This window comes from Papio anubis, chromosome 3, assembly GCF_008728515.1.
Source record: "Papio anubis isolate 15944 chromosome 3, Panubis1.0, whole genome shotgun sequence".
In the NCBI taxonomy this organism is placed as follows: domain Eukaryota; kingdom Metazoa; phylum Chordata; class Mammalia; order Primates; family Cercopithecidae; genus Papio; species Papio anubis.
This window is the reverse complement of record NC_044978.1, coordinates 52,994,782-53,066,870: the sequence shown is the minus strand read 5'-3', so window position 1 is coordinate 53,066,870 and position 72,089 is coordinate 52,994,782.

Here is a 72,089-nt window from a genome sequence, read left to right as displayed (position 1 = left end):
TGACATAATCCACACAGCTGGGTTGATGAACAATTCCTAACACTTTTTGCCATGACAAGGCCTTACTTGTTGTTTGAATGGATGAAAGTGGGCACCTTCAAAATCTATCAACCTACTATATGTAGTATGTGAATAAAAGTAAGAAAATGTATATAATGTTATGTGAGCAAATAGATAAATAGTAACTTTCTTAAACAAAGCCACAATAGTCATGGTAACTGGAAGTGGTATGGACTTATGTATTTGACATCTTTGACTTTTGACAAATATGTGATTGTGCATAGTGTTGTTTCTATATTACAATATCCTTGCTGTATAAACTTTTTCAACTATAACTTTTTAAATCTCTACTTTCAACTAGCTGGCCTTTCACATTTCTTTGGAACTATCATTAGATTTCACAATGTAAATACATTTCTGCTAGCATTAATTCTATAAACCAAAGTAGATAATGGCACTATTGCCACATGAGATACTCTTATTTTCACACTTACTTATTATTTTTTTAACATTTATTTTTTTCTTCCATGGGAATTTTTTTTAACTCAATTAAAAAAATTTGTGGGTACATACTAGGTGTATACATTTATGGGGTACATAAGATGTTTTGATACTATTTTCACTTTTAAACAGCAACATCCTGTTTCTGTCTTTGTGATTTCAGATGGGAAGCTCATATTTAAAGACTGGGACTCAATCCACAGTCTTAAAACCCTTCACCATATCTTCACTTACACCTCAGTAATACAATTCCTTTTTCATTATATATTTTGAAATGCTTCTGATGCAGGATTTTTTTCTCCACTCCTTCTTTGGACCTATGACAGGGTGCCCTGTTTACTCAGCCAGCCGCACCCAACCTCTTGAGGGAGGGAGCATGTGAGCAAGCAAGTGCGGAATCCAGCCTGCTGCTTTGGGTGCCTTAAGGAGCAGGCTGCATGTAGGTCCCACAGCCACACCGAGCATGGGCAAATGAGTATGGGATCCAGCCAGCAGTTTTGGGCACTGGCAGAAGCAGGCTCCATGTGGGCCCCATGGAGGTGCCCAGGTGGGGGTGCCTGTGACCCCCGAAGCACCAGAGAGCGTGTTACAATGCTCTTTTAGCCCTGCCGTCCATGGACAGCAGTGCATTATCAACTCAATGGGCCCCTTGCCTCATCGTGTGGGACAGCTGCCCTCCATCAGTGAGAGCAAAGGGCCAGTGTGACAGCCTTTTTGGGTAAACACACTCCGTAGGCCCTGGGCTCTTGTCTGGCATCCAAGAAGAATAAGGTTGCATGGACACTTGAAGGATGGTAGAGGCAGGGAATTGTATTTAGTGATGGAAATCGCTCTCAGTGGAGATGGGAGCTGGAGAGTAGGAGGTACAGTCACGTCATTTCCCCTGAAGTCTGGCCGTCCCTGGCCAGCTCTTCTCCGAAGTTAAGCCATCTCCTCTCTAAAGCCTAGTCATCCCTCCAAAATCCAGTCATCTCTCTCCAGTCAAGCTGCTTCTTGCGAACGATAGAGTCTCGGGTATTTATAGGCGCAGGATAGGGGCGGGTGGACTGTAGGTAGTTTTGGAAAAGGCAACATTCAGTCGGTAAAAAGACATTATTCAGGAAGAAACAATCAGGAGAGAGCAGGCAAACAGGGATTGAAGTTTTACTTCTGGCTGCAGGTTTCAGGCTTTTCAACTCAAAGGTGGGGTTTTGCTGGAGACCAGGCCCTGTCTGCCTAGAATTTCTCTGCCTCTTGCTTCTATCACTCCCAGAGCACTACAATATGAATTTACATATGTGATATAAAGTATACTTTGTCATACAATCTGAGAACACACTTTGTGAAATTTACACCATCTTGTCTCAGCATACACCACTTATATACTATATATTTTTTTGTTTTCGGAAATTTCCTTCTGTTAATTTACATGGGGGATGAAAGCAGGCAATGGGAAACTACATTAGTAGTTACTCATAGAGAATGAGTTCTTATAAATTACCTGCCTCAGAGAAAAGGAAACATAAGATTACCAATGGGGGAAACAGGGAGTTAAGAAACAATATCACCTTTGTAGAATTCCTTTCCTGCTACTCCCTAACCATTTTCGTTTGTTTGGTCTCTATAACTGTTTTTCCTATTCTTTGAACCTTAAGCTAGAATCAACTTATTTTATTTAAGTGATTTTCATTGCTTGGTTAAAAAGTGATATCTAACATTACCTTTAATTGTTTTGAAGATAATAATTTTCCATCTGCTGTTTCAGGTGTCTTGTTTTTAAATTTGAATTTTAAATTTTACTTTCAATATAGATGTTTAAATATAAAATTCTGTTTTTGTTTAGGGGTTATAAGGGTTTCATCAATCTGTTGCTTATTGTCTATTTCTAACTTTAGATATTTATCAACCATTATCTATTCAAATATTGCTTTTTACCTCCACTCCTCTTTTCTCTACTTTAGATACCAAAGATACACTAAATATGCTACCAGGAATTCTGCATTGGAATGGATTCTTTAATGAAGGAAATTAACAGATCCAGGTCTCTGGACCGGCAATCTCAGTTCTTGTGATAGTAAGCAAAGAATTGCAGACTAACACCAAATTGTAAGCTCAAAGCAAAGTTTGTTGAAGCACAATAATACACTCTCAGAGGGAGACAGACTGATTTCTGCGAAGTGAAATCAGCACCGTTTTACAGAGCTGAAAGTGCTTTTACGCAGTTTGTCGTGGGGAGTCGAGGTTTAGGCTCTGAGTGACAGGATGATGTTAGCTGATTGTCAGTTTACAGTTGTATAAAATGCACATGTTTAAAACTATAATTCATTAAGAAAAGCCCTCTTTGGGGCAGAACCACATGTAAATTTTTTTTATAATGAAGGCGTAATGAGCTTAGGCTTAACTCAAAGATACAGTTTTAGGTTACTGAGCATGTTTCATTTTAGGACATCTCCACCTGTGCCCTAGTTTCTTCTTCTACCAGCTGTGCTGGCCACAGACTTTACCAAAAACTCCATCCATAAAGGTGGAAATAGGAGGGTCTTAGGGCTAAACTTCAGCAGGCCAGGGGCTGCCTTTCTGTTTTCCTTTCTCATCCCCTCCCAGCTGCTAATGCCCACCTACCTACCTAACAACTGTATCTGTTTTTCGTACTTTCTTTTGTATTATATATCCTGCTTTGTCTGATTCACTCTGAATATTTTCTTCTAACATACATTTCAAATCACTAATTCTCTCTTAACCTGTTCAATCTGCCATTAACCCATTGTTCAGAATTTTACTTTATTCACTGTATCTTAACTTTGAAATATCTATTTGTTTATATTTATAGTTTTCAGTTTTAATGTGAAATTTTGAATATCATATTTCACCTCAAGTGTTGTAAACTTATTAAAATCTGTGCCTGGTAATGCTGTTACATGAATATCCTTTGGCCCTGGCTCTATTGTCTATTGCTACTTGTTTTGTAATTATGTGATTTTATTCTCAGTCATGACTAATTAGCTTTGTTGAATTCTGAATTTAAATGTGATACATTTCATATATTTAAGATTATGTCTGCTTCTGTTCTTTAACGTGTTATTTTTGCCCCATGAAGACTGCTGTTTAGATACTCAGCTTCCAAAAAATTTCTTCTGGGCAGTCAGCAGCAAGGGTACAGGGGCTCTAAATACTAGCCTCACCTCTCTAATTTTTCTTCTGTTTTTAAAGGTTTGTTTTGTTACTCATTTTTTCTTCACTGCATTATGTTTAGATTTTTTTTTAATTTTAAAGAATTAATTTTAGAAATAGATTTAATGTCAATGTCACCTTGATTTATAAAAAATTAGAATTTTAGGATTCAGCATATCTATTAAGACTTTAGAGTCTATAGAATTATATGAACTACTTCTTTATTATGTTTCCATTTATATTTAAAACTTTGTGCATAATTGGAGCAGAGTTGTACTGGAGGGAGCAAAATCAGTATAAAAACAAATAAAAATGAGTATGTATTTGTGGTTTAGACTGCTTGAAAATGGAAAATTTAATAGTGATATTAACTTCTCATTCTTTTATGACATTTTGCTATTTTGTTTGATTAGGGATGAAAATAAATTTGTGTATTTGTTAAAACCTATCAGAGTTATACCGTGACCTTCATGAGGCTGCTAGAATGAAGATTAAAACTGTCTGCTGAAACAGTATTTTGTTTCTTGGAAAACTTACTAAAACCAAAAAGGATAAACATCTGATTTAAAATGTGAAAAATCTCTAAAATATAAAGGCCTATGATAATTTAAATTATATTTTTGATGTTAACAATTATAAACACCTAGTTAATCAAATTATTTCTTCCAGATTTTATAAATTTAGAAGATAGTAAAATAAAATGTAGATGATTTGAAGGGAAATATAATATAGGTAACATCAAGTAATTAAAATATAAAATAAAATGAAACAGATTAAGGCTATTATTTGGAAAGTGGACAAATTAATTGCAATTCTGTTTCCTTTAATGAAATGTAAATGATTATTAAATTAATCTTTAATCCCAAAGTTCTAAAGAATATTGTCTCTGCAGTATACTTAATATTAGTGGTTCTCATTGTAAGCTCTTGCCCATTCCAACATGATAGCAATGCCAATTTGTGAGCATAAATAAATTAGAGCCAATCATGAGATAAATAGTATAATGGATGTGACATAAAGACTGAGATGAAGCTTACTGATCACATCATTTAGCAACTGCTAATGAGGAGACCATCATGCCAATTTATCCCCCATATTATATAATTCAACTGAAGGATCTTAAGCAAATCAAAAGCTATAATGATTATCTGAAGAAGAACCATACCCATGTCAAAATGCTTAGCTTATCTTAAGAACTGTGGTTTGAGAAAGAAAAGTGACCCTGTAGTTATAGATGTTGGTGACAAAATAATATCATGTAAAGCTAGTTTGAGAGCTTAAAGGGAATCTGGAATAATGTGAATTCAATTTATCTTTTTGTTCCATAGTCATGAATCTCTGTAGGTGGTATTTTGACATATATATAGTATTTATAAGATTATCCCTCTTAAAATCTTGGCTACACAATGTTATTGAGTAGTTCTTGTAAATATTCTGCCAAACTTAGTAACTATGAGATATTCTTAAACATTTTCAGGAGAAAAATTATGTATTCTCTCCTCTAACTTGATACACGAAGATCAAAAGCATGTTTATTTATACGTGCCTTTAAAGTTATTAAAACTTAGAAAGTAAATCAAGTACATATTTAAAGCTTTTCATCTATATCGCAGAAAAATACTATGGTTTTATTTTGCTATTAATTGCTATTGATGGAGAAATTGGTATTGCAATATATACTCTGAATTAGCATAAGCACAGAAATAATTTTTATAAGAGGCCATGGGAGTAAGTTGAAATTTTCACTACATTTACACTAATTATATCCATGGAATTCATATTTTACACTTTTGAAAAATAAACAAGTAGCAGTAAACATTTAAGCTTTTAGACCTTAGAATATTAAATGTACCTTTTCCATCTCTATTTTTGCAATAATGATCTGTAATAGGTAGATAGATAGGCATGAGCGGGACAGGAGGGAGCTCTCCTCCAACCCACCAGAAATGTCGGGTTATGGTTCAGCAATTATCGAAAAAGTGATAATTTGGCAGCCATGGAGAGAGAATCTCCTGATAGTCCACACCTGTTAACATTAAAAGTGTTAACTGAATGCAGACCCCATGGAGAAGTAGCTTCTTGGGCATGCGTGTTAAGAGACAAAATGGTCACGCATGACATTCCAGGGGCACACGCCACCGTAAAAGGGAAAAAAGCCTCAGATGGGCATGTGTATAACTCCCTAAATACCCTGTCCTGCTCATTTTCCAAGGATAAGGAGAGCACCTGCATACAGAAAGCCCACCATAAGGGAAGAATCATGGGAAAGAGGCGAACCTATAAAGTCCTGGGATCAAAATCAAAGACCCTTTTTTCTCTCTTTGGCCTTCAGGCACCCACTTGGATCTCTTACAATCATTCTTTCCTTTTTCTTTTCTTTTTTTTTTTTTTTTTTTTTTTTTTTTTTTTTTTTTTTTTTTTTTTGAGACGGAGTCTTGCTCTGTGCCCCAGGCTGGAGTGCAGTGGCGCGATCTCGGCTCACTGCAAGCTCCGCCCCCCCGGGTTCCCGCCATTCTCCTGCCTCAGCCTCCCGAGTAGCTGGGACTACAGGCGCCCGCCATCTCGCCCGGCTAATTTTCTTGTATTTTTAGTAGAGACGGGGTTTCACCGTGTTAGCCAGGATGGTCTTGATCTCCTGACCTTGTGATCCGCCCGTCTCGGCCTCCCAAAGTGCTGGGATTACAGGCTTGAGCCACCGCGCCCGGCCCTAAAGCCTTTTTAATAAGCTCCCACTCCTGCTCTGAAACTTGCCTCGGTCTCTTTTTCTGCTTTATGCCCCTCAGTTGAATTCTTTCGTCTGAGGAAGCAAGGACGAAAGTTACTATGGACCTGGTAGGGATACGCTGCCAGTAACTTGGATCTCTATCACCGGTAACAAGTCTATTACACAAACAGTATGGGTGAATTTATGTGTCGGTTTACTTAAAAATGTCCGGTTAAACCTAACTGATGTTAAATTATATCTTAATTGAAATATTTTTTGTGGAATCAACATTCAGACATATTTGTGTTGATGGAAATAGTTTATTTTTGAAATTCTAAAATAAAAAGTAGAAAATTAGTATCTACTTTTTGAACTACAATTTCAGATATTTTTAAAACTAGTTTAATGATATGTTTATACTGGAGGTTAATTGTTTTCCAAATGTAATGTAGAGGGTTTTAAAATGATGAATACAAATTGCATGTACTTATGATATACAACAGAATGTTTTGAAACATGTACACATTGTGAAATGGCTACAACAAACTAATTAACACATGCCTTACCTCACATATTTATCTGTGGTATGAACACTTAAAATCTACTCTTAGTAATTTTCTGGTACACAATACATTTATATTAACGAGTTTTTACTATGCTTCACAATAGATCTGATTGTTTCCTTTCTTGTCTGACTGACATTTTATATCCTTTGACCAACATCTCCACAATCTCCCCACCTGACAATCAGTGTCACCAGCCCCTGGGAATCAGCATTCTGCTCTCTACTTCAAGTTTGACTTTGAGATTCCATATAAAGGTTTGATCATGCAGTTTTTGTCTTTTTGTGCTTGGTTTATTTTACTTAACAGTGTCCACCAAGTTTGTCAATGTTGTCACAAATACCAGGATTTTCTACTTTTTCACAACTAAATAGTACATAGGAGATTTAAGCACAAGATTCTCTTCAAATTTATACTGTATACACTGAGGTTTATAGCAATAAAATATTGAAAATTCTGTAGCTCTTTTGTAGAAAATAAATGTTATGTTTGTATTTAGTCACATATTCTACATTTTCATTTTGGTAGTTTTCAACATATTTTTAGAAGGAAAAAGGGTATATATACATTTTAAACTGCATTTTTCTATAAATGTGTCTCCTCTAGAAATGTGGTTATGATACAAAACCAAATGACACATAGAAGAAAACAATATTGATCATAGAATGAGATTTAAAAATAATACTAATATTAAAATAGAAAACATAAAAAGAGGATCAAATGGGTAATACAATGTATCTAAGAATATTAAAAGAGTCAAACTGGGCAAATCAAAAAAGATAAATCAAAATTGATCAGCATTTTATAATTAATTGATGCTATTTTCAAAATAGTAGAGATAGTGGTTGAAAATATACTTAACTTTCATTGAACACTGCAACATGTTGTATGAATGCAAATTATCATTTATCCTAAGAAAATAAAACATTAAAAACAATAATTATATTCATATATAGTATACATTATGTACATGCATTACATTATATGAGCATTATATGTGGGTATATTTGTGTATATGTGTGTATCTGAGGATGTCTGTTTATGAATGAATATGTGGAGAGAAAGTGAGAGTTAATAGCTATTATCTCAATATACTGAACTAGATAGAAGAGAAAGCTAATGTTTAAAACCCACTTCATAAAAGTGCTTTACCCTATTTACATAAGTTCTTCTGCAAATTTCACTGGTAAGTTCTTCCCTGAAACATTACTGAAAAGGGCCACTATAGAATTCTAAGTAAAGTTCAGTTTTTTTTTTTTAATTTCCTGATTCAAAATCCATTAATTTCCTTTTTACTCTGTGGGTTCTGCTGACCTTTATAATAATGTGAAAAGTATACCAATAATGAAGGGTAAAGATAAAAATGAGGTTCTAGCCTAGAAAGAAATTCAACCATAATTTTTCTCAAGTAAAATCAGCTCTCAGGATTTAGGTGCCCATGAAATGCTTTTAAGTGATAGTGTAACTCATCTCAATGAAAATACATTTGCATTGAGTGTTTTTTAAATCACTTTGCCATTACTTTAATTAAATTCAAATAAATCTGTAAACAAAAATTTATGTGTGTTTTATTTACTTGTTTATTTACTTATGCAATTCACATTAACATATTATAGGACTCTTTAAAACAATATTTTTGGCAACCATATGTAGGTGAGGAAACTAAGAACCAAAACAATCTAATGTATGTTCTAACGATTTCACCATGATATGATAATCAATCTTCAAATCACTATCTTAAATCACTCAATCACTTTTCCCAAGGACGATGATTCCTAAGCTTTTGGTTTTCATCATCACGCTTTGTGTTTTATTGTGATTTATCTCTGTCTGAATACAACTCATCAATCTAAAGTTAACATATGCAAATTAAAGAGATTTAATTGCTGAATTCAAAAATCACAATGGAACTCAAATGGAAACTTACTGATAATAGGTTAACATTTAAAAAGCTGCTTCTATGTGTTAGGTATATTTATACATTATATTTTAATAATAACAATTATATTGAGTATTTTATTATTTTCCAAAAGAAGAGATGGAGGCTCAGAAAAAAAAAAAAAAAAATTACCTAAGGTCACACAAACAGTAGGTAATATAAAGAGTCAAATTCATGTCTATTTGACCTCAAAATCTTCTCTTTGAACTAAACCATAGTAGTAGCTAAAACATTATAGAAATATGATATCCCATCAATCAGACTTGATGCAAAACTTTATTTGATTAAAAGAAGTTGAATGGAAAAAATTCACACATGATGGCCATCCTAATGTTAGATCTAAATGATGAAACTCACTTTTGCTTTTTTATGTGTGAACTATTTAGAACCATTGGCTGAAAATAAATGTACCTTTAAAATGGAAACATAATTTTGAAAATATTCTTTAAAAACCTACAGGTAGGTAGTAATTGTGTAAGTCCAAACTCCTGCTCTTTTCTTGATAATAAGAATTTCCTTAAATTTCTCTACCCTTATAAACAAGTCTGTTTTTTCAGTCATGGTCTGTGGAATTTAGTGTAATAGATGCTATTATTTTAACTTTATCCTTAAATATTTCATTCATTGTGGTAAGGAAATAAATGTTGCTGCATATGCAGCAGCAGATCACTAATGAAAATTAACATTTAAAAAATAATCTCGAATTTACCTCTGTGATATAGCTGCTTTAGAATAACTTAACAAATTACTTTAGGGAAGGAATATGAGTTTGCCCATAATTAGATTTGACCTATTTACCAAATGACAGCGTACTTTCAAATTTTCTGGCTTCATGGGATTCTGCTTTATTATCACATTGGATGAACTATTATGAGACTTACTGCTGAGAACCAAAGTAGACTACATTTGGATCTGTAAGTTGTACCAGCAACAGCATGCTACTTATCCTAAAGTTATCTCAGATCAGGGAGAAGAAGTTGCAATGTGCACCGAGGGTTTGGTGAAGCTAATTTTCCCATCCTTTATTATTTTATTTCAGTGGGAAATTGTTTATGTTTTATTATAGAAGTTCTTGAAAACATGTTTTGCAAATTTAAGTTGGGTCATCTAAAAATGTATTAATGGTTACTTGTTGTTTTATTTTATTTTTTTATTTTTAATAAGCCAATCAGTCAGAGTATAGATAATCATGTATGAGAGCACACACGCTTAAGTGTTTTCCTCAGTTCAGAAATTGGGATCTAATACTTTTTAATTAAATAGACCTGGCAACTTAAATGGTCTCCTTATGCCTATATAGACAAATTATTTCTTTAATCTTGGAAGTCTGGAAGTTCCAGATATTTAAAAACCCTGCATATAGGTAATAATATAAATAATTACTATCTACATATAAGTAATATTTTTTAAAAAATGGTATAATGATAGAACAGACTTCCAAGAACTGTTAAGACAACTAACTTATATTCCATATGTAAATTACTTAATTCTATGGCTTACCAAAATTTATATTCATAGTAATGGATGGTATAATTATTGTGTAAATTATTTAACTTGAGAGATAGTTAATATTATTGTCAGACTGATTGAAAGTTTGCTTAAGAATTATTTGTGCATGCATCTTCTATGAGTCAGAAAATAGTGCTAAACCAATCGAATTAAAAGCAAATAAGATTCAATATCTAACTTTTTAAATATCAGATTTTCATAGTTAAAATAGAAAGTAACTGAAAAATTTCAATAAAGTTTATATATATTTTGAAGGAGGTAATTTTAAGGTATTATGTGGACACATAACAAGATAGCTGTACTCCAACTTGTATGGACAGATTTGTCAGGCCTCTGAGCCCAAGCTAAATCATCATATCCCCTGAGACCTGCACGTATATATCCAGATGGCCTGAAGCAACTGAAGATCCACAGAATTGAAAATAGCCAGGTCCTGCCTTAACTGATGACATTCCACCATTATGATTTATTCCTGCCCCACCCTAACTGATCAATTGACTGTGTGACAATACACCCTCCCCGCCCTTGCGATAATATACTTTGTGATATTCCTCCTCCCTTGTGAATGTACTTTGTACGATACACCCTCCCCACCCCAAGAAGGTACTTTGTAATATTCTCCCCACCCTTGAGAATGTACTTTGTAAGAAGATCTACCCCTTGTCTGCAAAAAAAAAAAATTGCTCCTAACTCCACCGCCCATCCCAAACCCATAAGAACTAATGATAATCCCACCACCCTTTGCTGACTCTCCTGTTAGGACTCAGCCGTCCTGCACCCGGGTGATTAAAAAGCTTTATTGTTCACACAAACCTTGTTTGGTGGTCTCTTCACACGAACACACATGACAAGATTAAAAAAGTCTGTAAACTCCCAATAGCAGGTAATAATTGAGTTGAATCCTGAAAAAAGTGTAAGAGCTAGGCAAACAAATAATAAAGAGCAAAAATATGCTGAATATAATCAGAGGCCCTCTAAAACCTTAAGAAAGGGACAATGATGTGAACATTGAACAACATGGAGGAATTCCAATTCTGTTGTGTAACTTAGGAAGTGAAAATAAACTAGCCTGGATTATAAAATCAAGCACTAAATTAAGGAATTTGGGGATATTTTATCTTTGGAGATTGAAATTTATACCAATAACTTAAAGAATATTTAGATAAAAATGATGTAATTGGACTGTTTTATAGAAATATTTTTAATCTCACTTTAAATAATAGATTAAAATGACAGAAAGCAAGAGCAGGCAGCCATTAAGATATTGTAAGAAATATGGAAGAAAAAGGTGGATGAGCTGAACCTGTAAAATGGTTGATGGATTGTTGGTATATGAATAGTAATATTAGACTTAAAATGATATTAGTTCTAAATAGTAATAATATTAAGATATGTGAACTGATGTCAAAGGCATTGAGGGATTTCACCAATCACATATCTAATGTTTCTCCCAGGATCTCAGAAGGGGTAAAGACAGGTGTTTTCTTCCCTGTGGTATTCAATGCAATCATTCAAGAAGACCAGTCAACTTGAATTCTGAAACTGAGACGGATTTTCTTGACTTTATTGGGGCTTGTCAGGGAGAATCACAAAGAAGTACCCTTAGAAGGGCTACCCTATCTATTGGTGTGTGGACCTAAGAGAGCATCATAATTCTGATGAATCCTGAAGATTGAAGAGGAACTAAGCTTGTGTACTGAATTGCTGCTAGTTCACATATTTGAAACTAAACCGCTTCTCCTTGGCTTGTGTCCAGTTAGGCCTATGGAAAGAGGTGGCTAAGGTCAGAGTTTGCAAAGCTATTTCATACAGACTTAGAAGAGTAAAAATAATGTATTATCTACCATTGTTTATTGACTACTGCCTCAAAAAGCCCAGCCTGATATGTATAAATATAGGAAATGGCATTTATTTTAATATTTGAAATTAACAATGAAAATCATACAATGACACCACAGAATTCAAAGCCAATACATTAATTCAGAAAAAAAAAATATGGTTTTCTTTTTACAACTGTAGAAGAAATGTAATGATCAGCTGAGTAAGGTGGTCTTGATGCATCAGTAATTATTATAAGAAAATCATTAAGTAAAGAAGTTGCTATTATCTCTGGTAGGGAAATAATTAGACTGAGAGCACCCAATCTCATCCCACTCATGAATCTACAGTACCATTCACATTCTCACTCTTTCCTGAGTCAATGGAACCGTGATAGAAAATAACTATTTTTTGATACTGACTGAAATTTGAGTTGCTGCAGTTTCTTATTATAAGTAGGTAGAATTTATTTGTGTGTGTATGCGTGTGTGTGTGTTGTGTGTGAAAAAAGAGAGAATGAAAGTCTGTTTATAGGGCCTACATAGAAAGATATGTGAGATTGATAACTGAGTTTATGAGAAAAGAGAGTTTCTGTGTGAGATATTTTCCTTCAGAAAGTTCAAGTCCTCAGTTATTTTTAACCTGGAACAGAACTAAAACATGAGAAGGTTAAATATGTATTCTCCAAGAAAGATGATTCCTTTGTGGAGACAACTATCTGATGACAGACTGCGGGGTGAATTCAGCATGCCCTTGGATACGGATTAAGTAATGCACTTAGCAGCAGAATCAACAAGAATGCAGGCACATGGTCTCCAGGTCTTTGTTATCTCCCCGAGTGGCCTGGTAATGCATGGACAATCTCTTGGACATACAGTGGGGTTTCCATCTCTGTGGATGGATACTTGTTTTTGTGTTACTTTTGCTTCATATGGGACAGGAATAAAAACAATCCCTGCAGAAGAAAAAAAAAATAGACTTCTTGGGTACCAGAAGTCAAGAAGTCTAAATACCAGGTATATGCAAAAGGTTCCTGAAAAACAGGTGCCCATCGTCTGGGAACATTGAGTCTATGGATAGTGACAATTTCTGTAGCCAGAGATGTGAGTTCTTCAAACCTGTGAAAGATTAGGCTGTAGTCCCTTCCTAAAGAGAAGAAGTAAATCTCTGATTGTGCAAGTAACCCAGAATAAGCTCAAAGGAATTTTTGGAAAATTTTCCTGTCATACTAGGGTGTTGCTACTTCTGATATTCCTATAAGATTGTTTCTATAAGAACCACATGACTTTTCCAAAAGAAGAACTATATATACCTTTTGATATTATACACTTCAAATCAGGATTAATGTACCTCATAGTGTTGTTCTAGAAAATGCAACACTAAATGTAAATTCCTTCTCAAATCTGTGAAAGAGCAGAACAAAAGGCAGTTATTTTAAGTTTGTATGGTCTTTTAGAAACCTACACCTGTTTTCTCTCTCCAACTTTTACAATGTAGTATAGAAGTTAATGCTAACACATTTCAATAACGGAAAGAGGGAGATGATCCAACTCTGAAATGTCATTAGAATGCTGAAGGCTTTTGTCTGTTAGTTACACAATTGGATGGTGCTCTTGCCCTTGATGCTTATTAAGAATATTTATTATAAACTAATTTGTAAAATTTATATTTTGTAAGAATAAAGCATCTACATAATTTGTGATGCATTTATATAGTGATAGAATGTGTATTATAATCAAATATAGAGTCATAGTTCTGCAATGTGTAACATTGGCTTGACGGCAAGAGACACTCACCTTGGTATAATTTCTTTTGTGGTCATTAATTTTCTTATCTTTAAATCAAGACTAATACAAGATTAATTGTTTGCAATGTGGTTGTCCAAAATTCAACAAGAAAGTTTTTGAAAAATCGGTTTTTATGTTCCATACTCAGAAGTCCTGAGCCATCATTTCTGGTGGACAAACATGGAAATATGTTATTTTTATGAATATATTCCATGGAGTCTGAATGTTTAAGTTTTGAAATGACTAAATGAGAAGATCATTAAAGATATTCCCATTTCAAAACAAGTGGGAATTAATCTGCTTTTTTTTTCTGCAGACCATAAAAATCACATAGCTAGCTTTTTTCTACCAACACTAGAGACATTTGTTCAAATGCAATTATACCCAGAATCTTACATTATTAAACATATATCAGGAGATCTTTTTAGTTAAAGGGAGACTTAGTGGAGACCTTGTTCCATTATCAATTTGCTCCTCTAACGCACTCACAGAGCAATAGGCACATTTTTTTTGATAACCTAGGACTCCGCAAAGCTCAACTTTAAATAACTTTCCTACTGTTTATTCTACTTTCACAAATATATCCATAAAGGTGGTTAGTAATACGATCAGAGTTATGTGATGTCTGATTCTTTATTCTTTCCACCGAACCAGATCAAAAAGTTTCATTGCATATTAATATTAATCATTAATATTAACCCTAAACTATCTGGAGAATGACAAAACACACTCAATATAGCATGCATACATTTATTAAGTAAGAGACAGGTAAAAACAGATTAGACTAATGAAAGAATGATTTATTTTTAATTCTAGAGAAAAAATTAAAAAGCATGTCCACTCTTTACTCTTGCTTGTGTTACTTTCATATCTACATATTTTTTACATTGGTGCTTTTGTGTCCTGAATTGGTGCGTTCTTGGTCTCACTGACTTCAAGAACGAAGCCGCGCATCCTCATGGTGAGTGTTATAGTTTTTTAAAGATAGTATGTCCGGTGTTTGCTCCTTCTCATGTTCAGACCTTTTCAGAGTTCCTTCCTGCTGGTGGTTTCGTGGTCTCGCTGACTTCAGGAGTGAAGCTGCAGACCTTCACGGTTGAGTGGTACAGCTCTTAAAGGCAGCAAGTCTGAAGTTGTTGGTTCCTTCTGATGGGTTCTTCGTCTCGCTGGCTTCAGCAATGAAGCTGCAGACCTTCCCGGTGAGTGTTACAGCTCATAAAGGTAGTGCCCACCCAAAGACTTAACAGTAGCAAGATTTATTGCAAAGAGAGAAAAAACAAACCTTCCACAGCATGCAAGGGCACCAGACCAGGTTGCCACTGCAGCCTCGGGTAGCCTGCTTTTATTCCCTTATCTGACCCCACTCACAACCTGCTAATTGGTCCATTTTGCAGAGAGCTGATTGATCTTTTTTGACCGAGTGTTGATTGGTGCGTTTACAATCATTTAGCTAGACACAAAAGTTCTCCAAGTCCCCACTAGATTAACTAGACACAGAGCACTGATTGGTGCATTTACAAACCTTGAGCTAGACACAGAGTGCTGATTGGTGCATTTACAATCCTTTAGCTACACACAAAAGTTCTCCAAGTCCCCACTAGATTAGCTAGACACAGAGAACTGATTCAGGTGTTTACAAACCTTGAGCTAGACACAAAGTGCTGATTGGTGCATTTACAATCCTTTAGCTAGACAGAAAGTGCTGATTGGTGCATTTACAAATCTTTAGCTAGACATAAAAGTTCTCCAAGTCCTCACCTGACTCAGGAGCCCAGCTGGCTTTGCGTAGTGGATCCTGCCCTGGGACACGGGTGGAGCTGCTCACCAGTCCCATACCGCGTGCCGGCACTCCTCAGCCCTTGGGCAGTGGATGGGACCGGGCACCACAGAGCAGGGGGCGGTGCCCATTGGGGAGGCTCGGGTCACATGGGAGCCCCCGGGGGTGGGGGGGGGCAGGGCTCAGGCATGGTGGACTGCTGGTCCCAAGCCCTGCCCCCGGGAGAGGTGGCTGAGGCCCAGCAAGAATTCCAGCACGGTGCAGGCAGGCCTGCAGTGCTGGGGGACCTGGATCACCCTTCACAGCTGCTGGCCTGGGTGCCAAGCCCCTCACTACCCAGGGCCAGCGGCACTGGCTGGCCACTTGGAGTGTGGGGCCCACCAAGCCCACACCCACCTGGAACTCACGCTGGCCCACCAGCGCTGAGCGTAACTCCAGTTCCCACCCAGGCCTCTCCCTCCACACCTGCCTGCAAGCAGAGAGAGCTGGCTCTAGCCTCGGCCAGCCCAGAGAGGGGCTCCCACAGTGCAGTGGCAGGCTGAAGGGCTCCTCAAGCATGGCCAGAGTGGGCCCCAAGGCCAAGGAGGCCCCAGGAGTGAGTGAGGGCTGCCAGTATGCTGTCACCTGTCACTTTTAAACATTTAGGTTTCTTAATAGATCACAGATAATACATTAGATTTAATGTTTAAAATAGATGAACCTGTACTTTAATATTTTCTATTTTCATGATGAACTCATTATATACACAACTCACATCATGCTCCAGTATTCTTTCTCATTTTTAATTTATTTTCATGGTTTTGGCATAATATCTGGCTGGAAGAAAAAAGCCAAATATATATATCTATAGCTACTTTAAAAAGACAAGATAGAATTATTTAGTGATATAATTGTCTATATCAGTAGAGAAATCCTCTATATTTTTCATGTAGTATGAGAAATAATTTATTTCTTACTGAAATGTATCATAAAAGTAGAAAAGATTTGACTCTTAGCTTTGAAAAATTCCTCATTATATGGAAGAGAATTAAATATTCAAAGAATAGAAAGATAAGTCCAAAAACGGTCTGGAAATTATTAAAATTATTAATTGAAAGATTATCACTGCTGAAAAGCTACCTTTTAAAAGAATGTTTGACTGAATTAACAATTTCCAAACTTGGTATTGTAAAGTTTACAAAGACCAGAAATTGACTGATGACCTTCAATCTGGTGATATAGTTTATTCTCAGTCACATAAAACCTGAAACCCAATAACTTCTAATCTGAAAATTAATAAGATATCCCTTTGAGTTAAATTAGAATACAAGCAGCAGAGTGATTTTATTATAAGAAGACTTCATTTTTTTCAAATATTTTATGGTTGATATAACATATCAAAATATTTTGTTTGATATAACAAATATTTTATGTTTGATATAACAGGCAGTATTCCATTTTAGTCATTTAGTGAAAAGTTTCTCAATTGAATAATTTATATGTTATGTGAAAACAAAATATATAAACAAGTATTGTCCCCTTTCCTGTGGCGCTGTCATAGGGAAAGGTACTCACATGACACTGAACTGCGAGCAATACATCTAAATATTATTCTTAAACCAACTTCAGTGAGATAACTTTGAATTCTGTTTATGATTAATAATAAATATCTAAGATATGCTTGATATAATAGTCTTCAAATAACATAACTTGTTTGTTCTGCCAGGTGCAGTATCTCACACCTGTAATCCCAGACTTTGGGAGGCCGAGGCGGGTGGATTGCTTGAGGTCAGGAGTTCAAGACCAGCCTGGCCAACATGGTGAGACCCTGCCTCTACTAAAAATACAAAAAATTAGCCGGTGTGGTGGTGGGTGCCTATAATCTCAGCTACAAGGCACGAGAATTGCTTGAACCTGGGAGGAAGAAGTTGCAGTGAGCCAGTATTGCGGCACTGCACCTCAGCCTAGCTGACACAGGTAGACTCTGTCTCAAAAACAAACACACAACAGCAACAAATAAAATAACTTCTTTGTTCTGGTAGTCATTTTTATGAAAAAAAAAAAAAAAAAAAAAAAACAAGTAAAAATTCAAGGATGGCCAAGAGAATTTGACATTGATTTCTAGCCTACTTAAACTAAGAAAACAAGACAGAATTCCTTGTTCATTGTATTACTTGAACAAAGCCACTATCATACTTTTTAAGATGATAAATATCATCTAACTGATCCTTCCCTTCCAAGTGGGTACTGAGGGAATAACCAAAAATAACCCAGAAAAAATACTATAGTCCTCTATTCAATTTGACATTGTTCAAGCAATGACAATTTCACTGCTCAGGTGTCCATCTCTTGGTGACACACAGGCAGAGCTGTCCAATTCTAGTTGAACTTATACCACTTGTTTTGCCTTAAAACTTTTTAGTTGGGGTTTTTCTCTTGTAGATGATACAGTTTATATGTTTAATCTTTCAGTGTTATTGTCCTCTTTACAGGAAATCTGGCTCTAGTCCCCAAGGGCTGAAATTGGAAGTTCTCTGCTAGGAGTCTGTCTGTGCCTCTTATTGTCCCTTATCAAATAGCCCATCTCAGTGTCTTCCTTTGCCTTCCTAATTATTGTCCGTCTAGGTTATTCTATGATCAGCTTCCTGGATCCTCACTTAATTATGAAAGACATATTTTTCAAGGTACTGGATGCTACCAGTGACAGAATTCAACCATTATCCTCCTTAAGCTTTGCCTTGACTGGAGAGAAACCTCTAGTACAAGTTCATGTTCCCTTCTTGGGGCAGCCCGAATTCAGTAACCAATGGATTTCAAGAATTAGAAAATGAATCTGGCTATAAAGTCTACAACCACATGCCCTACTTCTAGACAACCTTGAAAGGTTATTCCAGCTTCACTGCTCTATTTTAGATCAGTTGCAGACTTCACTGACACAGCATTGAATAATTTATTTTTCTCACCAATCCAGTTTCCTTCTCTTCAGACATTGATTCAAAAAGCATTCTCTAATAAACATTCTAAATCCTAATGTCTTAGAATTTACTTCCAAATGAACCCAACCTGAGACACTCTCTAAGATCCAAAAGGCAGTATATTTTGCACCTCTGTTGTGTGGTGTAATCCTGGTGCCTAGAGAACTGATTGTAAATATGTAGAGTGTTCTATCTGCACCAATGTAGTCTGGAGGCTCTTATATCAACCGAGTCACTGGGGTATGTGTAAAAACAAATCCCCTCAATAAATGTGGGATAAAATAATGTGGAACCATATCTCTCAAAATACAATAAGGTCAGAGATTATATATAAATTTCCACTCTTTGCAATATTTTGCCATCAATTTTTGCATTAAGTAGCATGTTAAACACTTTTTTTTCCAATAGAATTCTCATATGCAAAAAAAAAAAAACAAAAAACAAAAACAAAAAACAAACAAACAAAAAACCTAGTGCAAGGAATGTTTCTCATACATCTTTAACTATAAATATTTTTGTTCGGATATGTATATGATCTAATTAATGAGAAACTGAGACTTTTGCTGGCTAACTTTGTAAACGAGATGTAAAGCACAGTTAAAATAGAAGCTGGAGTTTATCTTGGAAAGTTTTAAGAGAAGGAGATGAAGGTGGGGAACAGTGGCTAGTAGTGACAAGTTTTTTGGGATGTTCTGTAAACCAACTATTTGTTTTTATATACTGGATTCCAACACAGTAACTGTAGGTGAGGGAAAGTTACTTCATCTCTCTGGGCTTTACACTTCTTATTTGTAAATGAGTTATAATAGTATCTACCTCATATGGTTATTGTGGAAATTAAGAATATATATTCAGACAGGGTGCAGTGGTTCATGCCTATAATCCCAGCACTTTAAGAGGTCGAAGCAGGAAGATTGCTTGAGGCCAGAAGTTCAAGACGAGCCTGGGCAACAAGGTGAGACCCTGTCTCAATAAAAAATTTAAAAGAAAAAATTATCTGGGTGTGGTGGCACATACCTGTAGATCTAACTACTCAGGAGACTGAGGAAGGAGTTTTGCTTTAGGTGACAGAGCAAGACCCTATCTGTATCAGAAAAAAAAAAAAAAAATGTACTTTCAAAAATTTTAGATGAATCCTAGACTAAGTTGATTGACTTAGTAGGTATTGCTATACTTTTTAAAGAAGCATTTTTATTCTTGTAGAAGATTATATAATCCTTTTATTGAGTATTTTACCAAAAAAGTTGGTGAAGACTAACCAGTGAGACAGACGATTGCTCACCTAGGAAACATTTATGCATGCCATAGGAAACCCAGCATTTTTTTCTGCTGCCTTTCCTACTTCCCACAGAGTTCCCATTATGTGTGAATTTTATTTTAAATCAGTCAAGATTGAGTCTCTTTGAGAATGATAAGGGTGGTTCCTAAACCTGTATTTTAAATTCTTAATATATTTCCTTATTAGGCAATCCTTCCTCAAAAACATTCGCTTAGTAGAACTAGATTTCAGAAGACAATCCATAAATAGATTATAACATTCCCCACATCACAGGCTCAACATTGGGGGCTTTCAGATTTCAAATGAGATGTGCCTGGGTTCAGTGAGTTAAGTGTTTTAAAACCGTCAGTAATTAAAAAAAAAAATTCTGTCACTCTAAACTTAGGGGCTATGAATAAAGAAATAAATGCAAGCTAGGTATTAGTTGTTATAAGTATAAATGACTTTAAATTGTCTGCTTGTATTAGCAAGGTTTGCTGTTGTATGCTTCAGATACAAGTATTAAGTTACTTGTATGCTTTTTCCCATTGTGCATTAATATCTTTAACCAAAAGAACTATCACTGTATAAGTCCTATTATCTGTTTCTTCTCCTGCATCCAGACTTATCATATAGTATTTTTGGAACTATGAATTAGTATTTCTAAAACATTATTATCTGCTGCGGAAACTTGTTTGGTGCACTGTTGTTAAATCAAAACAAAACAAAGCCCCACTACACTATATTAGTTCATTCATTACAGCTGTAGAGTTTATATTTTCCCTTAATCATAATATAGGAAATAATCATTTTGCTACCTTCTAATACTACATCTGTTTGAAAAAGATTGTGCTGTAATTTAGTGTACTATTTTCCCTGGACAAACTCCAATTCAAGTAAATTTCCAACTGCTAGCATAATTATTTTCTGACAACTTGCTCAATAGGAGTGCAGTTTCTACTAATAAACAAATATCACCTACATATAAGAAAAACACCCTGTTAAATGGAAAATACAATAAGCTTGGATTATCATTATTTGTTTCCACATACTTACTTTATGCTTAAAAATGTATATTGCCTAATTACTCCTAATTCAAAACTTTTAGTTTAAGTTGAAGAGTGTTTTCTGTTGCTAAGTCATCATTTGAGCCATAATATATAGATGGTAAACTAAGTGTAGGGGCTTGTTGTCTGGTTCTGGCCCCATAACAAACTGTCCGTGTAACCTTTGACAAGATTCTTAACTTTGTCCCTTAATTTCCTTATTCGCTTCTGTAAAAATCTCATAAACAGTATGTAAAAATAGAAATTGGAAAGGGCCTTGAAAATGAGAATGTAATGTATTATGATTTCCATGGATTTAGATATGGCATTGGGCAAAATTTATCACCTCTTCAATGAAGCATTTTCTGACTTGCTAAGAAGGAGCTAATTACTCTCTTTCTGTGCTTTATAAAAACATTTATCTTGTCATATAATTAAGCTACCTCTCCCCCCCCACCACCATACACACACTTCATTGGACTGTCCTCAAGAATTGTGGCTGTATGCCCAGCATACTCTCTAGAAAAGAACATGAAGAGGGGAGGGAAATGGAGGAAAAATGAAGATGGCGTTTCTCAGAAAATTGGAAATCTTTTTTTTCTTTTTCTATTAATAGCTTTCAAAATCATTTGAAAAAATAAACAAATATGTATGACAAAACACATTAAAACAACTGAGTAATGGGTTCGGTATTCACACAAATTAGCACTGACTGTCAATTATTTTAGCTGTCAATTAATTGTAGATTGGCCGGTGTTCTTTTTTCCAGAGACACATATGTATCTTTCTCCTGCTTACATGATTGATCCTGTTCTATTTTTAAGCTTTATGCCATTGTTGTAGTATTTTTCTGTGTTTAATACCTTTCATAAAATAGTCTCTTTAAAAAATATCACTTCTGTTAAGAATATGCAAGTAACACACCACCACATATTATGGAAATATTAACTCTTAAAGCAAGAAAGAAAAAGTTTCCTTTTTTACATATGTAGATCTAACTTTAAATATTTTTTATTTATATTTAGCCTATATTTATATTGCTACCATCCCCAAATAGACCACTTCAACATCAACATTTATTGGTCAAATTGTTATAAAGATATTTTCTTTCTTTCTTTGTGTCCTTTTTTTTTTTTTTTTTTTGGGATGGGGTCTCACTCAGTCGCCCAAGCTGGAGTGCAGTAGAGTGATCTCGGTTCACTGCAAGTTCCCTCCTCTGGGTTCACGCCATTGTCCTTACTCAGCTGGAACTACAGGCGCCTGCCACCATGCCCGGCTAATTTTTTGTATTTTTTTTTAGTAGAGGCGGGGTTTCACAGTGTAGCCAGGATGGTCTGGATCTCCTGACCTCAAGATCCGCCCACTTCAGCCTCCCAAAGTACTGGGATTACAGGCTTGAGCCACCACGCCCGGTTAATTTTGTTTTTGTATTTTTAGTAGAGAAGAGTTTTCATTGTGTTAACCAGAATGGTCTTAATGTGCTGACCTCGTGATCCGTCCACCTGGAGGTCTGGGATTACAGGTCTGAGCCACCTTAAAAAGATATTTTTTTTAAGGTGCCAGGCCTTAAAAAGATATTTTCTAAGGTATGCATTTTAAAACTATTGTGGGGTAAATATCGTGAATGAGTTTGTTAGTATTCCACATAAATTCTTGCAGGTTTTTTTGTTTGTTTGGTTGGTTTTTTTGTTTTTTTGTTTTTTGTTTTTCTCAGATCATTCGTTTTTTTTTCCATACTTGAAAATCATAAAATGCATGTAGTATTCAATTAACCCTTTTGTATGTGTTGATGTTGAGAATGGGGTTAACACACAATTTTTAGTGTAGATCTATAAGTTAAGATCAATTTTAGTTCTTTTCTCTATATTCCATTGGCTGTCAAAGGGTATTCTGTGAATGGGGGTGGGATGAAGTGCAAAGAGCATTCATTTTAATAGATTTGTTCCAAATGTTCTCTTTCTCGAGGTAATAAACTTCATTTTTCATATGTCTATGTGAGTGTTCCAGAATTGGAAATGGGAGTAAGTCAGGTAGCTTACTCCTGATTGTTTTGATATATCCACTTTTTCTTAATGCCCCTTGCCCACCATATATCAGTGCCCTGTTATTCATTTTGTTGATAAATTTTATCTCACACAGAGCTTCATTTAAATTGCAAATGAATGGGGATGTATAAGTGCAGGGGCTTGAGTTGTTTTCAAAATCAGGCAAAAATTTGCAGTATGAGCCTTTTTAGATGCAGAATAGTTACAAAAGTATTGGCTTTGATATCTAAAGGGATAAAGACATTATTTACATATTTTCATTCCTCAAATATTTATGAATTCTTCAACATGGAGCAGTACAGAGTTTGGCATTTCAACTAATCTTAGAACATTAGACCTAGTAGAGATTTAGAGGTCATTTGTTCAATAGCTTAATGTGTTTGAACAATGTGATATTTTCTGCGCTTCATAAGCAGAAGATTTTATCTTTTAAAACTTTACATAAAATTGATATTGTTATTAATTCTTGTAAATAGCTAAACCCTTTAACAGTTGTTTAAAAGCAACGTATTTTACATAAAAGAATAAATAATTCAAAAATGAATAGCTTGGGTTTAAATTTTCACCCTGTCCCTCCCTGATTATGAGAAATAACAAAAACAATTCAAATCTCTCGGTCTCAATCTTCTCAATTGTATAATGACAGTAACGGATCCTTATATAATTCAAAAAGACATAAAAAATGTTAACATAGCTCACTGGTTTCTCTATAGACCAGGTCCACGGAATTCTTCACTGTGTCATACCAGAAGTTTTAGTAATTAATTATTAAAATTAGAAACCTCTAAAGTAAAAGTTGTTTACAATGATAAAGACATTTGTTTGCAGAACCATATTTTATCATCTATCTTCTGTGTCTATCTTCTACATGATATAAGGTATGTATTGTGTAAACAATCATTGTCCAAATATGACATATGGTAATTTATAAGGATGTCATTATTTGATTTTGCCCAAACAGGTTAGAAGTACTAAGAAATCCATGTATCTTAATCTGTATAATATGAATGGTATTACATCAGCAATAAATTCCTTCAGTTTAAAATTAAAAATTGGAAAATTAACATTGAAGAAATTGTTGATCTCAAGCAACACAGAAACTGGCCTGGATGTGTGAAACTCAAGGATAATTAATACCAGTGAGAACATATTCTTCAACTGCACTCAGTTCTAAAGCATGCCAAGTGATAACCACTAACATATGTAAAGGACTATGTTCCTGAAACGGGCAGATGAGCATTTTTCACCCTGTCTTCAGTTACCTGTTGCGGAGGCAAAGTTGTGAACACCGAACAATATTTAGGGTCTCTTTTCATCCACCAATAGCCAATGGAGGAAAAGAAGGTCTACATTGAAACATTGACCTCAGAAACTATTTCTTGAAAGCAACCTGAATTTGATTAGATATGTTTGTAGAGCAATTTGTGTCCCACAGCTTTCAACAATCAGCAAGCAATTTCTGAAGATTATCAACTGGTTATGATCAGGTTAAAAAAAAAAAAAAAGTCAAAGTAAGCATCCCAGGGTGACTGGGAATGTCCATACCTGCACTTGTTGAGGAGCAACACTGGAGGCTTAACCTACAGGAGCTCGGGGCTAAAAATAGGCCTCACTAAAATAATCCAGTCAGTCACTAAAAAATAAGCAACTAATATCTGGTACCTTGGATGAACAGTGTCAAGGGTTTCAACAATATGTTCTCTAAAATGTCCAAAAAAACCAAAAAAAAAAAAAACCAAAAAAAAAACCACACACACACATAAAAAAGCAAGAAACTGTGACCTGTATACCAAGAATAAAGCAGAGTAGTTTCTCCTTATCTTCGGGTGATATGCTCCAAGACCCCCAGTGGATTTCTGAAACTATGGACAGTACAGACAAAATTGCTATCAGTCAAAACACGTTTCTGTTCGTGTCCTCCACCTACAAATGTAATTGCTTTTTTCATCTTAACTAAGCACTTATTATGCCTTGTTACCATAACTTTTGCAGTTTAACATGGAACAGCAAAACTAGAATGAATTTATTTTTCCTTCTTTACTTTAATGGGTAGGAAATTTGTTCTTACCACAGATCTTAGCAACCTCAGCATATATTTTTTCTTTCTTTAAATATGGGACTTTCACCTTTTCCCTAAGGGAAACACTATACAGATTCTTTTTTGGCATATCCAAAGCTGGCATCACTACTTTGGCCCTCTGTGACCACTATTAAGTAAAATAAGGGAAATTTGTACATAAACATTGTGATACTATAACAGTCCATCTGATAACCAAGATACCTTCTGAGTGACCAATGAGTGGGGAGTATATAGCCATAAATAAATGGAACAAAGGAATAATTAACGTTCTCATGTTCTAGGATGAATGACATGAGTTACTGTGAGATGGTGTAAGATTGTATCAAGTTACTTAGAACAAAACTCAATTGAAAGATTATGAGTCGTTTATTTCATAAATAAACAGTAAAATTTTCTATTTGGTATTTTTGGACTACAGTTTACTATGGGTAAGTGAAACCATGGAAAGCAACACCGCAGATCAGGGGTAATTAGCATAGGCAACAGGAATAGCCTATAACAGTGACCATGTATCAGAATTAACACACAAAGACTTTAAAGTAGCCACTGTTCCAATAGTTTTAAAAAATCATGAATAAAGAAATAAAGGCCAGGCGTGGTGGCTCACACCTGTAATCCCAGCACTTTGAGAGACCAAGGTGGGTGGATCACCTGAGGTCAGGAGTTTGAGACCAGCCTGGCCAACATGGCAAAACCCTGTCTCAAAAATTAGCCAGGTATGGTGGCATGTGCCTGTAATCCCAGCTTCTAGGGGGGGCTGAGGCAGGAGGATAGCTTGAACCTGGGAGGCAGAGGTTTCAGCGAGCCAAGATCCTACCACCGCACACCAGCCTGGGTGACACAGCCCTGGTTAAAAAAAAAAAAAGAAAGAAAAGAAATAAAGCAGAGTATGAGGACAATGCCACGTAAAATTTGAAATAACAGTAAAGAGATAAAACTTATAAAAAAGAAACAAATGGATATTCTGAAGTTAAAAATCATAACTGAAATGAAAAAATCACTGGAGGTGTTCAACAGTAGATTTGAACTGACTGAAGAAAGAAGTAGCAAATTTAAAGATAGATTGAGAAAGTTACACAATCTAAGGAAGAAGGAGGAGACAAAATAATATTTTTATGAAAAATAAACACAGAGTCAGAGAAATATAAAACAGCAGTGAACACACCAACATGTGCATAAGGGATTAGCAGACAAAGAGGAGAGAAAAGAGAAAATCAAAGACATATTGTCAATCTTGTAAATTTATAGAAAAACATTAATTTATACATCCAGGAAACTGAATAAATTCCAAGTAGGATTAAACACAGAGATACACAAAGAGACACATCATTACCCAAAATGCTGAAAGCCAAGGACAAGGAGAAATATTGACAGCAACAAAAGAGAAACTATTCCTCATTACAAAGATTTTCAATTCTGTCAACAACTGATTTATCAGCAGAAGCATGGAGGCCAGAGGACAGTAGGAAAATATATTTAAAATAATAAAAGAAAAAAAAAAACAGCTAGGAATACAAATCCAGCATAGATATCTTTCAAAAATGAAGTTAAAATGAAGACTATCTCAGATAAACAAAAAATGAGATTATTGTTAGCAGACTTAACCATAAGAAATACTAAAAGACAATTCTTCAGACTGCTAGAAATGGACTCCAAATGGTAATTTGAATATATATGCAAAAACAAACTTTGCTAAAGTAATTATATAGTTATACATATTTCTTCTCCTTTATTATCTCAGCCAATTTAAAAAGTAATCATATAAAACGGTACATAAATAACGTACTGTTGAACCTGTAAAATACATTTGTCAGTAACAGCACAAAAGAGGTGGGGCAGAGCAAAGCTATATTCACCTAAGAAAATAACTTGAGATGGTTATCCAAATCTACAAAACAAATAGAGCTAACCAGAAATGATACAATGGAAGGTTAATATAGCAATAGCTATAAATGTATAAAAGCTTTCCTTCGTTTTCTCATTTCTTTAAATGTCATAAACTCATATAAAATAGTAATTATAACAGTGTATTGTTGAGTTTGTAAGACTTAGATATGTATAACAATAATAACACACAAAAAAGAGAGACATGGAATAAAGGTATATAGGAGTACCATGTCTATATGTCATTGGAATAAAATTTCAGTAAACCTGAAACTGATTCTGATGAATTTAGATGTATGTGTTTAGCCCTACAACAACCACAGAAGAAATAACTAAAGAAAAAAAATGACTATATCAAAATGATATCTTGGAAAATATTCACTTAGTGCAAAAGATAGTAATTGAGAATAAACAGAAGAAAAAAATGAAATCATACATATGGAAAACAAAAGTAAAATGACAGACATTTTAGCTTCAACTATATAGATAATAATGCATGCTATTAACATGTACACATTCAAAAGGCAGAAACTGTCAAATGTATAAAATATATGATTAAACTATATGCTTTCTACAAGAGACACATCTTAACTTCACATAGAATTACATGAAAGTATAAAGATCAAAGAAGATGTATTATGCAATCAGCAACCATAAGAAAGCTGGAGTAGCTATACTAGTATCAGACAAAATACTTATCTAAAAAGTTACTAGAGATAGAGTTACATTTTATAATATTAAAATGTCATTCCATCAGAAAAATATAACAGTTATAAATACTTATGCACCTAACAACAGACCATTAAAATACAGTGAGCAAAACTGACAAAAATGAAGAGAGAAATATACAACTCAACAAAACTAGTTGAAGATTCAATACCCCAATTTCGGTAGTAGATAAACTAATAAGCTGAAGATCAACAAGAGAACAGAAGACTTGAAAAGCAAACTGAACCTAGCAGTCATCTACAAAACATTCCACCCAACAATAGCAAAATATGCATTCTTCTCAAATCACATGGCGCATTCTCTGCAATAGACCATATATTGTCACATAAAATGAACCTCAATAAATTTAAAAGAATGAAAATAATGCAAACTATGTTCTCTTATTACAATGTAATGAAATTGTGAACCTTTAACAAAAGAAATATGAGAAACTAAAAATACGTGAAAATCAACACATTCTTAATAAGTTAAAGAAAAAATAAAAAGAGAAATTAGAAAATACTTTGCAGATGAATAAAAATTATGAGATAATATACTAAAATTTAAAAAGCAGAAAAATCCATGATTAAAACAAAATTTATACTTGTAAATGCCTATTGAAAAAAAAAATCTCAAATTAATAATTTAACTTTCCACCTGAAGATAATGGATAAAGAAAAGCAAGCTAATCATGACACAAACAAAGGGAAGGAAGTATTAAATTCCATGTGAAAACTGATGAAATAGAGAATAGAATAGAGTAAAAATCGGAAAAAAAAAAATCAATAAAGTTAAAGGCATTCTTTAAAAAGATCAACAATTATCAACCTTTGCTCTATTAACTAATCAGAAAAGATAAGAATCAAATTACTAGTGAAATGGGAAAATCTCCCTTACCTCTCTCGCAGGGCATGTGATGGAGGTGTGGCTCACTTCTTCCATGCCCCACAGCTCAAACCTCTAGGGGGAGCACGCAGATGGGCAAGTTGTGGGGCTCTGATCCCACGGCAGAGTCTAGAGGTAAATGTTTACAACTGAAGCTTTAGTGGGTGTATGTTACAGTAACCTCTTTCCATTTAGCTATCCATAGGCGGCTTGTGTTAGTCAGCTCAGTTAGACCCCCTGTCTTACCCCAACGACAGAGGGCTTTCTGTATCCCAGGGTTTCTGGCCTCAGTGTACCAGAAGAATTGAATCACACGTGGGCTTGGAGAATGAGTGCAAGTTTTTATTAAGTGAAAGTAGCTCTCAACAGATGGGGGAACTAGAAATGAGATGGAGTGGGAAGGTGGTTTTCCATTGGAGTCAGACGGCTCAGCAGCTGGGCTCCTCTCCAACTGCTCCAGCCGTACTCCACTTTGTTCCTTCAGTGGACGGCCTGATAGCTTGCTGGCATCGGTCAGTGTGCTCTTACAACATCTTGCCACTTGTATCTTCTTCCACTGGTGTGGTCCTCTGGATGTTCAGCTGCTTGTGTCTCTACCCACTACAGTCTTGGAGTTTTGATAAGCACAGAATATGGGAGTGATGGGCCAGGGTGATCTTGGAAAATACAACAGTGAACCCTGAAAACAGAAATGCCTGTCCTCACCTAGGTCCATGGTCACAGGCCCAAGGGTGGAGCCCTTGCCAGGGACCTGCCCTTCTCTACCCAACACTTCCCTGTCCCCTTCCATATCACTAGTATCAAAAATGAAAGAGGGTACGTTACTGTTGCTACTTCAAAAACAAAATGGATTATAAAAGAATGGTACGAACAACAGCATGCCAATGAACTAGATGACATAGACAAAATGGGAAAACTTTTAGAAAAGCAAAAATCAAAACTGATTTAAGAAGAATTACATTATTTGAATAGATAAGTAAAAATACTAAGTTGGTTATTTAAAAACTATTCACAAAGAAAATACCAAACCCAGATGGCTTAATTTCTAAATTCTAACAAACATTTAAATAATTAATAATAATCATTTGTAAATTGTAAACTATTCTAGAAATAAAAGAGAGGAAAGATTTCTCAACTCTATGATGCTAATTTATTTTGATACAAAAGCAAACAAATACAGTATATCAAGAGATATCTTCAAAACAACTATCTCTTATGAATATGACACAAAGTCCTCAAGAAAATGCTAGCAAATAGAATTCATCAATGTATTAAAATAATTATACATTGTAATCATTTTGAATTTATCCAACAGATGCAAAGTTACCACAACATCTGAAAATTAGTTAATTAAATATACTCTATCAACAGATAGAAAATCAATCACAAGATAATTTCAACAGATGCAGAAAAAAGATTTTACAAAATCCAATATCTTTGCATGGTGAAAGCATTTAACAAACTGGGAATAGATGGAAACTTTCTCAGTCTTATAAAGAACATTTACTTACTACAGCTAAATTATACTTAATGGTGAAAAACTAGTTGCTTTTCTCCATCAGAAATAAAATTAAGGTATCCACAGTTACCACTCTTACTCAACAAACTATTGGAGATTCTAGAGAGGGGAATTAGAAAAGAAATATAAGTAAAAGCTTCTAGATTGTAAAGGAAGAAGTAAGCTATCTATATTCACAGATGACAATATTTTGAAAATAGAAAATTCTATGGGATTCAGTAAACATTTTTAGAAGTAATAAACAAGCTCAGCAAGTTTGCAAGATGCAAGATAAATATGCAAAAATCAATATTATTTCTATACATTAGCAATGAACAATCTGAATATGAAATTAAGAATGCAATTTTGTATATAATAGCATCAAAAATAAAATATATATAAAGAAATTTAACAAAAAAGTGCAAAACTTACAACCTTAACATTTAAAACTTTATTAAATAACTTAAAGATCTAAGTAAATGGAAAAGCAATCCATATTCATGGACTGATTATTAGAATGACAAATATTATCCAAACTGATGTATATCAATGCAAATTCTATCAGAGTCCTAGCTGAATTCTTTGTGGAAATTTATAAATTCATTCTCAAATTCATATGGAAGTGTAAGGGACCCAAAATTGCCAGAAATAAAATCTTAAAAATGAACAAAGTTAAATGACTCACACATATCTATGTCAAAATTTCCTAGACAGTAACAGTAATCCAGGCAGTTTGTACTGACGTAAGAATGAATATAAAGAACAATAGAACAGAACTGAAAGTCCGGAAATAAACTAATGTGTCTATAGTCAATTGATTTTCAATAATAGTATTGAGACAATTCATGAGGAAAAGTAAATTTTTCAACAAATGGGTATAAGACATCTGGGTGACCACATGACAAAAATGAATTTGCACCCTTGCCTCATATCATATTAAAACAAATAAACAAACAAACAAAATAGACAATGGGTAAAGATGTACATGTCAGAGCAAGTTTGAAAGTTTTTAGAATAGTTATAGGAATAATCTTTGTGACCTGAGATTTAGCAATTCACTGTTACATATCACCAAAAATCTACAAGTAACCAAAGGAAAAAAAAAAAAAAAAAGAATCAGTGAGACTACACCAAAATTAGAAACTTTTGTGCTTCAAAAGATATCTCAAAACTAAGGTGGGGCAGGGGGTGGAGTAAAATGACAGAATAGCAATTTTCCTCCCAGTAGGAATACCAAAATGAACAACTCTTTACGCAAAAAAAAAAAAAAAAAAAAAAAAAAAAAAAAAATATAAAATAAAAATATAAAAAAAAAAAAATATATATATATATATATATATATCCATCATAAGAACAAAAAATCCGGTGAGTGATCACCCTACCTGCTCTTAACATCATATTAAAGAAACAAACACTGAAGAGGTTAGAATACACAGTCTTGATTTGCCTACATCACCCATTTCCCATCCCCCAGCAGCAGACTTGTGTCATGGAGAAAGAATCTGTGTATTTGGTGGAGGGAAAGTATAGTAATTGTAGGACATTCACACTGGAACTCAGTGCTGCCTAACACTGCAGAAACAAACACAGGGCAGAACTTAGCTTGTTCCCACATAGGGAACATTTAGATCAGCCCTAGTTGGAAGTAAATTGTCTATTCCAGCAGTCAGAACCTGAGTTCTGGCAAGCCCACCACCATGGCTAAAGTATTCTTGGGTCCTAAATAAAGTAGAAAGGTATTCTAGGATACAAGGACAAGTCCTGTTAACTGTGCTGGTCTCGAAACCAGTGGTTTGGGTTGCACCCAACAAAATGAGACATTAGTAAGGGCAGCAAAGTGTTTGTATTACACTTCCCCCAACCACAGGCAACACAGCCTATAGCCCTTGAAGAAACTCATTTCCTCTGCTTGAAGAGAGGAGACGGGAGAGTAAATAAGACTTTTTCTTGCAACTTGAATACCACCTCAGCCACAGTAGAATAGGGTACCAGAGTCCTGAAGCGTCCATTCCAGGCCCTAGTTCGCAATAACATTTTTAGACACATCCTGAGCGAGAAGGGATACAACTGCCTGGACAGGAAAAACTCAGTCCTGGCAGACTTTACCACCTGCTGATTAAAGAGCCCATGGGCTCCAAATGATCAGCTGTGGTAGCCAGACAGTTCTTGCTGAGGATCTTGGGTGAGACTCAGAACCATTCTGGCTCCAGCTGTGACCCAGCACATTCCCAGTTGTGGTGGTTATGGGGAGAGACCCATTTCTGCTTGAATAAAAGAGAGGGAAGAGTAAAGAGAACTTAATATTTCAGTTTGGGTACCAGCTTAGTCACAGTGGGGTAGAGCACCAAACAAGATTCTGGGGTCCCTGATTCTAGGCCTTGGATATTGGAAGGCATTTATGGACTTTCCCTGGGCTAGAAGGAACTCCACTGACCTCATGGGAGAGAAGCAGGGCTGGCAGCATTCACTGAAAGCTAAGTGAAGAGCCTTTGGGCCTTGAATGGACATTGGCAGTAGCCAGACAATATTCATCAGAGGCCTGGGCAGTGACAACCATGGGGAGAAACTCTTTTGCTTGAGGAAAGGGGAAGAAAGAGTGGGAAGGTCTTTGCCTTGTGGTCTGGGTGACAGCTCAGCCCCAGTAAAACAGAGCATTTGGTAGATTGCTAAGGTTCAAAACCCCAGGCCCTGGCTTCCAGATGGCATCCCTAGGCCCAAAGGGAACCAGGGACAACACATCAACCTGAAGGGAAAGACATAAGCCTAGCTTGATTTGGCATCTGCTGATTGTCGAGCCCTTGTGCCTTGAATAAATATATGCAGTAACCAGGCAGTGGTTACTGCAAGCTTTGGATGAGACCCATTGCTGTGCTGTTCTTGAGTCTGAACCAGCACTGTTCCAATGACAGTGGCCACAGGGGTTTGTGCATCACCTCTCCCCCAGCTCCAGGCAGCTCAGAAGATGACCATTTGTCTGAGGGAAAAGTGAAGGAAGATAACAAGGGTCTCTGCCTGATAATTCAGGGAATTCTTCGGGATCTTACCAAAGACTGCCAAATCAGTACTTCTACTAGTCCGCAAAAGTCATAAGAATACTGGGTTTGGGGTCGCTCTTAAAGCAAATATTGCTGCAGTGACCAAAATCTTAGATCACAACACCCAAGTTCCTTTAAATCCAAAGAAGGACGGGTACAAACAAGCCCAGACCGCGAAGACTACAATAAATGCCTAATTCTTCAATGCTCAGACACAGATGAACAACCATGAACATCAAGATCATCTAGGAAATCATGACTGCACCAAACAAGCTAAATAAGGCACCAGTGACCAATACCAGAGATAGAAGGCCTTTTAGACAGAGGATCCAAAATAGCTGTTTTTAAGGAAACTCAATGAAATCCAAGATAATACAGAGAAGGAATTCAGAATCCTGTCAATTTATCAAAAGATTCAAATAATCAAAAAGATTCAAGCAGAATATCTGGAGCTGAGAAACACAATCAAGATACTGATTAATGCCTCAGAGTCTCTTAATAGTAGAAGTGATCAAGCAGAAGAAAGAAATTGTGAACTTGGAGACAAACTTTTGAAAATATAGTCAGAGGAGACATAAGAAAAAACAATTAATAAATGAACACACCCACACGACATAGGAAATAGCCTCAAAAGGGCAAATCTAAGAGTTATTGGCCTTAAAGAGGAGGTAGACAGAGTGACCTGGGTAGAAAGTTTATTCAAAGACATAATAACTTAGAACTTCCCAAATCTAGTGAAAGGTGTGTGTGTGTGTGTGTGTGTGTGTGTGTGTGTGTGTGTATTCAAGTACAAGAAGATTATAGAACATCCATCAGATTTAAACCAAGTAAGACTACCTCAAGAAATTTTAATCAAGCTCACAAGTCAAGGATAAAGAAATGATTCTGAACACAGCAGAAGAAAAGAAAGAAATAATATACAAAGCAACTACAACATGTCTGGCAGCAGACTTCTCAGTGAAAAACTTCTGTATTAGTCCATTTTCACACTGCTATAAAGATACTAACAAAGACTGGCTAATTTATAAACAGAAGAGGTTTAATTGACTCACTGTTCCACATGGCTGGGGAGGGCTCAGGGAATTTACAATTATGGCAGAAGGTAAAGAAGCAGCAAGGCACATCTTGCATGGCAGCAGGAGAGAGAGAAAGTGAGGATGTGCCACAATTATAACCATCAGCTCTCATGAGAACTCCCTTTCTATCAGGGAACAGCATGAGATAAATCACCTCCATGATCCAATCACCTACCCGGTCACTCCCTCGACATGTGGGAGAACAAAGGACAAAAACCATATAATCATTTTAACGGATGCTGAAAAAAGCATTTGATAAAATTCAACCTCCCTTTATGATGAAAACTCTCAAAAAGACGGATATGGAAAGAACATATCTCAACACAATAAAAGTCACATATGACAGACCCAAAGTTAGTTTCATACTGAATGGGAAAATACTGAAAGCCTTTCTCCTAAGATCTTAAGATCTGACACAAGACAAGCATACTCACTTTAACCACTGTCATTCAACATAATACTGGACTTAGCTAGAGCAATCAGACAAGAGGAAGAAATAAAAGGCATCTAAATTGGAAAAGAAGAAGTCAAATTCTGCCTGTTTTCAGATGATATGGTCTTATATTTGGAAAAAAACTAAGAACTCCACCAAAAAAAAAAAAAAAAAAAAAAAAGAAAAAAAAGCTTAGAACCAGTAAACCAATTCATTAAAGTTGCTGGGAACAAAATCAACTATGAAAATCAGTAGCGTTTCTATATGCCAACCACAAATTAACGGAAAAAGGAATCCAAAAGTAAGTGCATTTACAATAGCTAAAGATAAGTTGAAATATCAATGAATAAATTTAACCAAAGAAGTAAAAGATCTGTACAACGTAAACCATAAAATATCGATGCAAGAAATTGAAGAATGCACAAAATAATGGAATGATAGTCTACATTTATGAAGTGGAAGAGTCTATATTTGTTAAATATTCATATTACCCAAAGCAATCTACAAATTCAACTCAATTCAAAACAAAATATCAATGATATTCTTTAGAGACATAGAAAAAGTAATACTATTCTCAGTCAAAAGACTGAGAATAGACAAAACCATCCTGAGCAAAAAGAAAAAACACAGAGGAATCACATTTCTTGACTTCAAATTATACTGCAGAGCTCTAGTAAACTAAACAACATGATACTGGCATAAAAACAAACAAATAGACCAATGAAACAGAATAGAGAACCCGGAAATACATTTACACAACTGCAGTAAACTCTTTTCTGACAAAGATGCCAAGAACATACATTGTGAAAAGTACAGTCTCTCTAATAAATGATGCTGGGAAAACTGAATACCCATATGTAGAATAATGAAACTAGACCCATATCTCTTACCAGATAAAATAAAATCAAAATTAATAAAAAAATCAAATCAAAATTAATTAAAGTCTTAAGTCTGAGACCTCAAACTATGAAATTATTAAAAGTAAACATTGTGGAAATTGCCCAGAACATTGAACTGGGCAAAGATTTCTTGAGTAATACCTCACAAGTACAGACAACCAAAGCTAACATGAACAAATAGAATCAAATCAAGTTAAAAAGCTTCTGCACAGCAAAGAAAACAATCAACAAAGTGTAGGGACAACCCACAGAACGGGAGAAATTATTTGCAAACCATCTGTCAATCAAGGGATTAATAACAATAGTAATAACTCAAATAACTCAATAAGAAAAAATCTAGTAATCAGATTAAAACATGAGCAAAAGATCTGAATAGACATTTCTCAAAGGAAGACATACAAATAGCAAAAAAGCTTTATGAAAAGGTGTTCAACATCATTGATTACCAGAAAAATGCAAATCAAAACTATAAGGTATCATTTCACCCCAGTTAGAATAGATTTTATTCAAAAGATAGGCAATGATACATTTTGGCAAGGATGTGAAGAAAAGGAAACCTTTGTACACTGTTGATGGGAATGTAAATTAGTATAACCCCTATGGGTTATACAGTTTGGAGGTTCCTCAAAAAACTAAAAATAGAATTGCCATATGATACAGCAATCCCCACTACTAGGTAGATACACAAAAGAAAAATCAATATATTGAAGAGGTACCTGTACTCCCATGTTTATTGTAGGACTATTCGCAACGGCCAAGATTTGGAAGCAACCTAAGTGTGTCCATCCACAGATGAATTAATAAAGAAAATGTGGTATATATACACAATGGTGTAGTATTCAGCCATAAAACAGAATGAGACTCTGTCATTTGCAACAACATAGAACTTAAGGTCATTATATTAAGTGAAATACAGCAGTCACAGAAAGAAAACCGAACATAGTATCACGTATTTGTGGATGCTGAAAAAATTAAAACAATTGAACTAATGAAGACAGAGAGTAGACGGATGTTTACTAGAGGCTAAGAAGGGTAATGAGCGGGAGGGAGATGGTTAATGGTTATAAAAATATGGTTAGATTGAATTAATAAGATCTAATATTTGATAGTACAACAGGGTGATTACAGTCAACAACAGTTATTGTATATTTTTAAATAACTACAGGAGTATAAATGGATTATTTACAACACAAAGAAAGGATAAATGCTTGATGTGTTGGATACTCCATTTACCCTGATGTGATTGTTATGCATCATTTTTCTTATCAAAATAGTTCATGTACATCATAAATATGTACATATACTTTGTACCCACAAAAATTAAAAATGGAAATAAAAAAGTTAAAAATAATTTAAAGACAACCTATAGAATTGGAGAAAAATCTGTAAACCATTTATCTGATAGGACTAAAATATAGATATTATGCTGTGTGTGTGTGTGTGTATGTGTGTGTATCTCACATACACACATACCAGACTCAGTAATTTTAAAAAACAATAAAAAATGAACAAGGATCTGAATAGAAATTACTTAAAGGGAGATATACAAATGGACACCACATTAAACGATGCTTGGAATCATTAATTATCAAGGAAGTTCAAATGAAAATTATAATGACATACTGCTTCTTACCCATTTAGAAGGCTAGATTCAGAATGTCTGATATACAATAATAAGTGTTAGCAAATTTGTGGACATATCAGAACACCTATGTGTTGCTGATGGGAATGTAAAATTGTGCAGCCACTTTAAAAACAGTCTGGCAGTTACAAAAATGGTTAAATAATGAATTATTATTTACCCTACCAATTCTGCATATATATATATGCAGAATTTACATATATATGTAAATATATATATTTATATATATATTTGAGTAATACCTCACTACATTTATGAAGTGGAAGTGTCTATATTTGTTAAATATTCATATTACCCAAAGCAATATATATATTCATATATAATGTACATATTATATATTACATACATATCACATATCATATATGCAATATTACACATCACATATCATATATGCGATATTATATTACATACACATCACATATCATATATGTGATATTATATTACATACACATCACATATCATATATGTGATATGATATATTACATACACATATCACATGTGATATATTACATACATATCATATCACATATGTGATATCATATTACGTACATATCACATATCACGTATGTGATATCATATTACATATCACGTATGTGATATCATATTACATACATATCACATACCACATATGTGATATCACATATTACATACATATCACATACATATGTGATATCACATATTGCATACATTTCACATATTATCACATACCACATATGTGATATCACATATTGCATACATATCACATGTCATATGTGATAATTTATATTACATATATCACATATCATATATTATATATCGCATTATATATTATGTATTATATATTACATATATTGCATTATATATCATATATTATATATTACATTATATATAATATAATATATATCATATATTATATATCACATTATATATAATATAATATATAGTATATATATCACATTACATATCATGTATCATATATTACATATATATCACATTATATATTATGTATCATATATTACATATATCACATAATATATATTACATATATTATATATGTAAATAAATACATATATTTACATATATATAGATAGATATACACCCAAATAGAAATGAAAATATGTCCACATGAAAACCTCCACAGAAATGTTTATGGCAGCATTCTTCATAATATCCAAAAAGTGAAAGCACACAAATCTTCATCAGCTGATGAATGAACAAACATGATGAATGGATTAAAAAATGTGATTTATCAATACAATGGAATATTATGCAGCCATATAAAAGTAATGAAATACTAACACATACTATGCCATGGATGAATCTTGAAAACATTATGCTAATTGAAAAAGCAATCACAAAACCTGTTATATAATCCCGTTTATATGAAATGTCCAGAATAAGCAAATCTGTAGAGACATTAATATTTTGGTGACTTAGATCTAAGGTGGATAGTGGAATGGGTGATAGCTGAACTACTGGGTTTTGTTTGGAGGTGATCAAAATATTCTAAAATTCATTTGGTTCAGCCTATCTGTGAATGGTTGAATACATGTAGTTGAACAGATCTGTGAATACACTAAAAATCATTGAATTGTAGACTTTAAATGAGTCAATTGTATGTATAAGAATTATATCAATAAAACTGTTCATGAATAAATTACTATTCTTTATTATATATATATTTATAAATGTAATTTAAGCTTCACAAATCATGCTATAATTGCAGACCTGGTAAGAAGGAAATGAAGCCATAGAACTTATGTTCCAAATTCCCATAGATAGCATATGCTAGATCCAGGATGAGAAAACAAATCTACTACTTACTTCAAAATCAGGATTTTTTTTTTTTTTTCTGCTTGATTGTATTTATATAGATATATAATTTCTACAGAAGGAAGAATATATATCCTACTTTTTATAATTATGGGGTTTTATGCCTAGAGAGGCAATTTTCAAGTCAATATTGATTCCCTTTTCTAGGTTAGTACAAAAATTTTTGAAGTAATCCTTGGGAAGAATATTTCAAGATATGAAAAGACCTAATAAATAAAATTTTTATTATCTTATATTCTCTATTCAATATAAGATAGAGGTATTACCAACAGTTTTTCAGTTCTGTGCTTGTGTCACTCTTGCCTGTTGCTCATGAAATAAATTATTAAAGAGATGATTTCAAGAGTCTGAGTTGTTTATATTATCTTATATTTTGAGTTAGTGGATACAGAAGTAACTTTTTTTCCTTTGTTTTGAGCTTGGTCGTTTGCCTCTTTCAAACCAGGTAAATGAATGGAAGAGGGGAGACATTCTTATCCATTTTTTCTCTTTGTATCCTTTTCACTTTTTCAGACGTGAATGGTAGTTCCATGATGAGATAACTGTACTGCATAATTAGAAGCAGAATTAATGGGCCGGGCGTGGTGGCTAACGCCTGTACTCCCAGCACTTTGGGAGGCTGAGGGCAGATCACAAGGTCAGAAGATCAAGACCATCCTGGCTAACACAGTGAAACCCTGTCTCTACTAAAAATACAAAAAATTAGCCAGGCATGGTGGTAGGTGCCTGTAGTCCCAGCTACTCAGGAGGCTGAGGCAAGAGAGTGGTGTGAACCCGGGAGGCAGAGCTTCCAGTGAGCCTAGATCTCGTCACTGCACTCCAGCCTGGGCGACAGAGCAAGACTCTGTCTCAAAAAAAAAAAAAAAAAAAGAAGAAGAAGAAGAAGAAGAAGAAGAAGAAGAAGAAGCAACATTAATGTTTTCTCTCAATGTTTGCCATTACTTTTTAATTATAATGTGGAAGCACTAGAGCAATTCTCACAAGAAATGTAGTCATTATTCATACTTCTTTTTTTGAATTTTTCACTGTCGCCTGGTCTGGAATGCAGTGGCGCGATCTCAGCTCACTGCAACCTCTGCCTCTCAGGTTTATGAAATGCCTGAGCTAATTTTTTGTATTTTTAGTAGAGACGGGGTTTCACTATGTTCGACAGGCTGTTCTCAAATGCCTGACCTCATGATCCTGAGGCCTTGGTCTCCTAAAGTGCTGGGATTACAGGCATGAGCCACCGTGCCTGGCCTACCCATACTATTACATCTTTCACAATTTTTGGTAAAAATGTAAAATTTATCAGAATAGTACATCTTAATGCTTATTGTAAAAAAAAAAAAAAAAAAAAAAGTCTTTAGAATTATCTTCAAACCAGCCAGGGATGGTGGCTCCTGACTATTATGCAGGCTCTTCGGGAGGCCGAGGTGGGTGGATCACTTGAGGTCAGGGGTTTGAGACCTGCCTGGCCAACATGGTGAAACTCCGTCTATACTAAAAATACAAAAAATTAGCTAGGTGTGGTGGTGCACGCCTGTAATCCCTGCTACTAAGGAGGCTGAGGCAGGAGAATCAGTTGAACCCTGGAGGTGGAGTTAGCTGTGAGCCGAGATGGCACCACTGCACTCCAACCTGGGTGACAGAGTGAGACTCTGTCTCAAAAAAAAAAAAAAAATAATAAAATAAAATAAATAAATAAATAAAATAAAATAAAATAAAATAAAATAAAATAAAAAATCTTTAACTCTCACTAGTCAATTTTCCATTACTCCAATCCATTATTAATATTTTAATACTAAAATTTCCATTTGATTAACTTGTGACTGGATCCTGCCTGATGAAATATTAAGTTATCAGTATCTTACAATCACAAATATTTGTTTCTTTCTTCTGCTAGGTGTGCAATGTGGGTCAATAGTACCTCTCTGCTCTACAGCTTTCCATATGAGAACTAAGGCTAAAATTGCCACTTAGTCTAAACACAAATGGTCATCGTGTCATTATTTAAAAAGTGGAAAAGCACAAAGTGATTATTTAAGTTTCTGCCTAGATTTACTTATTATTAATTTTGCTCATAATTTGTTGTCCTAAACAAGTCATAGGTCTAAAACTAACGTCAACAGATTAGTTAAGTATAATCTTCCCTAGGGTAAACAATGAATATTTAAAAAACAGTGATATGATTCACCACAATGAGAAAAATATATAATAAGTTAGAAAATAATAACTGTTAAGAGGAACTATAGAACAAGTTGTTGTTTAGGATGTGTGTGTGAGAAGTGCAATTTGTAATATGTCCATCACAAAACTTTTCACACAAGGTAACATTTTCAGTAAATACTTAAGGACAAAGAAACAGGTCTCTGGATATCTAGCGGAAGGGACAAAGTATTCAAAGCACAGAGAATAGCAACATACTTAGTGGGTTTGGAGAACAATAAGGTGACAGCTATGACAACAGCACAGTGAGAAAGCCTGTAGCAAGAATTGATGTGAGAGAAACAAAGCATAACTGGAGGAAGGTTCTCTAGGGCTTGATAGATTATAGCAATGACATGGTCTTTTACTAGAAAGGAAAGAGCAGCCATTGAAGGGTTCTGAGGTGAGAAATGCCATGATTTGACTTTGGATTTTGTTTTGTTTTTTAATTATTGACTACTGTGATAAGAGGAACACAAGTCAAAAACACAAAGACCTGTTTTGAAGGCCCTTTATAATCAATACAGGAGAGAGAACAGTGTTTCCTGGAAGAGGCACTCTCCAATGGAGAATAACTGAATTGACTACCAAGAATACAAGTTCGGAGTTATATTTCCTTATTTTCCTGAAATAATTTATGAAACTTCCTAATTTCTCCACTTTTCAGTTTTTCTTGCTGGTAAATCTTGGCTCATTTATAAGTGTTATGCAGGTTTATCTTTATTTTTCCCTATTGGAAAACACTACAGTAAATATTGACAGCTCATTACTCTGATATTGTGAAATCAAAATCATGCAGACCAATCAGAACAAATACATGGTTTCTATACACTTCCAACAATACAAGAAACAGAATGAAACAAAATTAACCTCAGTTTTCTTTTTTTTTTTTGTAAGTATTACATTTTCTAATAACCTATGCCCTAAGATGTGCTAATATAATTATCCTACAGAAGAGGACATAATTTTGTTGACACAAAACATATCCCTTTGTGATCAAATGTCAAATGTATGAGTGTTACCTCTTAGGATTTTAGTGTTGGCATGTTGGTAAGATTGCAGACTATGAAAGCTATATGAATGTTCATTATTATTATTATTATTATTCTCTTTTTAATTATACTTTAAGTTCTAGGGTACATGTGCACAGCGTGCAGGTTTGTTACATATGTATATATGTGCCATGTTGGTTTGCTGCACACATTAACTCGTCATTTACATTAGTTGTATCTCCTAATGCTATCCCTCCCCCTTTCCCCCACCCTACAACAGGCCCCAGTGTATGATGTTCCCTTTCCTGTGTCCAAGTGATCTCATTGTTCAATTCCCACCTATGAGTGAGAACATGCAGTGTTTGGTTTTTTGTCCTTGCCATAGTTTGCTGAGAATGATGGTTTCCACCTTCATCCATATCCCTACAAAGGACATGAGCTCATCCTTTTTTATGGCTGCATAGTATTCATGGTGTATATTTTTGTATATATTCATGGTTACTTAATCCAGTCTACCATTGATGGACATTTGGGTTGGTTCCAAGTCTCTGCTATTGTGAACAGTGCCACAATAAAACTAGTTCTACATCCTGGAGGAATCGCCACACTGTCTTCCACAATGGTTGAACTAGTTTACAGTCCCACCAACAGTGTAAAAGTGTTCCTATTTCTCCACAGCCTCTCCAGCACCTGTTGTTTCTTGACTTTTTAATGATCACCATTCTAACTGATGTGAGATGGTATCTTATTGTGGGTTGATTTGCATTTCTCTGATGGCCAGTGATGGTGAGCATTTTTTTCATGTGTCTGTTGGCTGCATAAATGTCTTCTTTTGAGAAGTGTCTTCATATTCTTCACTCACTTTTTGATGAGGTTGTTTGTTTTCTCTTTTAAATTTGTTTGAGTTCTTTGTAGATTCTGGATATTAGCCCTTTGTCAGATGAGTAGATTGCAAAAATTTTCTCCCATTTCTGTAGGTTGCCTGTTCACTCTGATGGTAGTTTCTTTTGTTGTGCAGAAGCTCTTTAGTTTAATTAGATCCCATTTGTCAATTTTGGCTTTTGTTGCCATCGCTTTTGGTGTTTTAGATATGAAGTCTTTGACCATGCCTATGACCTGAATGGTATTGCCTAGGTTTTCTTCTAAGTTTTTTATGGTTTTAGGTCTAACATTTAAATCTTTAATCCATTAAGGAAGGGATCCAGTTTCAGCTTTCTACATATGGCTAGCCAGTTTTCCCAGCACCATTTATTAAATAGGGAATCCTTTCCCCATTTCTTGTTTTTCTCAAGTTTGTCAAACGTCAGATGGTAGTAGATGTGTGGTATTATTTCTGAGGGCTCTGTTCTGTTCCATTGTTCTATATCTCTGTTTTATTAGCAGTACCATGCTGTTTTGGTTACTGTAGCCTTGTAGTATAATTTGAAATCAGGTAGCGTGATGCCTCCAGCTTTGTTCTTTTGACTTAGGATTGTCTTGGCAATGCATGCTCTTTTTTGGTTCCATATGAACTGTAAAGTAGTTTTTCCAATGCCGTGAAGAAAGCCATTAGTAGCTTGATGGGGATGGCATTGAATCTATAAATTACCTTGGGCAGTATGGCCATTTTCACGATATTGATTCTACCTATCCGTGAGCATGGAATGTTCTTCCATTTGTTTGTGTCCTCTTTTATTTTGTTGAGCAGTGGTTTGTAGTTCTCCTTGAAGAACTATATCCCTTGTAAGTTAGATTCCTAGGTATTTGATTCTCTTTGAAGCAATTGTGAATGGGAGTTCACTCATGATTTGTCTCTCTGTCTGTTATTGGTGTATAGGAATGCTTGTGATTTTTGCACATTGATTTTGTATCCTGAGACTTTGCTGAAGTTGCTTATCAGCTTAAGGAGATTTGGGGCTCAGATGATGGGGTTTTCTAAATATACAATCATGTCATCTGCAAACAGGGAAAATTTGACTTCCTCTTTTCCTAATTGAATACCCTTTATTTCTTTCTCCTGCCTGATTGCCCTGACCAGAACTTCCAACACTATGTTGAATAGGAGTGGTGAGAGAGGGCATCCCTGTCTTGTGCCAGTTTTCAAAGGAAATGCTTCCAGCTTTTGCCCATTCAATATGATATTAGCTGTGGATATTTCATAAATAGCTCTTATTATTTTGAGGTATGCCCCAGCAATACCTAATGTATTGAGAGTTTTTAGCATGAAGGGCTGTTGAATTTTGTCAAAGACCTTTTCTGCATCTATTCAGATAATCATGTGTTTTTTGTCTTTGGTTCTGTTTATATGCTGGATTACATTTATTGATTTGTGTATGTTGAATCAGCATTGCATCCTAGGGAAGAAGACCACTTGATCATGGTGGATAAGTTTTGTGACGTGCTGCTGGATCTGGTTTGCCAGTATTTTATTGAGGATTTTTGCATCAATGTTCATCAGGGATATTGGCCTAAAATTCTCTTTTTTTCCCCAATGTTTTATTGAGGATTTTTGCATCGATGTTCATCAGGGCTATTGGCCAAAAATTCTCCTTTTTTTCTGTGTGTGTCTCTGCCAGGCTTTAGTATCAGGATGATGTTGGCCTCATAAAATGAGTTAGGGAGGATTCCCTCTTTTTTTATTGATTGGAATAGTTTCAGAAGGAATGGTACCAGCTCCTCCTTGTACCTCTGGTAGAAATTCGGCTGTGACTCCATCTTTCCCTGGCCTTTTTTTTTTGGTTGGTAGGCTATTAATTATTGCCTCAATTTCAGAGCCTGCTATTGGTCTATTCGGGGATTCAGCTTCTATGTGGTTCAGTATTGAGGGGGTGTATATGTCCAGGAATTTATCTATTTCTTCTAGATTTTCTACTTCATTTCCCTAGTAGTGTTTATAGTATTTTCTGATGGTAATTTGTATTTCTGTGGGATCAGTGGTGATATCCACTTTATCATTTTTTATTGCATCTATTTGATTCTCCTCTCTTTTCTTATTTATTAGTCTTGCTAGTGGTCTATCAATTTTGTTGATCTTTTCAAAAAACCAGCTCCTGGATTCATTGATTTTTTGAAGGTTTTTTGGGTCTCTATCTCCTTCAGTTCTGCTCTGATCTTAGTTATTTCTTGCCTTCTGCTAGCTTTTCAATGTGTTTGCTCTTGTTTCTCTAGTTCTTTTAATTGTGATGTTAGGGTGTCAAGTTTAGATCTTTCCAGCTTTCTCTTGTGGGCATTTAGTGCTCTAAATTTCCCTCTACACACTGCTTTAAATGTGTCCCAGAGATTCTGGTATGTTGTATCTTTGTTCTCATTGGTTTCAAAGAACATCTTTATTTCTGCCTTCATTTCGTTACATACCCAGTAGTCATTCAGAAGCAGGTTGTTCAGTTTCCATGTAGTTGAGCAGTTTTGAGTGAGTTTCTTAATCCTGAGTTCAGGTTTGATAGAACTGTGGTCTGAGAGACGGTTTGTTATAATTTCTGTTTTTTACATTTGCTGAAGAGTGCTTTACTTCCAATTATGTGGTCCATTTTGGAATAAGTGTGTATGTGGTGCTGAGAAGAATGTATATTCTGTTGATTTGGGGTGGAGAGTTCTGTAGATGCCTATTAGGTCCGCTTGGTGCAGAGCTGAATTCAATTCCTGGATATCTTTGTTAACTTTCTCTCTCGTTGATCTGTCCAATGTTGACAGTGGGGTGTTAAAGTTTCCCATTATTATTGTGCGGGAGTCTAAGTCTCTTTGTAGGTCTCTAAGGACTTGCTTTATGAATCTGGGTGCTCCTGTATTGGGTACATATATATTTAGGATAGTTAGCTCTTCTTGTTGAATTGATCGCTTTACCGTTATGTAATGGCCTTCTTTGTCCATTTTGATCTTTGTTGGTTTAAAGTCTGTTTTATCAGAGACTAGCATTGCAGCCCCTGCCTTTTTTTATTTTCCATTTGCTTGGTAGATCTTCCTCCATGCCTTTATTTTGAGCCTATGTGTATCTCTGCACATGAGATGGGTCTCTTGAATACAGCACACTGATGGGTCTTGACTCTCTAGTCTGTGTCTTTTAATTGGAGAATTTAGCTCATTTACATTTAAGGTTAATATTGTTATATGTGAATTTGATCCTGTCAGTATGATGTTAGGTGATTATTTTGCTAGTTAGTTGATGCAGTTTCTTCCTAGCATTGATGGTCTTTATAATTTGGCATGTTTTTGCAGTGGCTGGTACCAGTTGTTCCTTTCCATGTTTAATGCTACCTTCAAGAGGTCTTGTAGGGCAGGCCTGGTGGTGACAAAATCTCTCAGTATTTGCTTGTTTGTAAAGGATTTTATTTCTCCTTCAATTATGAAGCTTACTTTGACTAGATATGAAATTCTGTGTTGAAAATTCTTTTCTTTAAGAATGTTGAATATTGGCCGCCATTCTCTTCTTGCTTATAGAGTTTCTGCCGAGAGATCCCCTGTTAGTCTGATGAGCTTCCCTTTGTTGGTAACCTGACCTTTCTCTCTGGCTGCCCTTAACCTTTTTTTCCTTCATTTCAACATCACTGAATCTGACAATTATGTGTTTTGGAGTTTCTCTTCTTGAGGAATATCTTTGTGGTGTTCTCTGTATTTCCTGAATTTGAATGTTGGTCTGCCTTGCTAGGTTGGGGAAGTTCTCCCAGATAATATCCTGCAGAGTGTTTTCCAACTTGCTTCCATTATCCCTGTCACTTTCAGGTACAACAATCAGACATAGATGTGCTCTTTTCACATAGTCCCATATTTCTTGGAGGCTTTGTTCGTTTCTTTTTACTCTTTTTTCTCTAAATTTATTTTCTTGCTTCATTCCATTCATTTGATCTTCAATCACTGATACCCTTTCTTCCAGTTGATCGAATCGGCTATTGAAGCTTGTGCATTTGTCACATAGTTCTCGTGCCATGGTTTTCACCTCCATCAGGTCATTTAAGGACTTCTCTACACTGGTTATTCTATGTAGCCATTTGTCTAATGTTTTCTTCAAGGTTTTTAGCTTCTTCACAATGGGTTCGAACTTCCTCCTTTAGCTTGGAGAAGTTTGATCATCTGAAGCCTTCTTCTCTCAACTCATCAAAGTCATTCTCCATCCAGCTTTGTTCCCTTGCTGGCAAGGAGCTGCGTTCCTTTGGAGGGGGAGAGACGTTCTGATTTTTATAATTTTCAGCTTTTCTGCTCCGCTTTTTTCCTATCTTTGTGGTTTTATCTACCTTTGGTCTTTGATGATGGTGATGTACAGATGAGGTTTTGGTGTGGATGTCCTTTCTGTTTGTTAATTTTCCTTCTAACAGTCAGGACCCTCAGCCGCAGGTCTTCTGGAGTTTGCTGGAGGTCCACTCCAGACCCTGTTTGCCTGGATATCAGCAGTGGAGGCTGCAGAACAGTGAATGTTGCTGAACAGCCAATGGTGCTGCCTGATCTTTCCTCTGGAAGCTTTGTCTCAGAGGGGTACCCGGCTGTGTGAGGTGTCAGTCAGTCTGCCCCTACTGGGGGGTGCCTCCCAGTTAGGCTACTCGGGGGTCAGGGACCCACTTGGGGAGGCAGTCTGTTGGTTCTCAGATCTCAAACTCTGTGCTGAGAGAACCACTGTTCTCCTCAAAGCTGTCAGACAGGGACATCTGCAGAGGTTTCTGCTGCCTTTGGTTCGGCTATGCCCTGCCCCCAGAGGTGGAGTCTACAGAGGCAGACATGCCTCCTTGAGCTGTGTGGGGCTCCACCCAGTTCGAGCTTCCAGGCCACTTTGTTTACCTACTCAAGCCTCAGCAATGGCGGGCACCCCTCCCCCAGCCTCCCTGCTGCCTTGCAGTTGGATCTCAGACTGCCGTGTTGTCAATGAGCGAGGCTCCGTGGGCGTGGGACTCTTGGAGCCTGGTGCTGAACATAATCTCCTGGTGTGCTGTTTTCTAAGACCATTGGTAAAGCATGGTATTAGGGTGGGAGTGACCTGATTTTCCAGGTGTCATCTGTCATAGCTTCCCTTGGCTAGGAAAGGGGATTTCCTGATCCCTTGTGCTTCCCAGGTGAAGTGATGCCTCGCCCTGCTTTGGCTCTCACTGGGTGGGCTGCACCCACTGTCCTGCCCCCACTGTCTGACAAGTTCCAGTGAGATGAACCTGATACTTCAGTTGTAAACACAGAAATCACCTGTCTTCTGCGTCGCTTATGCTGTGAGCTGTAGACTGGAGCTGTTCCTATTCAGCCATCTTGGAATCCATTATTATTTTTAATTATTATTACACATAGAGCATTTAAATAATGTTTTCTTCAAAATCATCATAATTGTCCTTGTATTTGCTTTTATTTTTAAAATGATGAACAGGGATCAGAAATGGCAGGAATCAAAAACTGATGGAAGAGAGGGAATGTATTTTTAGGTGGTTTAGTTTTGTTAAATCAATCATGCTCTTAAAAAATTACAAAAGTGAAACCATATTAATCTAGAATAGTAAATTTCAATTAGCATTGTAAAACAACTTGAGAACAAAGAAAATTATTTCTATGATAAATGTTTTGAGTTTCCTTTAATACTTCAGGTATGTTGCCATTCAACATAGCATATGAATTATTTTCTTCCAATGTTTTTAATGTTGTTTTCACCCAAAGAGTCTTGATGAATACAACAGCTCATTGTGATTTTTTATAAATCCCTATCCTTCTTCTCAGAAGACACCTGTGACCTTCCTCTAGGATTCACTGACCTCGGGAATTCGTAATTTGCTAAACTATGTCTCGCTACTCACCTGAGCATAAGAGACTAGATCTGGAAAATATAAATAAAATATAATACCAATCTTAAAATGCTACCATCTTAAAATGAGTTCTCATATTTTTTATTAAGAATCATTAAAATATTATATTATCTATATATACATTATCCTAGTTTATATATATTTATCCATTATGGACTGTAATAGCCTTCTTGCCCTAATCTAAATCATCATTTTTTTTTGTTTACAATGTATATGACATTTAATATTCTAGCTACTACTTAATATTTACTATAATTTCATTAAGAATACAAATTTTCAGTTCTTATATTAAGTCAGATTTAATGTTTTTAATGTTTTAATGCTTTTTCCTCTTTGAAATGTTATTTCATCATTTGGTAGTTTTTCTAATACCACTTTTGTTATTCTAACATAATATTTTTTTAATCTTACCTTTTGTGTAAGAGTTTAAGTATACTGAGTATAAGAAAAACATGCCTGGAGAAATAATTATCTCTGTAGTACACAGGATATTGTCTAATATATAGCAGGTCCTCATTTTATAGTTGATAAATGAAATTATTCAAAAACAACCCCTTAGGGATATATCTCTGTAATTATTTTTCTATAATCATGTTTTCACAGCTAAATTTTGCCACCACTTACATTTTGGCTCTTCAAATAGAATTACTAGTAAAATCCCTATGTATCTGGACATCACTCTATCTTAGAAGTGGATATGCCAGGATTCCTAGACCAGTACAGGTTGAAAATAAGACTTCTGGGCTTTTAATTAGTTGAGTTTATTTTATCAGACTGGGAAATTAGTGAGTCTTTTTAATCTGAGATTCATTTTGTACTTTTAAAATTATTTTAATTATTGCAAAGTATCCAGGCACAATATGGCAGTTATTTATAAATAAATAAATAAATAAAATTAAATTAAATACAAGATCATTATCATTATGTGTAATGTGCTAATTATACAGAGCTTTATTCAGGCCAAATTTGATCACTGTGATTTTTCATTGCTATTTTCCTGGTTTTAAAAGCCAGGCACTATTACAACCAATTTTTTTAAACCTTATGAGTGGCTCCTTTTATTTTGTCCCTTTTCTCTGTTACATAGAAAGAAACAAAATTACACTGTGAACAAAGTCCTTTTTTTTCTTTTATTTTGAGATAATTAGGAGGTCTCCTTGTTTGTCTTTGAATATAAAATGTATAATTCAAAATATTTATGTGAAAAGTGAATGTCTGGTATTACGACATCTGATTTTGCATGCTAAAAGACAGTTTGTGTGTAGTATTATTTTGTCTCTGTGTGTGTCTATGTGTGTATGTGTGTATATATATATATATATACACACACACACATATACACAAACATACCTATAGTCATGTTAAGTATAAGGAATACAATTATAAGAACATCAAAAGTTTAAAAGAAGGAGAAAAATATAGAGTTTTAAAGATGGAAGTAACTAACTAGATGAGTGAGCCTAGAGTAAACAAATGGCTTTGCAATGGATTATTTTGGAAGATCCAACAAGAATTAATAGTAGAAACTTAAGTCTTCAAGGTGTATTCACTATGAGTTTATACAAACATTATATGATAGCCTCAAAAATGTTTCACCTTTATAAAATGAAGTAATATAAATAATTGTTACCCATTAGCACTTAATATGTAACAGTTTTGACATTTGTTGATATACATGTACATTGATCCCTTGGTATCTGCAGGGAGTTGATTCGAGGATCCACCCATGGATACCAAAATCCACTGATGCTACAGTCCCATATATAAAATGGAATCATGTTTACATATAACCCATGCACATCCTCCTGTATACAGTGGGCCCTCTATCCATGTGTTACTTATCTGTGAATTCAATCAGTTACTGATCAAAAATATTTGGAAGAATTTCATTTGTACTGAATATGTACAGAGTGTTTTTCTTGCCAGGTTTCTCTAAATAATACAGTATAACAACTATTTACATATCATTTACATTATGTTAGGTATTATAAGTAATATAAAGATGATTTAAAATGCACAAGAGGGTGTGCATAGGTTATATGCATACACTATACCATTTTAAATAAGACTTGGGTATCCACGAATTTTGGTATCTCAGGGAGGACCTGGAAACCATCTCTCACAGATACTGATGGACAGACTTCTCTACTTTAAATTGTCTCTAGATTACTTATACTACCTACTAAAATGTAAATGGTATGTAAATAGTAGTTATACTATATTTGTATTTTTATTGCAATTTTTGTTTTATTTTCAATCTGATGGTGGTTGAATCCATAAATGTGGAATCCGTGGATATAAAGGGTGTACTGCACTGTCATCGAAATCTCACAAAAACCCTGTGGGTAGGCATTAGTATCATAGTTAGAGGAAAGAAAGCAGGAATACCTACAGTTTAATGCAGATTTTCAAGGTAACTCTGAGCTTGTCAGAGTCTAGGTTTGATCACACCTACCTGACTTACAAAACCTTATCTCTTTCTATGAAGTTACATAAATAGAGAAAAATACAGATTTTAGGGCTGAAAGTTTAAATATCAATTGTGTTTAATAATGTCTGGCTAACACCAGTGAGAAAAAAGTTAGGATTAGTTCATAGAACTTTGAGTACAAAATTAATGAGTGACCCTTGCTTTTTAAAGCACATCTGTACCTAAGTCTTACAACATGAGTGCTATAAGATGTTACCAGAGACTAAATATAGATAACCAACTAGTAATAACAAAAGAGCAACCTGATAGTCCAAATATATTTAGAATGTTTTCAAGGACACACAGTAATAGTTCACACTACTCTCAAAATAATGCCTCTTGAACCAAATGGAAAGAGGGCTTTTTATCCATAGGAAACAATACTATCAGTGAAAAGTACAGCATAGATAATTTTGAAAGGCAAATATTCCAAAAAAGTATTTTTCCAGTTATTTATTCTAGCATTTATTCAGCAGCCCAATTATCCCTCCTGTGTGTATAGTACAATTTTAAAAAGGTTTAAGACAGAACCTTTTTTTTTTTTTACTGTTTATTCTTACTTGTAGGGGTTATTGGCATTTAATTTATTAAAATCTTAAAGAGTTTTTCTTCTAAATGTGTGGGTAGTGTTTATAACTAAAAAAAAAAAAAAAAGATAACAAAAAAAGTGAATGATAAATTTGACTGTATTTAAGTACTGTTATATTGCTTAAATAAAATCTGTATTAAGTACAGATGTTGATCTGTTTTTGAAAGATAAGGCCTACTAGTGTTCATTAGCCAATGATAACTGCAAACATGTATACGTATATGCATCTCTACTTTGCAATCAATTTTTTTTTTTTTTTTTTGGAGAGGGGGGTCTAAAGTAGATGGGTGGGTCAATGAGAAATAAGCTTCCATTTTTGACTATAGACATCAAACCCTTGACAGAGATGGGTGTTAAAACATGTACTAGGTTAGCCCTACTCCAGGGATCCAGGCCATCAGACTGCAGTGCATAGTGAGGCCCGCTGAAACACCCACTGCTACCAGTTTTAGGTGCTAAGCACTATTATTGAATGTACCTTTTGGATATTGTCCTCGAGGGGGAATAAGGATGGAATGGGGAACTGTTTTGCAATACTTTGAATATCCTGGAACTATTGACTAATGTGGTTCAATACATGGGATTTATTTTATCTACCTAAAATTTTAGAGAACTTTAATTGTAACAGAACTTTGCTGATAAAGAAGATTAAGAATACTTTGTCTAGTACATGTATTCAATGGTATTTATTGAGTACTGCTATGTGCTCGTTGCTGAGAATGCAGTTGTCAAAAAAGACAAATGTTTGCCCTTGTCAAGCTTACAGTCAAGATGTGGAGACAAACAAGCTAGGTATATGCATATATATATGAATGCACATTTTGAAGTAGATGTGTAAGAAATGTGTTAAGGAAAAGAACAGCATTCTATAAGAAAGAATACCAGAAGTTATATTTAAACAGGGGTCTAAGACGTCTGGATTTAAATTCCTTAAATACTGTTATGACTGCTGAATGAAGAGGACTCCTAAGGAGGCAAGGCTGACAGTGGGAACAAACCACAGAACTAATTTAGAAGTTTAGGCAAGGGATGAGCATCATTTGAATTTGTGTAGCCACAGACAATGAAAGTAGAGAGAAGTGGATGAATAAGCTATTACCAATGTTGTACCAAAGAGGCCAAACAATGAATTTAACGACAAGGGCTGAATTTTTATCTTACACTTTATACAATACTAAGTAAACACCAAAAGCCTGTGTACCTAGAGCCACTTAAAGTCATGTGAATGTTCTATATCACTACATAGAATAAGCTATACTCTGTCTTGACTACAGTTTGACTAAGGATCACTTAGAAAATTTTTTCCAGTTTTATAAAAATATAATTGATAAATAAAAATTGTATATCATTAGAGTGTAAAACACAATGTCTTCATATATTTATGCACTGTAAAATTATTACCATGATCAAGCTAATTGACACACCCATTACATGACGTTATAATCATTGTGTATGTACATGTGTTACTGTGGCGAGTACATGAGATCTACTCTCACCAAACTTTAAATACACAATTAAAGCTGCATCCCCAGGGTTAGATATAAACTCTTAATAATTTATTAGTGATATACAAACCCTACCTCTCTAAACAAATCTCTTTTTAAAATCTATCCTTTCCACTTAACATTTAGCAAATATGTATTAAGCACCCCCAAATTATCAAACACTATGCTAAATGCTAGAAACCAATGATGGCAGAATGCATCCAAACTTTATCTTCATGTATCTTTCTCAGCTTAATAATAAAAACAGAGAAATATACAATAAAATAAATGTAATGTGCCTTGTTATTACTTAATCTGTAATACTTGGTGAAGTAACATATTTTAGGATGATACAGGAAAGATGACGGGAGACTAGGCATGCAGAAGGTATGGCTAGTGCTGGGCATAGTGGCTCATGCCTATAATCCCAGCACTTTGGGATGCCGAGAAGGGTGGAACACTAGAAGTCAGGAGTTTGAGCCTAGCCTGGCCAACATCGTGAAACCCCGTCTCTACTAAAAATACAAAAATTAGCTGGGTGTGGTGGCTGTAATTCCAGCTACTGGGAGGCTGAGGCAGGAGAATTGCTTGAATCCAGGAGGCAGAGGCTGCAGTGATTCGAGATCTCACCATTGTATCACTCCAGCCTGGGTGACAGGGCAAGACTCCATCTCAAAAGAAAAAAAAAAAAAAAAAGAAGGCATGGCAAGAATGTATAAGGTTGAAGGGAAGTGTGAAAACAAAATTGAGTGATAGTTTTCTGTGAAGAGAGAATACAACTAGACGTATTTTAGGTGGACTGATAAACGTCCACTCAAAGATTATTAAAATTGGAAGAATTTCAGTGAAATATACGCCAATATTCAGTGAAAAAACAGGCTAGGGGGCCAGGCTGCAGGCCAAAAGAATTGCAGAGCTGCAGCCCTGACTTGCTGTCCGTGCTGGCATTTATTCAGCACACATTAAATGACAAAGACTTTGAGTCAACACCACTAGAGGGTGTTAACCTGGTCGCCCTCCCCCTGAGAAAGCCATCCTGCCTGCAAATGATCAAAGGTTAGTTTTAGGACCACATGAGTAAACAAGTTATTTAGAGAAACTCTCTTACATTCCTTTGTACCTACTTTAAGTTATTTACTTAAGGTAAGAGGATTAGGCAGCCTTCAGCCAGATCTATTACTGAAGTTAAGCAACCCACCCCCCAGCTTTCCAAGAAGGTTTGTGTCTGTTTCTTATAACTACTTTTAAAATTTTTCCCACCAGTCTGCCTGAACTCCCATAAAAATAGACTTGACTTGCTAGGGAGAAATAACAAGAAGATAATCAATATATATTAAATTAAGTGTGTTTTATAATACCCCCCAGCATATGAAAGGCCAACATCTAGGCAAAATTAGAACCTCACTCGCTACAACACAGTATTCTTTTCAGTATACATGCTGTAGTCTGAATGCATTCCCCCCAAAATTCATACGTTGAAATACTAATTCCCAAGGTAATGGTATTAGGAAGTGAGAAGTTTGAAGGTTATTAGCTGATAGGATTAGTATCGTTATAAAAGAGGCCTGAGAAATCTTTTTCCTTTCCACGATGTGAAGTTACAGTGAGAAGACAACAGTCTATCAGGAAGCTGACCATCAGCAGACACCAAATTTGCCTGATCTTGGACTAACTAGCTTACAGAACTGAAAGAAATAAGTTTCTGTTGCTTAAAAGCTACCCAGTATATATTATTTTGTAACAGCAGCCCAAATAGACTAAAAATCTAACCCTGACCCTACCAAGTGCTAACTGGCTATGTTTCAATGCACAAGTCAGAAAATACGTTTCCTTCATATAGAAAATGGTAATTAGCAACAGATATGGTATTTATAAGAAGTTAATACAAAAGAGGAAAAATACCAAAAAATTAAGGGTAAAATTAACTGCAATGAAAACTGAAGATGAATGCTAAATTGCAGTTTTGAGTACTGGACTAATTATGCAAATTATAATGAGCAGTTCACAAAAGCCAAATATATTCAACTACAAAAATAAATTCAATAGTAAATAGGTCAATATTATTAATGTATCATGTTTCCAAGTTCATGAAGTGACAAGGGTAAAAGGTTGAGGCTAAATCATATTAAATTCTACATATTCATAAAGGAATTTCAAAACATAAAATTGTTTCTTCACTGAATAAAGGAATTTCAAAACATAAAATTGTTTCTTTACTGAGTACAGTGAAAGCACTAAAAGGTCAATATATTAACTCATTAATTTACTAAAACAGAGTTGGAGATTGAGCACATAAAATCTTTAAAATATGTAATGACAAACAAATTATTGACAAACAAATAATCAAACTTAGTTTCTAATTTCCTCTCCTGAATATATGAAAACTAGGGTTTCACAGGCAAGTGCAGGACAAAACAGAGTTGCAGAAAGGAAATTATCTAGGAAGCATGGAAAAGTTTGTATAGAACATCTTGAGTGGAGAGAAAAAATAATCTAAAATTAATACCATTAGGTAGAGCCAACAAATTCAAATCTTGCTGGAGGAAACTCCAAAGCAATGACATGCTTGAAATTCAATATGTGGCAAACATCCATATTTCATTTAAAAATCTTTTGCAGTACAAGTAGGTGTTAGAAAGAATAAAAATGATTGTGCTATGGACTGAATGTTTGTGTCTCCCTAAAATTCATATGCTAAAACGCTGGTCTCCAATGTGATAATATTTAAAAGTGGGTAGTTAAATTTAGATTAGGTCATGATGTGGGGCCCTAATTATGGGATTAATGCCTTTATGAAAAGAGGAAGTTGTGCAAGATGTCTCTACACATACCATCTGAAGTTACAAAGAGGAGGCAGCCCTCTGTAAATGATAGGCAGGCTTTCACTAGATACAAGACACGCATGCATCTTGATCTTGGCCCTAGTCTCCAGAACTATGAGAAATAAGTATTTATTGCTTAACTCATCCTGTCTGTGATATTCCAACTAAGACAGATTGTAAGATATATTTTTTGACCTTAGAAGCGCTAAGTTTCGAGAAGAAACGTATATTTACAGTAAGTAACTTTTTTTTTTTATTATTATACTTTAAGTTCTAGGGTACATGTGCATAACGTGCAGGTTTGTTACATATGTATACTTGTGCCATGTTGGTGTGCAAGTAACTTTGAAGAGAGAAGACTGGGTAGCATCAATGGATTGAATGTGGAATCACTTAGTCTCACCTTCAGCCTTCACATGTGCTTGCATCTATTCTGAAGAGGTTAATTATTATCCTATGCCTAAAGTTTCACTCTTCTATTCATAAAGAAGACTTCTTGATTGCAGTCAGCATCTGGCCTAGCATTCTGCTTTTAATTCATTGTTGGGGCATTTATTACATGATATTGATATGGATGAGGTCAAAAGTTATAATCCAAAGTAATAGTTTTCTTTTTTTTTGAGACGGAGTCTCGCTCTGTCACCCAGGCTGGAGTACAGTGGCCGGATCTCAGCTCACTGCAAGCTCCGCCTCCCAGGTTTACGCCATTCTCCTGCCTCAGCCTCCCGAGTAGCTGGGACTACAGGCGCCCGCCACCGCGCCCGGCTAATTTTTTGTATTTTTTTAGTAGAGACGGGGTTTCACCGTGTTAGCCCGGATGGTCTTGATATCCTGACCTCGTGATCCGCCCGTCTCGGCCTCCCAAAGTGCTGGGATTACAGGCTTGAGCCACCGCGCCCAGCCAATAGTTTTCTTAATCTATTAATAGTTCTGATGTATGAGCCAAAGTAAAATGCTATGAAGTGTGTTTTTAGGTTCATTATGTACTTGAAAACAATTAAAATGTGCCAATGTAATTGTAACGACATGGCAAAAATTAGTTAATATTTTTCAACTCTAGATTGATATTTTATTTAGCAACAGATATGGTCTTTATAAGAAGTTAATACAAAAGAGGAAAACTCTAGATTCAAATTCATATCAAGCTGATATAAATAAAATTTTTTTGTTGCCAAGACAATAGATAAAAATAAGTCTTAAATAGTAGTTAATAAAATTTGGTGTTAATTTATAATTAATTCACAGTATAATTAGTTTTCTCAAAGAGGCCATAGTCTCATTACAAATTTGACTTTACATTAATTTCATTAAAATGTAAAAGTTTTTACATTTCATTTTTTTTTGAGGTGGAAAATTATCTTTATACTCTGGAACTCCATGAAATAATACTATAATATAAATTGTGAGAATTCTCTATGCAAATTAAATGTTCACTGTAAATAATACACTAAGGTGTCACTACACAATAACTCCAAATTTTATACATAATTAATCATTCAGAAAGGAAGTTGTGTAATGTAATGTAAAAGTAGTTCATAATATCCACAATGTAGGCTAAATTGTATATTTCGTCTCATTTCTTTCTTCTTCCTAGAAAAAAAGAAAAAGTGAGCTCTGGTAGTGGATTTGCAGTTTACTATGTTTCATTTATTGTAAGTAAAATTCAAAATTTGGCAAAATATCTGCACAAGATCTACTGAAGCCATAACACGGAGATATTATTTACAGGAAACAAACAAAACAAACAGAAAATGAATAATTTCATCAAGAGTAAGTTTTGATGAGAAAAAAACCCAAGTAATTGACTTCGCTAAATTAATTGAGGACATTATAAATAATTCACTTTTTTAAATACTTGTAAATTATTTGAGATGTCAGTGATGAAATATCATTTTTATCACAAAGTTAAGCAATTATCCGTGATTTATTTAGCGACTCCTTTGTTTCCCACTTTTTTAAAATGCCTGATCTGATAGAAGTTGAGTGTGTATTTATTTACTTTTGAGCTGCATACTTTCTTTCACTGATGCATTAATCTATTCCTGTGTGAATAAACTAATCTCTCCATTACTGTCACGTTAGAATTAGAACCTGTGTTTTTTATATGTTAGACAAGTCCATCTTACTGCCAACTCATGCTTTGTCAATATTGTCTTAGATTCTTGGTTCTTTCGATGTCCACTTCAATTTTTTGTTCAACAAATAGTGCAGGGAAAGAAAGTTATTGTCATTTAGATTTCATTGTTAACTAATTTGTTATCTCATTAAAGTGTCAGGAAAATCCCCAAATGGAAAGTAAATTGCACCAATCTGAAAACAGTTTCTATTCTATTCTAACAAAATTGTCAAGTCAGTTCAAGGGGACAATAATGTGATAATGCCTAAGAGTGCTGGGGTACTGCAGGCACATAAAGACCAATATTTAACACAATAAAGCTTTCTTTGAAGTCAAAGTGTTTCTATTCAGAAGAAACTCTTTGAAGGAAAATACAAGTTGAATTGGACAGGGATATTTAGGGAAGGGAAGAGGATGCTCACTTAAACACAGGGGAAAGAAGGACAGGGATAGAAGGTCGTTCAAAAAATGTGATTTCTTCCCCTATTGCTTTGTGAACCTGAGAGTAAAGATAGATCTAGGGCCATTATTCTTACTGTCTCCTAAAAGTACAAGGAAACTCATTGCTCTTGAGAATGAATATAATAAGCAATAGAAAAGGGTTACAATCAAATCCCCTTAAAATCTTTTAGAGAATTAACAGATAATAGGAGCAAAATTTGAACCTTACTAATGAGGAAGGTATTCAAGAAAAACATAGCCAAAACATAAAGATGTAAAGTACAATCTAATATTTTAAAAAGAAGTAAAAGTTCTATGAAATATGTAGCAGTTTTGATCAAACAAAATAAATTAGAATATTCTAGAAATGCATAAATTGGTGATTTGCATCATCATAGTCTCAACCCTACCTGAGATACTTCAATCTTTAAATTTGGGGCAATACTAATGAACTAACAAAGGAAATTGAGATGAAGTGGACAAAAATGTGGGAAAACCAGATGAAAGTAATTTCTAGAATCCAAGAAAAGAAAGTGTTCAAAGATAGAAAAGAGATTAACTTAAATTCCATCAAAATATAAGAAAAATGAAGATAATGAAGTAACCAAGGTTTTTAGCAACAGGATTAATGACATTGAGAAGCACAGTTTAGTGGAGTGGTGGACATGAAAATCTAATTAGAATGAATTCAAGAGAGACAAAGAGGAAATAAATTAAGGAGCATGATTACAGGGAAATCTTTCTCGGACATTTTCTATGGAGAATTAAAAAAATAGATGGCCTATGAATAAATGAGATCATAAGGTTTATTTATTTAGGAATGAGAGAAAAATAGGAGTATTTATTTATAAGATGGTAAAATTTGTATTCTGAAGGCAATGATTCAATAAAAGAGAAAAATGGTGATGTAAGAGAGTGATATGTAAAAGCCCCTGGAGAAATGTTTTTGAGCAATTATTAAGAATATGACCTTGCGAACAGCTGTTAGGATTGGCCTTAGCCAGGAACATTGACTACTTATACATTTTGAACAGCAGGAAAGGTTAGAGAATTTGGAAATAGAAATGGTTTGATACAGTGATGCAAATTAATCTAAACTATCCTCTGACTTTCTTTTATTTTCTCTATGAAGTAGCAAGTGAAGATGGGAGTTGGGAGTGTGAATTGCAGAGGAAGTGTCAAAGGAAAAAGAGAAACGATAGAGGACAAATATGAAATAATTGCTTGGACCTCTAGAAGAATAGAGAAGCTTAAGGCTGTGTAGGATGTGTAGCCATAGATCAACTCTTTCAGGAATATCTTGGAAAACTTATTTTAACCCCAAAATGCCACATTTCAGAGAGAGGGATGGATCCCTCTAAGGCATTACTGTCAGATAGAAATAAAACAAGACTATATCTACATCTATTTCCACTTTTGGAAAATCCTCCTTTTCCCAATAAATGCCAACATCTGCCAAGATCCAGCTAAATTATGTTAAATTCTCAGGCAGAATTAGGTTCCCTTCCAAATCAGTCTCATATTACTTTGCAGTGATTTCAAAATTGATATTTATTACATCAAATAAAAACATTTAAAGTGGTTAACCAACTTGATTCTTCTCTCTAACTCACAAAAACTTTATCGTAAGAGTTCAGTATATTCATTCTTTATATCCAGACCCCAGTACAATGCCTGGCACATAGCAGGCATACATCAAATACTGTTGAATAAACTAATGAAGAATGGAATGTGTTTATTTCACTTAGAATATATGAAAGCTGGGATGTTAAATGACCTTTGGAAGTTCCTGGTAGCCATAAGATTTTGCATTTATATTTTGTAGACTAATATTCAGAGTAGATTTCAAACTGTTTTTGAAATGGGTTGATAGCTCATTTTGTGGGTTGTTTTGAATATTGCTCCAGCAGGCAGAATACATTAGCATTAATCTTAGAAAGGAAGTGGCAGCATATCTATTTCTATAATTCCAATGCAAGTAATCAGTTTGTTGGGGGAAATAACAAGCTAAGACTTCAAACAAACTTAACTTGAACTGCCTAACCTTTTGTTTAGTTGAAAAATTTCCTAGAAAAAGATTTGTTGCTTCCTGCTTAGGGATTTTGCTCTGAAAAAGAAATACTTTGCTAATTCTTGCATTTACTAGTGTGCATTATCTATCTCAAGGCCAAATTCAGAAGCAAATTTCCTCAATACAGAGAGAGAGGAGGAGAAGCATTTTATTTTCATTGTGCAACTGAGGTGCTTTCCATTTGCAAAATAAGATACTTTTGTCTGCTAGTCATTTATTGTTTATACATTTTTGATGACTCCTGTTGGGATCTAAAATTTTTACCCACACATATTTAATTCATTTTCTTCAGAAAACCACTATAACTTTATTCTCCAGAGGACCGGACCACAGTCAGTTCCTGTAAAAAGCCTATTTGTATTACTCCTTTACTCTGATGCAAGTGTAAAAAACAGTGATGTATACTCTTAACCCACGGGCAAAATATGTTTAGCATGTACCATTTGATTTATACCAGGTCCTGACTGAGAAATCTATTCACTAGTATACCACGTATTCATCTATATCTTTGCTCAAATTTTCAATAACAAAAATATTTTTATTATTTTCAATATGATATTGAAAATATCTATGTCTACCTGTGTACATAGACATACATACTGTATATGTATGTCTACCTGTTCAAAGAGTCATACTCCTAAACAGGGGGTACATAATTCTCTATTGTAATTATTATTAAGTTCATTACATATAGTATAAAAGGGAGTGCTTATAAAAACAATCCAGTGATAATTATTCTGTGAAATAGAATATATTAATCATTTCAATATATCTACTTAGAAACATAAAAGTAATTTAAATGTATCATTTCTAATACTTAATTGCTTTTGTAATAGAAATGTAGCACAAAGCCAAAAATAACACACACATGCTTACTTGGAGATATGTTTATCTGTATTCTTAGATATTCATTACCATACACATAAGAGGTGTATCTCCACTTTAAGAAGGCAGAGTTAGGGGTTGTCAGTAGTTAATAGGATTTTTGTTAGTTTCTCTTAAAGATTATCCATTAGTCTCATATAATTTTCCTGTACAATATTAATATACAGAACTTTAGATTCATTGAAACTAACAAATAAAACCTTATTGGAATAGTCATAAGGGTAATGCTATCTTTAGAAAGAACAAATAATTTGTGGAAGGTGTATCTGGGAAACACATGATACAGATATCTAACAGTTTTTTTTAAATTATCCTGTTTGTTATTTTTTAATTTTAATTTTAATTTTTTATAATACTTTAAGTTCTGGAGTACATATGTAGAACGTGCAGTTTTGTTACATAGGTATACACGTGTCATGGTGGTTTGCTACAACCATTAACCCATCACCTAAGGTATTAGGTATTTATCTTAGCGCTATCCATCCCCTAGACCCCCCACCCCCCGACAGACCCTGGTGTGCAATGTTCTGCTCCCTGTGTCCATGCGTCCTCATTGTTCAACTCCCACTTATGAGTGAGAACATCCAGTGCTTTGTTTTCTATTCTTGTGTTAGTTTGCTGAGAATGATGGTTTCCAGCTTCGTTCTTGTCCCTGCAAAAGACATGAATTCATCCTTTTTAATGGCTGCATAGTATTCCATCGTGTATATGTGCCACATTCTATTTATCCAGTCTTTCATTGATGGACATTTGGGTTGGTTCCAAGTCTTTGTTATTGCAAACAGTTCCACAATAAATATACATGTGCATGTCTCTTTATACTAGAATGACTTATAATCCTTGGGGTATATACCCAGTAATGGAATTGCTGGGTCAAATGCTATTTCTAGATCCTTAAGGAATTGTCACACTGTCTTCCACAATGGTTGAACTAATTTACACTCCCACCAACAGTGTAAAAGTATTACTATTTCTCCACATCCTCTCCAGCATCTGTTGTTTCCTGACTTTTTAATGATTGCCACTCTATCTGGCATGAGATGGTATCTCATTGTGGTTTTGATTTGCATTTCTCTAATGACCAGTAATGATGAGTATTTTTAAATGTCTTCTTTCAACAAGTGTCTATTTATATCCTTTGCCTACTTTTTGATGGGGTTGTTTTTTTCTTGTAAATTTGTTTACATTCTTTGTAGATTCTGGATATTAGCCCTTTGTCAGATGGATACATTGCAAAAATTTTCTCCCAGTTGCCTCTTCACTCTGATGATAATTTCTTTTGCTGTGCAGAAGCTCTTTAGTTTAATTAGATCCCATTTGTCAATTTTAGCTTTCATTGCATCTGCTTTTGGTATTTTATACATGAAGTCTTTGCCCATGCCTATATTAAGAATGGTATTACCTAGGTTTTCTTCTAGAATTTTTATGATTTTAGGTCTTACATTTAAGTCTTTAATCCATCTTGAGTTAATTTTTGTATAAGGGGTAAGGAAGGGGTCCAGTTTCAATTTTCTGCATATGGCTAGCCAGTTTTCCCAACACCACTTCTTAAATAGGGACTCCTTTCCCCAATGTTTGTTTGTGCCAGGTTTGTCAAAGGTCAGATGGTTGTAGATGTGTGGTGTTATTTCTAAGGCCTCTGTTCTGTTTCATTGGTCTATATATCTTTTCTGGTACCAGTACCATACTGTTTTGGTTACTGTCACCTTGTAGTATAGTTTCAAGTCAGGTAGTGTGATGTCTCCAGCTTTATTCTTTTTGCTTAGGATTGACTTGGCTATGCAGGCTTTTTTTGGTTCCATATGCAGTTTAAAGTAGTTTTTCCAAATTCTATGAAGAAAGTCAATGGTAGCTTGATGGGGATATGTCCTGCTCATTATAACTACACTTCATAAATTCAAACAATTGTTTAAGAATGCCTCTAGCAGACAGACAAAATGGACTCCCCGTGGCTAGCTAAGGCTCTCAAAGTTAAACAGAATAAGGTGGACACTGGTGAAGGAGAAGTCACCTACTGCATGTTCTTGGAAAGATGTAAAAGTGTCACAGGACCTCTCATTCTACAATCAAGCCAAACTGGTTAATGTGGTTGGAAATTTCCCAAGTGACCACCAACAGACCACCTGGCACCAACTGAATGATCATCTGAAATCAGCCAATTAAAAGAGAGTGGTGATTTTAGGCTTAAAGATGATCCAATCAAAACTATTCCTCATTCTCCTGACTCTCCTCTCCTGCCCTGCACTTTGTACCTTTATGATCTCTAACTCTACAACCTCTCATTGAAGCACATTTTCTGTTTGCAATGAAGTCTTGGTCTCGCCAATCTGCAGATTCATCTTTTTAATAAAAAAAAAAAAAGCTCTTTTTTTTTTTTTTTTTTTTTTTTTTCTACACAGATCTCAGTATCTTCTTAATATAATGAAAATATTTTTATCTGCCACCACCCTCATCATTTAGCCTACCATTGAAAAAATGTGTATTATCAATGTCATGTTATTTTATCTTTACACAGGTTCTATTTATCTATGTCCTGGCCCTTTTCAATAGTATTCCATATGCCAAAATCTATCCCAGCTTAAAAGACCTTATCTAAATATTGAATGGCTTATCATCACTCTTTACATTTTTTCTAATGTTCATGACATCACATACTTTTTGGTTTGATTGTTTGAAATCCCTTTCAAACTTTATTTTTGTTCACTCTTTTCCTTTTTTTTTAATGGCTAAATAGTATTTTGTTATATATATATGTGTGTGTGTGTGTGTGTGTGTGTGTGTGTGTGTGTGTGTGTGTATAAAATATTTTATCCATCCATCTGTTGATAGACATTTAGGCTGATTCTATATCTTGGCTATGGTGAAGAGGCTATAATAAATATGAGGGTATAGGTGGCTCTTTCATATACTGATTTTCCTTCCTTTAAATAAATACCAAGCAGTGAAAATGTTTGGTCATATGGTAGTTCTATTTTGTAGTATTTTGAGAAACCTCCATACTGTTTTCCACAATGGCTCTAATAATTTATATCCCCACCAGCAGTGTAAGAGTCCCCTTTTCTCCACATACTCACCAGCAACTGTTTTTTTTTTGTTTGTTTGTTTGTTCGTTTGTTTGTTTCTGATAACCATCTTGTAAGATATTTTATTGTTGTTTTGATTTGCCTGTCCGTGATTATAAGTGATATTGAGCATTTTTTTTTTTCTGTATACTTTTTGATCATTTGTATGCCTTTTTTAGTGAGATTTCTATTTGGAATCTTTGCCCATTTGTATCAGATTTTTTAAAATGTTGAGTTTGATACAATTGGTCTATATTGGAGTTTATTTCTTGACAGCGTTTTTTTTTTTTTTATGTCTTACCCATAAAATCTTTGCCTAGACTAATATCCCAAAGCATTTCTCTTTGGTTCACTTCTAGAACTTTTGTAGTTGTATGTCTTTTTTTTTTTTTTTTTTTTTTTTTGAGACGGAGTCTCGTGCTGTGTCACCCAGGCTGGAGTGCAGTGGCGCGATCTCGGCTCACTGCAAGCTCCGCCTCCCAGGTTCACGCCATTCTCCTGCCTCAGCCTCCGAGTAGCTGGGACTACAGGCGCCCGCCACCACGCCCGGCTAATTTTTTGTATTTTTAGTAGAGACGGGGTTTCACCATGTTAGCCAGGATGGTCTCGATCTCCTGACCTCGTGATCCACCCGCCTTGGCCTCCCAAAGTGCTGGGATTACAGGCTTGAGCCACCGCGCCCGGCCTTGTAGTTGTATGTCTTATGCTTAATTTTTTTATCCACTTTGAATTGATGTTTGTATATGGTGAGAGAGCAGCATCTAGTATTATTCTGCATAGTGATATCCATTTTATTTCAGCAACATTCATTGAATACACTGTCTTATGTGCAATTTTCTTGACACCTTCATCAGAAAATATGGATATCTTTAGCTATAGTATTCTGTTACATTGGTCTGTTTGTTTTTATACAAATACCATACTGTTTAAGTTACTATAGGTTTATAGTACATTTTAAAGTCAGGTAGTGTGATGCTTTCAGCTTTGTTCTTTTTGCTCAGCATTTCTTTGACTATTCAATATTCGATGTGGTTTCACATACATTTCAGTATTCTTTTTTTATATTTTTGTGAATAATATCATTGATATTTTTCTACAGATTTCATTGGGTAATATGTTCACTGTAACAATATTAATTATGTTCATTGTAACAATATTAATTATTCCAATCTATAAGCATAAAGTGTCTTCCTATTTTTCTGTGTCCTTTTCAAATTATTTCATCAGCATTTTCTAATTTCCGTTGTAGAGATATTTGATCTCCTTGGTTAAATTTGTTTCTAGACATTTTAGTTCTATTTTTGTTACTGCTGTACATAGGATTGCTTTCTTGGTTTCTTTTTCAGGCACTTTTTGTTGTTATATAGAAATATTACTAATTTTTATAAGTTGATTTGATATCTTCAAACATTTCAGAATTCATTAGTTCTAACAGTTTTTGGTAGAATCTTTAGGTTTTCTACACATAAGATCATGCCATCTGCAAAGATGAACAACTTGACTTTATATTTTCCAATTTGAATGACATTTATGATTTTCTCTTGTCAAATTGCTCTGGCTAGGACTTCCAGTACTATGTTAAATAAGAGTAGTAAAAATGGGCATTCTTATCCCATTCAAGTTCTTAGATCAAAGTCTTTCAGCTTTTCCCCATTTAGTATGATGGGACCCATGGGTTTGACATCTATGAACTTTATGTACTGAGGTATGTTCCTTCTATACCAAATTTATGAAGATTTTTCATCAGGAAGAATGTTAACTTTTATTAAATGCTTTTTCTGCATTTATTGAGATGATCAAGCAATAAAATTTCTATCCTTTATTCTGTTGATCTGATGTGTAACCTGTATTGATTTGTGTATGTAGAACCATCTTTGTTTCCCTGAAATAAATCCCATTTGATTATAGTGTATTATCTTTTTGATGTGCTATTGGACTTTGTTTGCTACTATTTTGTTGATTTTTTTTAATTTTTAATTTTTATTTTTTGCACCTATGTTCATCAGGAATATGGGAATGTAGTAGGGTTTTTTTTTTTTTTTTTTTTTTTTTTTTTTTTTTTTTTTTTTTTTTTTTTTTTTTTTTTTTTTTTTTTTTTTTTTTTTTTTTTTTTTTCCCATGTGTATTCAGTTTAGCACCTACTTATAAGTGAGAACATGTGGTATTTGATTTTCCATTCCTGTGCAAATTTGCCTAGAATAATGGCCTCCAGCTCCATCCATGTTGCTGCAAAAGACATGATCTCATAGTTTTTTATGGTTGTGTAGTATTCCATGGTATATGTATATGTGTGTGTGTCTATGTGTGTGTGTGTGTGTGTGTCTATGTGTGTGTGTGTGTGTGTATATATATATATATGTATCTCACACATTTTCTTAATCCAGCCTACTATTGATGGGCAATTAAGTTGATTCCATGTCTTTGCTATTGAGACATGGGGTTCGTTTGACTTTTGCTTGTTAATTTGTTTAAGTTTTTTATATATTCTGGATATTAGACCATTGTCAGATGCACAGTTTGTAAATATTTTCTTCTATGCTGCAAGTTGTCTGATCATTCTGTTGATAGTTTCTTTAATTATGCAGACACTCTTTAGTTTAATTAGGTCTTATTTATTAATTTTTATTTTTAGTGCCATTGCTTTGGCTTCTTCATCATGATATCTTTGCCAGGGCTTATGTCCAGGATGATATTTTCTAGATCTTCTTCTAGAAGTTTTATAGTTTTAGGTTTTATATTAAATCTTTAACACATCTTGAGATGATTTTTCTATATAGTGTAAAGAAAGGGGTCCAGTTTTAATCATCTGTATATGGCTAGCCAGTTATCCCAGCACCATTCATTGAATAAGGAGTCCTTTCCCCATTGCTTGGTTTTGAAAACTTTGTCAAAGATAAAATGGATGTAAATGTATGGCTTTATTTCATTGTGGTCTCTTCTACTCCATTGGTCTATAAGTCTGTTTTTGTGTCAGTATTATATTGTTTTGCTTAAATTATCCTTCTAATACAGTTTGAAGTTGGGTATGATTTATCTAGCTTTGTTCTTTTTGCTTAGGATTGGCTTGAGAATTGGGGATCCTTTTTCCCTATATAAAAATATTAAAATAGTAAACAAATTCTGTGAAGAGTATCTTTGGTAGTTTTATAGGAATAGCATGGAATTTGTAAACAGCTTAGAGAAGTACGGTCGTATGAAAAATATTGATTCTTTCTATCCATGAGCATGGGATGTTTTTTCATATGTTTTTGCCATCTCTGATTTCTTTCAGCAGAGTTTGTAATTCTTGTTGTAGAGATCTTTTATGTCTCTGGGTAGTTGTATGTCTAGGTATTTTATTCTTTTTGTGGCTATTGTGAATGGGACTCCATTCTTGATTTGGCTCTCAGCTTTAATATTGTTGGTGTATAGAACTACTACTGATTTTGGCACATTGAAAATGTAACTTGAAACTTTGTGGAAGTGGTTTATCAGATTGGGAAGCTTCTGTGTAGAGACTATGGAGTTTTCTAGATATAGAATGGCATCTTCTTCAAACAGAAATAGCTTGACTTCCTCTATTCCTATTTTGATGCCCTTTATGGCTTTCTCTTGATTAATTACTCTGGCAAGGACTTTCAGTACTATGTTGAAAAGGGGTGGTGAGAGACAGTACCTTCATCTTGTTTCCATTCCCAAGAGGAATGTTTCCAGCCTTTGCCTATTCAGTGTGATGATGGCTGTGTGTTTGCCATAGATGGTTCTTATTATTTTCAGGTAGGTACCTCTGATGCCTTGTTTCTTGAGGATTTTTAACATGAAAAGATGTTAAATTTTATCAAAAGACTTTTCTGCAACTATTGAGATGATCATGTGGTTTTTATTTTTAGTTCTGAATCCCATTTATTGATTTGCATATGTTGACCCAATCTTGCATCTCAGAAATAAAGCCTAGTTGACTGGCACTTTTGATGTGCTGCAGGATTTGGTTTGCTAGTATTTTTATTGTGGATCTTTGCATCTATGATCATCAAAGATATTGCCTTGAAGTTTTCTTTTTTGTTCTGTCTCTGTCGACAGGCTTTGAGTATTAGGATGATGCTGAGTATCATACAATGAGTTAGGGGCAATATCTCCTCCTTGATTATTGAAATACTTAAATACTTTCGGTAGGAATGGCTTCAACTTTTATATATGTATAGTTCCTTTATATGTGTTATTATTATTGTGTGTGTGTGTGTATCTATATCTATATCTATATCTTTATCTATATATATATATATATATATATATAGAGAGAGAGAGAGAGTTAGAATTCAGCTGTGAATCTATCTGGTCCTGGTTTTTTTTTTTTTTTTTTTTTTTTTTTTTTGGTTGGTAGGATTTTTATTCCTGATTCGATTTAGGAACTTCTTGTTGGTCTGTCAAGGGATTTAATTTTTTCCTGGTTCCAGCTCGGGGGTATGTTTCCTGGAATTTATCCATTTCTTCTGTGTTTTCTAGTTTGTATTCACAGAGGTGTGTATAGTAGTCTCTGTTTTTTTTGTTTTTGTTTTAAATACCTGAGTGGTCAAAGGTACTGTCCTTTTTGGTATTTCTGATTGTGGTAATTTGATCTTTTTTCTTTATTAGTTTAGTTAGTCATCTATCAATGATATTTATTCTTTCAAATAAACAATTATTGGACTCATTTATCCTTTGCATGTTTATTCATACATCAGTTTCCTTCAATTTAGCTCTGATTTTGGTTATTTCTTGTCTCCTGCTAATTTGGGGATGGGAGTTGCTCTTGTTTCTATAGTTCCTCTTGATGTAATGTTAGGTTCCCAGTTTTAGATTTTTCTAACTTTTTGTTTATTGCTATAAACTTCCCTCTTAATACTACTTTAGCTATGTTTCTGAGATTTAATATGTTAAATCTTTATTCCATTAGTTTCAAAGAATTTCATGATCTCTGCCTTAATTTCATTGTTTATCCAAATGTCATTCAGACTGTTTAATTTCCATATAATTATATCATTTTGAATGACTTTCTTAATATTAGTTTTTATTTTTATTGTGCTGCGGTGTGAGACTGTGTTTGGTCTAGTTTTAGATTTTTTTAAATTTGATGAGAATTGTTTCATGGTTGATTGTAGGTGAATTTTAGATTATGTGTTATATGCCGATGAGAAGAATATATATTCCATGGTTTTGGGTGAAAAGTTCTGTAGATATCTGTTAGGACAATTTGGTCAAGTGTTGAGCTCAAGTTCCAAATAATCTAACTTTGTTAGTTATATAACTAATTTTTGTTAGTTTTATGCCTTGATGATCTGTCTAATGTTGTCAATGGGGTGTTGAAATTTTCCACTATTATTGTTTGCTTATATAACTTTCTTCTTAAGTATATAAAAACTTGATCTATGAATGAATCTGGTTATTACTGTGTTGGGTACATACATATTTAGGATATGTGGGTCTTCTTGTTGAATTGAACTCTTTACCATTATGTAAATCCTTTCTTTGTCTTTTTTTACTACTGTTGGTTTAAAGTCTATTTTGCCTGAAATTACTAGAAGAGCAACGCATGCCTTTTTCTGTTTTATTGGTAAATTTTTCTATTTCACTTTACTTGGAGCCTATGCTTGTCATTGTGTGTGAGATGGCTCTCTTGAAGCCAGCATACGGTTGAGTCTTTCTTCTTTATCCACCTTGTCATTTTGTACCTTTTAATTAGGATATTTAGCTCATTATTTTTATGTGAAGATTTAATTGTGTAATTGTATTGTTAGGTGTTTATTATGCAGACTTGATTGTGTGGCTGCTTTATAGTGCCAATGTTCTAAGCACTTAAGTGTGTTTTTATGGTGGCCAATAAGGGTCTTTCCTTTCCACATTTAGCACTCCTTTAAGGACTTTTTGTAAATCAGGCCTGATGGTAACAAATTCCCTTAGCATTTGCTTGAAAAGGATCTTATTTCTCCTTTGTTTATTAAGTTAGTTTGGCTAGTTATGAAATTCTTAGTTGGAATTTCTTTTCTTAAGAATGCTGAATATAGGCACCCAATTTCTTCTGGCTTGTAGGGTTTCTGCTAAAATGTCTGCTGTTTGCCTGATGTGGTTTATTTTTACATAACCTGCCCCTTTTCTGTAGCTACGTTTAACATATTTTCTTTCATTTAGACCTTGAAGAATGTGATGACTGTGTACCTTTGGAATGATTGTCTTATACAGTATCTCACAAGGTTTCTTTGCATTTATTCAGTTTGAATATTGACCTTTCTAATGAGATTGGGACAGTTTACATGGACAATATCTTCAAATATGTTTTCCAAATTGCTTGCTTTCTCTCCCTCTCTTTCAGGGACACCAATGAATTATAGATTTGATTTCTTTAACCAAACTCACTCATCCCATATTTTTCAGAGGCTTTGTACATTTGTCTTTATTATTTTTCTTCATTTTATCTGACTGAATTATTTAAGAGGTCCAGTCTTTGAGCCTTGAGATTCTTTCCTCATCCAAGTCCATTCTGCTGTTAATACTCAGAATTGGATTTTAAAATTTTGAAGTAATTTTTTCAGCCCAATCAGATCAATTTGCTTCTCTCTTAAAATGTTGTTTCATCTTCTGCATCATTGTATTGTATTCATTAGATTTCTTGAATTTGGTTTCAACTTCCTTCTGAATCTTGATGATCTTTGTTTCTAGCTGTAATCTGAATTCTATTTCTGTCATTTCAGCCTGGTGAGGAACCTTTGCTGGAGAATTACTGCAGTCATTTGGAGCTGAGCTCTGACTTTTTGAGTTTCCAGAATTCTTCCACTGGTTCTTTCTAATCTGTGAAGGCTGGTGTTCCTTCAATGTTTTAAAGTTGCTATCCCTTCAATGGGATTTTTGCTTTTACATTCTTTGGTGCCTTTTAGGGTTTATGGTATAGATGGATTCAGCAAACTGGTTTCATTTCCAGAAAATTTTAGGGGACCAGCACTCAGCTCGCTACTCGTGGGCTGTGTGCTCTAACTTGAGGTGGGAGTAGGGTGGTGATACTTGGCCTCCATCTTTTTTTCTCTGGCCCCTTGGTTTAGGAATATGCTGTGCTGGGGGGCTCATGGTGTTCCTGGTACACTGGCCACAGCATTCCAATAAGTGGTGCCAACCAAAATGTTTTTGTTTTGTTTTGTTTTGTTATTTTTGTTTGTTTGTTTTTTGAGGCAGTGGCAATGGGATCTTTGCTTGCTTCCTTGTGCCAGCAGCTGCAGC